We start from the raw sequence: 64,126 nt of genomic DNA on the forward strand, positions 1-64,126 counted from the left end.
TGATCATAAGACCGCTAAATGTTCGTATGATTTATTCACTTCTCTGGTATAACACACGCGAAGATTTATAATAAAACACACTACACATTATTGAATAAAATACACTTGTAGTATCGACTACAAGCGGAAGCTCTGAACTTGCTACCTTACGCTAGCACCAGTGAAAATATACCTAACGAGCTTTCAAAGCTCAAAGCTCGGAGTGGCGCGTCTCGAACTACTTCGACAGAGTGCACTACTCGTAAGCAGTGCTGCCACTCCGACAGGAACACAACTTCCCTCTAGGTGGAAGCTGCGGGCGCATCCCCTACCGGTACAAATTTTTTATTAAATTTTAGTAGGTATTGTTTTGTTGCAATATAGATGAGGGGTATCTAATTTATGGATTTATGCTGAATGCAGGATTCAAAGTGTAGGGAAATTTCACCTACAATAGCGATGTGGGCGATAGATATATTAATTAGATGCAAATTGTATGCATTGATCGTTGCACGGTGCAACTGACAGGTCTTTGATTAATTTTTAAAATTTTTAACGTTTCGAAGATATTTTTAAAATATTGTATTGCATCATCAACTCGTATTACGAGTACATTAAAAATTGATCAAAATTCAAAGTCTTCAATTTTTCATTACCATCAACGAATGGATGGAAAATTATGGAAATTTGAGGGGAATCGACGGGTCATATCCAAGAAAAAAAAAGTAAATTTGAATTCACCATTCTCAAGTTTCGAAAAACCTAAAAAAACGAGGTAGGTGCCACACTTCATTTGTAATTTTTTAGTATTTTGGTCATGTTTAAGAACACTATACCTACCTGGTCATGGTCTGTCTTCAAAGAAAGCTGCAGGTACCTATTTCATGTAGAAAGTTCAAATTCCATCTTTTCAAATTTTAGCATTGATTTCAGATTCGTTTGTACCTACATTTAAATCTTTAAAACATTATTTCAATTTTTTTTTAATTCTGAGTTTTTGAAGATTTTCTAACAAGAGAGGTAGGTACTTAGGAGGTATTTTCAGGTGCTGAAGGGCATTTTTCGATTTTTGGTGAATTTTCAATACCCAAATTTGGGTCGAAAATTCAGCAGAGAAATCGAAATCTCATCAAATTAATCTAAAAAGCTAAAATGGTATCTATGTATGTGTAAGGCCAATTTTCAACCACCTCAAATCGATCGGAAACGGTTTCGAGACATTTCAAGTAGTTCTGGAGCCTCCAGTAGATTTTTGAAACTTGAAATTTCTGCAATTTTAACATGCTGAGTTAACTGGGGGTGGTTTCAAGCTATTCTGAAGCCTCCAGCAACATTTTGGAAATTCCAGTTTAGTAATAAAACGTCGTAAGATTCATTCAAATGAACTTCAGCACGTGTAGTACTCACAATTGGTGCTTTTTAGTGACCCATTTGACTCATTGCACACCAGTTTTCAAAACACTTGCTAGTTCGAAACCATTTTACATATTCGGTGAGCTCAAAACTGAATAATAAGGAGAACCCAACTTGGTTTTTTGTGAGTTGAAATGGAATAAACTGGATAGCTACTTTGACTACTTTTGACATCATTGTTTCTAATGTTCTGAATAAGTCATAACCAAGCATTTTATTCGCTAGGTTTGAAACTCAAGAGTGCCATAGATTCTGATTCACATCTCACAAGGGAACCTCTTGAGGTGTCACACTCCGATTTGAACGGGACCGCGATTTTTGGAAAGAGCATAGTCTAAAACCCCTAAAACCAAATTTTCAGCTGCCCAAGTTCATTTTTCGATTTTTGGCGAATTTTTGAAAATTCAAAATTGAATGTTTTTGGTGATTTATGCTTTTTTCTGAAAAGTACGTACTTGATCAGTAAAAATGGTCAAAATAAGTCCCAAAACTAATATTAATTACCCAAATCCAAATTTCACCATTTCCAGCCATTCTGGAGCCTCCAGCGCGATTTTTCAATTTCTCCAGAAATTTGAATTGCTCCAGAAGGCGTGAATATGCAGTTGGACAGCTAAAAATCGAGTTGTGTATTATACTCGACCTGTTTAACGAGTTTATCCACATTTGAGCCGATTTTGAGAGTGAAACCTCAAAGGTGGCTTTTTGATCAGCTTTTTTCAAAATTAAAAAATCCAAAAATCAAAAGTTTCTTGTTTGTGTGGAAATTTTTGAAATTCACGCGAAACGCTGTATTTTGTCCAAAACTAACCCCCCCCCCAAATTTCACAATTTCCAGCCATTCTGGAGCCTCCAGCGCAATTTTTCAATTTCTCCAGAATTTTGAATTTGCTCCAGAATGGCGTGAATATGAAGTTGGGCAGCTAAAAATCGAGTTGTATATTACACTCGACCTGTTTAACGAGTTTATCCACATTTGAGCCGATTTTGAGAGTGAAATCTCAAAGGTTGCTTTTTGACCAGCTTTTTTCAAAATTAAAAAATCCAAAAAATCAAAAGATAACCTGCACTTGTGAGGAAATCTTTAAAATTTGCGTGAATCGCTGTTCAAAAAAGTAACTAAATAATTTTTTAAAATGAGATAAAAAAGACGATCAAAGTTGAAGCTAGATCAAAAATTCCTCTTTCTCAGTTCTTTTGAAAGCAAGTTTCGTAAGTAACTATAACTAACATAAGCAGTAAGCAGTACATATTCACGTACATTATCAACTGATCGTGAGCTATAGATTAAGTTGCCTACATGAATTCTCGAAGGAGCACTACTACCTGCATACAATTAATATGTAGATACGATCGCCAGACAGAGAATTATGAAACACGTGTTATTAATTTTTTGGAAATATTCATCATGAATTATTCAATGTTATTAAGAGAAAATGGACGCGAAAAATGCATCATCAAAGCCCATAATATCAGTTACATTACGATTTCTTACCAATACTGCAATTTTTCTAGAATTTTCGAATAAATTGAAGCGAACACTTTCAGAGAACTAGTTTCGATTAGTTATTTTCCAATAACACAGGTAAGTCTAAGTACCTAAGTACCTAAGTAATGACCATCCGAGTTGCATAATTTCTCATTCAACCACGTGCTGATTCATGTTTCTTCAGTAACTTTTTTTATTGCATTTTTGTCGTTTTTAAATCGTTGAAAAACGTTCTCTTGTTTACAGTCTGTTTTTATTTTTCGAAACTGTTGGACGTGTAACTTTGTAGGTACCTATTTGTTTTGCTTGTGAGATATTTTGCTGCACTATGGCGTCTCGTTTGGCCTTTTTGGTGAGTTTTACTTTGATTAAAATATAAACTAGGAACCTATTATTTTATGTAGGTATATTTAATTAGCCCAAATATTGTATTTTTGGAGAACAATACGCCACTGATTGATATTTTTCGTGTTTCTCTTTAGTTCTTAGCGTTATTTGCTGTGACTGGTTACGTTTCTGCTTACCCACGAATCGTTCGTGCTGCTGCTAATCAACCTGCTAAAGCTGCTGTTAATGTAGAATCCGTCAGCGTCAGTTCTAGGGATGCAGGTGCTCAAATTATACAATACAGCAATCAGTTCAATCCCGAAGATAATAGCTTCGTTTTCCAGTAAGATATATTTTGTACTTTTGCTTTCATGGAGCTGGTTTTTTATTCAGACGTATAAAATACTTAGGTACCTATTGAAATTTTTTGTGTGTTTTCTATACTTTAAAGGTATGAGACAGATAATGGTATAAAAGCTCAAGGATTCGCTAAAGATAACGAAGTATCCGTTCAAGGATCCTATTTCTTGGTTATGCCAGATGGTAGTCAGGTTCCTGTTCATTATATAGCTGATTCAGAAAATGGTTTCCAAGTTGATAGTCCTGCTATTCCTACACCACATCCTGTTATTGCGAAAGTGGCCGAATATTTGAGAACTTTACCTCCTCAGAAAGAAGATGTAGAAGAGAAGCAAAATGCTTCCGCTGACATTTAATCAAATTTACTTTAATTTACCTAGGTACATAGTTATTTTATTTGTTACTGCGTTGAAAAAAATAACTGTAACTTTACCTACACATAGATACCTATGTACTTACATATATTCAATGTTGGAATATTGGTAGGTACCTACTACCTACATTTATATTGTTTGTTTTACATTGATGTCGTTGTTAAATTGGTTTATCAAACTGCATCGAAAAGTAGAGCACGCTTTGAAAATTGGTTATTATTTTATTTATAAAAATTTCTTCGAGTGTGCAATTTGATTAATTTTAGTGACTTTTACATTTTGAGTCAATTTTTGAATAAATGTCAAAATCAACAAATGTGTTTTTTTTAATCGGATAGGAACGTACAAAAATTTTAATTAAAAACTCAAGTGACTATAAGTGATGAATTTTTTAGTTTTTCAAAAATCGGAAAATGTTTTTAGGTACTTACTTCAGATTTTTTGTATATTTTTTGAAATTCTTAAACTCAGAAGTGTCGAGAAGAGGCACAAAAAAGTGAATGTGCATTGGACTGGATTCCTTAGAGGACTTGAAAAATGAAAGCTCTCAAATTAATTACCAAAAATTCATCTATGAGAAATAATTGCATACAATATACTCACTCGTAGTTGAGAAAGTTCCACGGAAAATGGGAATTATCATTACCAAAAATAGAGGAGAACTGGCGAGAACATGGTAATCCATCTTATAAGTAAATTAAAGGAGATGAAGCTAAAAATTGAACTCTCAAAGCGATAGCTAAACTTTTCATAGTAATCATAAATCTGCCACTTGAACATTTGAAGAAAGAAAAATGATAACAAAAATTCTGCTTCTTCCTCTCTTTAACAAATAATTTTTCAAAATAGGATCCAAACATAATTTATTTAAGTGAAAAATGAACCTCCTGTTTTTCAAAAAACGTTTGCAAGAAAAAATTAGGTTCTGAAATATTAAAATACAATTATACTTAATCCATGAGATATTTTCTTTTTGAACGTATCGGAAAAGAAGTACGTAGGTACCTAAAAAATGTCCATGCAAAGCGAATGGAAAATTTTGAAAAGGTGGGTAAGTACATATTTTCAACTAGTTATCTGATAATTAGAATTTTTCAGATTTTTAATTTCAAAAAAAAAATTAAAAGTTTTTATACTTAGTTGAGCTTTAAAAATTTTTCCAACTCCTGCAATTGTCGAAAAAAAAACAAAACATGAATGAAATGAAGTTTTGGCAAATTTTTTTGAAAAAAGTACGAGTAGGTAGCATATGACTGTGCTTAAGTGGTATTTTTTACAAATTTTCCTAGGGTTTCCCATTTTTCAGGTACCTAGGTATAAGCAATTACTTATTCGATTCCTGCAAAGTGCAAACATCTGACAAATTGAAAAATTATTTTCAGTAGGTAAACAGAAAAAGAGTTCAAACGTGTTAATTTGTTATAATACTTTTTTTGATTTCTCACGAGTATATTTTTGTACCTTTAATCGTAAGAGAAAATTACTAAGTAGATACATTTTGATCTTGACAGGCTGGAATCCTAAACCTCGAGAGTTCAGAGCACTATGAATTGAGGCCTCAAGGCCACAGCCTCATCCTACCTATAAAAACGAAATTCTAGCCCTAGCCTCTTTCGATCGTAATTTTATCCACATTTTCATAAAATAAAAGCATGAAAAAATTTTCAAAAAATTGCTTACAATATTTCATGTAGGTATACTTAAGAGTTTTTAGTTGAGCTTTGGATGAAATGTTTCCTAAGAAGTCTGAAATTTACTGAAATTTCAATCGTTTCATTTCATTTAAATTTCAGAAACGATTAGGTGGTCGATTCGTAGGAACATCCTGCTACCTCGATGATTACACTGTAGAGGCATTTGTGCGAAGAAATTCATGAGCTTACAAAATTTACATTTATTTATTTGAAAATACACGCTCAATACTCATTTTTCATTTTTATTGACTCGATGATGACATCTTCGAAGGTACGAGTTAACTTGTCGCGTTCATTGGAAATGTGTTTTAGCCATTAGGATTTTTTACTCCTTCGAATAATGTAGAGGAAACTTGAAAAAAATACTGGTAGATATTGACTATTTGTAGGGACGTGTTTAATGAATTTTTTTAAAAATAATGAATAGTTCTGGTAAAATATAATATGCAAATTATTCTACATTGGAAAAATTTATTTAACAACTTAAATTTTAATTATGACATTGGTACCTACTGTAGAGTTTTTCAATAATTTCTCAGAATTGATTGAATAAAAATTATGGACTTGAGTAGATAGGTAGCTATGTAGTTGCTACTTTTTAAAAAGTGGACAAATATTAAGGTAAAGACGTAATCTGTAATTTCGTAAACCTGAGAATATGAGTGAATTTCCAAGTTTGGACATATCTAATGAGACCTAGTCAAGTTCATCATACGAGTATTTTTAAACATCGTAACCACCTGAGGCTGACGATTCTCTTTCCCTGGATTCACTCTCATTGTCACCGGAAACTTTCCCTGCGCCGTTTTTAATAAAATAATCGATGACTGAGACTGAGAAGCAACCAATTCTTTCGATTTCCTCGACGATAACTTGAAATTCTGCGCCTTGTTTGCAAGTTGCTTGGGTGAAAGAACCAGAGGATTTTTTTCCCTTAATTGCTTTTACTGGAGAAGCTATTCTTTGTAGAACTGGTTTTTTAAATTTCGCGTACTGGTCTGACACGAGCTTCGTATGCGTAAGTGCTCTTCGGGCGGATAAATTTTCCGGTGCTGATTTGAACGAAAGTTGACCTGATCTAACCTTGGCTGGGAAATTGGCCGGGTGCCCGATTTTATTATTTGACATGACTTTACTGTCGGTACGTTTTGGTAGTTTTGGTGATAGCGATGAAGTAGGTGTTGTGGTTGACGTAACCTTGATCGTTTTAGAAGATCGGAGTGTCGAGTTTTTGTTTATTGATGATGATGGTTTTATTGCTGGCGATAGTTTTGGTTTCGAGTTGGGGAAACGGATGGATGATCTTTCAACGGGCTGACGATGATTCTGACTCTGAGGTGGTGTTGTTGAGTTCAGAGAGAATTTTTTCAAAGGCTCTAGATTTATTGGAGCGTGGTTCTCAACGCTGGAGATGTTTCCTATAGGATTTGAAAATAAATTATAATTCATTCATTGGGTCTGATCGAAGAGTGCCAATTAGAAAAGTTCCCTTGTTAGTTGTTAGAGTACTGGGTTACGAAAAAAAAAAATGTCGAAAAACGTTTACCAAATTCATGTTGGTAGTTGCTGTGAAAAAATTTTAGCTCTGGAGGTGCCTCTGGAGGAGATTTGCAGTTATTTTTTCAAATTCGTTGGAATACCTCACGAGTGATAATTTTTTCTGGGCAACTTTTTCGATTCGCCCTAATGTGGTGACTGAACATTTCCTTCTTCTCCTCCTTACATAGGAGGTATTCCAACCAGTAGAAATAGAAAGTTGTGTGTACCTACTGTGCTGGATGGTAAAAAATCAAAAGAGCATTCAAAAGTACCTATGTGGGTACATCTTCAAGCTCAATTTCCAGTTTTAAAATTAATTTATTTTCTATGAAAAAAAAATTTAGAATTGACGTAAAGGCTGAAATTTGATTTTTTTCTTCATTTTCGACATTTCAGATCAATTTGTGGTGGTTTAAAGAAATTTTGAAGCATACAGAAATTTTTATTGAACAATAAAATTATCATCATTTTTTTTTTTCGAAAATAACTTTGGCAGAAATTTTTGCATTTGAATCGACAGAAAATAATTTTGAAAATTTTCGCACAAATTGATCAAAAAGTTTGGCCAAATGTTCCATTTGCATTCAAAGGCCCAGATTGAATTTTATTTTGGTTCATTTTGTTGCAGTTTTACCAAAACTGGAAAATTCTAAAATCTTTTCAAGACTCCAGAACAGCTCTAAACCATTAGGTAGGTATGAATTTATTTGAGAAATTAAAAATGAGGTATTCACCTGATTTAAAATTTTTACCTCATATTTCATCAAATTTCAGGTGCTACTATACCCGTAGACTTCTGTACTGCAATTGTAATACCCATTTTAAAAAAAGGAGACCAAAATGACCCAGAAAGCTACCTTGGAATTAGCCTACTAAATGCTGCTTACAAAATACTTGCAAAGATGCTAGCGAGATGAATCACGAGCCATGCGGAGCCAATAATACTGGAATGCCAAAATGGATTTCAAAAGGGAAGATCATGCATAGATGGGGTAAGTATATGCAACAAAGCTGCTGATGGAGAGGAGACAAGAATCTGGAGAAGGTGTATGATCGAGTATGAAGGAAAAAGTTGTTTGAAATCCTGAGAAAAATTGAAGTGAACAAACAAATAGTAGGCATGCTTAATTGAAGAAATATAGTACATGGATAATATTGTAATAACAGGGAGGTCTGGAAACATGTTGGAAGCAAAGAAGATAGGAAGAGGAGTAATACAGGGATACCCAATGTCATGTAGTCTGTTCAACATCTACTTTGACGACATGATTAAAGAATGGCTGAAAACCAAGCCAAAAGGGCTAGACATCAATGACACCCATGTCAATACCTTGCTATTTGCTGATGATCAGGTGGTCTTTGCCGACAACAAAGATGACTTGCAGAGAGCGATGCACAATCTTCAGAAAGTAGCTGATAAATACGGAATGAAAATCTTGTTGTCGAAAACATAAGTGATGCCCTTTGAGGGGAAAGAGCCAATACGCAGTAAAATCGCTGTAAATGAACTGCCAGTGGAACAAGTTAAAAGCTTTAAATATCTCGGATGTGAGCTATCATATGAAGGACAAGTCAATGCACAACTTAAGATCACCCACTTGACAAGAGATTTGCCGGTTAAGCCGAAATGCCGATTGATTTTTGTAAATTTGCCGTTTAATAGGCGCGCAGAAATGACAGTAAATTTGCTGTAGAAAAAACGCCAGTTAGAAAAAGCTACTTTTTACAAAAACAGCCATTTAAACAGCCGTTTTTGACCAGCGAATGGCAGAATTTTTTATTTGCCGAACTGCCGGTTCTCACAAATCAGCTGTTTTTTATTCACCAATTATAGTGCACATGCGCAATGGGTATTCACAACTTCTTTTTAAAAAATTGAATAAAAGTACGAAGTGCGGTACATGTATACCGCTTGAAAACAGAAATATTCACCTTGCAATGATAGCTGCGTGGTTAGAGCATTGGATTGCCAAGCAGGAGTCCTGGGTTTGATCCTCACTTGGGCTGGAAATTTTTTGTAGATTTCAGGTTTATATTCAGCGATTTAATGCATTAGGTATTTAAACAGCAGCCGATTTTTTCCTGACGTTTTTTTAATGGCAAATTTACTGTCATATTTGAGCCGGCTTTTTCACTGGCTTTTTTTATCGGCGAATCTATTGTCAAGTGGGCAATAAATTCCTGAGAGTAAGCGGAGCGATAAACCGAGCCATCCCTTCAAGAAAAGTCAGAGCCAAAACTCGAATAAGAATCTACAATACACTGGCAAGAGCAATGCTGCTGTATGGAAGTGAAACATGGACAATGAGAAAGGATATAAAAAGCAGAGTAACCACAGTGGAAATGAGATTCATGCGAGCCACTGCAGGATATAGGACACAAGATAGGAAAAGGAACAAAGACATCCTGAAGGAGTTAGGAGCAGAGCCAATCATTAGATGAGTGAAAGATTACAGAAAGAAATGGTGAAAACACGTTGATAGAATGCCTGATGAACGATCCCCTCAAAAAGTCAAAGAATACACTCCCACCTGGCATGGCAGGAGGAGCAGAGGAAGACTGAAGAAAAATTCTTCCACAGTTTCCCAGAGGGGCTGAACAGCTCACCGGGTCAAAGCTCAATGATGATGATGACAAGAACCAATTATAAGTTTTAAAAAAATTATTAAAAATCAAAAAATGGCATTCTGCATCCAAGATTTTAATATTGTGGTGCATTTTAGGTCTCTTTTTTAAATTTTTCTACGTGAAGATCAAAAAATTTTCTGGAATTTGGGATACCTCCCTCATCGTAAGCATCATAGAAATATGAGTAGGTAATCCAATAAATAGGCACCTTTCTTTAGGCTCACCAATGTAGAATTATTCAAACGAGTTTGGCTAATCTGTCCGGACAGTTCACCAATCATTATAATTATTGGAATAATCTGTGAAATAAATATAAGTACAAATAAATAAATAAATAAATGGCCTATTTTCTTCAAGTGTCAACTTGATAGAAAAAGAAATTTGAAATTTCTTCAATCTTGTAAAATTTTGATTTTTCAAATAATGTTTTTTTTTTTAATTTTGAAAATTATTTTAAAAATTGTTGCAATGAATGAATTTATTAAAAGAAAGTTATATCTGACAAAATTGATCTCAAGCGAGTATCAATTTTTTTATTTCATCAAACACGATGACTAAAATTTGATCAATTACATAATTTACGAGTAGGATTATATAAATTGCGTACTTACGAAATGAAATTGCATTTTTATCGTCGTTTTCACCTGGAAAATCTTTACTCAATTTAGGTATAACCTTCTTTTTACGACACACTTGTTGAATTATTCCGCTCATTTAATTCCTCTAATCCCTTCTCTTAAAAGGTTTAATTCGATTTATTTGGCAATACACAACATATGCTTGTACATTGTGAAGGGAAAGGGAGCATCGGAATGAAATTAGAATATTCCACATTCGAATGCCAAATAGACGAGCCATTTTTGGGAAAAATCAATTAAATAGATACAATTACGCTATATTTTGCAAGTGGCTAAACATTTTCTTCGCCCAAAATTATGGAAAAATACTCGTTTGCCGACCAAGTAATTGCAATTTCTTCTTAGATAACATCGACCGATGATGTTTCATGAAATTCAAATTATACCAAAATTATTATAAACTGGTCGCCGTACATAAGTAGCTATATATGTAAACGTTTTTCTATCTGGCAGTTTTTCCAATTGTGGAAAAAAATTGAATAATAATTAAACATCTCGATCTCTCGAACTACACAAACCTGGAACTGGACACGGTTGTGATATAAACCTAGTTATAATGCACATGTCGTAGGACACTGTCAAGGTTATGTAGTCCGGTTATCGTAGTAGTTTATTTAGACAAAACAAGAAGCAGTAGCAAAAAATTCCATCCTATGATGAGAATCTTACAGAGGTTAATGTGCGAACTGCTCGTCTCGAGATTTGAAAATTAAGGTACTCTATTGAGCCTGTGAACTCTGTTTTGATAACCTTGAACAAAAATGGTATTATACACAAATATTCGTGTAGTTAGGCTATACCTATCGTCATTGTATAGACAGATCGAAAATCTAAATATAGGTACATATATTTTCGCGAGCCTGCTTCGTAGTTGACAGTTTCCAAGAAGTCGTAGGTTTTTTTTCTACTGTTCTTACCTTAAAGAAAATGGTAGGTAGGTAGTTAGTTAGGTAGTTGGGTATCTACTTAATTTAATTTTTTGTGCCTTGATTTGGGTGTGACGAGATGTTATTTTTATTTTTCGGATTTAGGAATCTATTGATTTCACTTTCTGTACTTAAGCATGTGGAAACCATAAAAAATTATGCATAATCAATTTTTTCAAAATACACGTTCATTTTATTGAAAATTGAAGAGGCAGAATTGAGTGTTTGAAATTAACCAAATAAAATTTTTAAACAAGGTTTCTGATTTTGTCTAATATTTTATTAACTCAAAAAACGTTACCTATAATAATTATATTGCAGTTAGAAAAGATCGAAAATTATCGTTTTCCCTCATTCTCATCATTTGATGTTTTTTTTTTTTTTTAAATCGAAAACCATCGCGTCAAATTGATACAAAATTGATGTCATTTTCTCACATTGTCCTCCTCCTCCTCCAGAAAAAATCAACTCTCGTCCAAAAATTATGAATTCTTATAGATTTTTATATGAAAAACCATCATAAAAATTGAAATTTTTCAATATGCATACTTTTTTCTATGGTTCTGCTGTATGTTGATAATGTTAACATTACACAGTGGTGTCGTAATTTCGAGTGGGGGGGGGGCAAATTTCAGCGGAATTCACGAAAAGAAAAATTTCCAAGAATTAGCTGTACTAAAAAGTGATCTTTAATTACGACTTACTAATTTGTCAAAGGAAATGGCACTTCAAATGTAAAGTAGGTATATGTATGTACTTACGATACTTATACCTACTTTATTTATAAATTCAATCTCGTCATTGATGAGTGTAGGTACCTGCCTACCTAGACCTACCTAATTCATTTCATTTTTACTTTTTTTTTCAATAGATAATTACTCAAAAGCCTCATTAAATAGATGACAGAATAATTGGTCAGGTTTTCTTTCTTCTCAATACTTACCTAATTTCACTAAAACGATTCCGTCTTTTTTTTCAGTTAGAAATTGCATAATTGCATTTTGATACCTAGATTTTTTTGAAATTTCAATGACAAAATAATTATTATTTTTCATTAAAACTTTCTTTTCTGTGTAAATACTTCAAACTAGCATTTGTTTTATTTGAAACTTTTTACATATAGGTAAATAAACTTTTTTGAATTCACTTTTAGCAGATTTACCCAAGTCAAAAAAATCACACAAAAACACATTATTAGTCATTCAGCCAAACTTTCAGATGCCAAAGTGCATTTTTCGATTTTTGGTGAATTTTTAAAAATACAATTTGAGCCAAAAATGGAGAAAAATCTAAGTGTTGCCAAATTAACATGGAGAGCTGAAAGTTTTGGTATTGTAAAGGTACCCTGTTTTTGGTCCCTTAAATCGATTGAAATCACTTTTGAACCGTTTTAAGCAGTTCGAGAGCTTCTATACGAGTGGAAGATTTTTGAAAGTTTCAATTTCTACAAAATTTTCTCAGTGAAATTGAAAAGCAAAAATTTACTTCATGTCCTAATTTCAACATGCTGAGTTAACTGAAAGGTGGTTTTCAAGCCATTCTAAAAATTCCAGTCATCATATATTTTGAAAATGCCAGATTTTAAAAAATTACCATAAAAATCACCTGAATCAAGTTCAACACGTACCTATAAAATATAAACACGAGTTTTTGAAAATCTGGAATTGCCACTATACTGCTGGAGGCTCCAGAATCGCTTGAAACTACTTCTAATCGACTCAGAATGTTAAAACTAGTAAATGTATAAAGTAAATTTAAGCTTTCAACATCATGGAGTTAATTTTCGAGGAAATTTCGTCTTTCAAAAGTCTGCTGGAGGAACCAGAATTGCCTAAAATTGTTTGATACCTTTTCTAATCGATTTGAAGAATCGAAAATAGAACTCATTAAATTTAAGGTTTTTGAGTCAATTTTGCAAAATTTCGATTTCTTCGCATTTTCGACTCAAATTTGATTTCCAAAAAATCACCAGAAATCGAAAAATGCATTTTTGATTTTAGCATATGAAATTTTGACAGGTGATACCATATTTTTGGGTGTTCTTTCGATTTGGCTTACTTTTAGGAAACATCTTGGTGAGAAATTACTTGTATTTTTTGTCAGATTGAAATGTCAGAAAAGGTATCAAAATATAAATGGTTCTTCCAAAACAGTTTTAAAGTAAAACCATTAAAACATAGGATATAATTTTGTTAGGTATTCAATAGGCAACTTTTGGCTAAATTTAAGCACAAAAAAACGAAAATGAATTAGGTAAGGTAAGTACTTACATCATAAGTTCTCAAGACTTTGTGCTTTTCACTTGAAATTTCATTTCCTCTCTCAATTTATTTCACAATACTCGTATAGCAAGTACATCCTCAATCATATATACGGTGGATATGTATATTTTAAATCAAATTTGATGTTTCAAGTACTTCATTGTATCTAGATTAGGAATACACGAACCTTTGCATTCACTTTATTTTTTAATTTTTGTGACACCGGCAAAACGTTGACACTTGACAGGTTGACAGATCTATTAAAAATTTCAAACTAAGCTGATTTATATTTTTTGCACTTGTTTCCCAATAAATAATAATAATTAAAAAAAAACAAAACAAAAAAACAGAAATTTAGACCGACATTTGGGTAAAATATTCAGTCAAATGTTGGTCTAAATTTGATGAAAAATTATTCGACCCAAGAAATTCTGTTGTTGAATTGGGTAAAATTTAAATTACAAAACAAAAAAAATCAAGCATTTTATGAAATCCTCAATTAAAAGTCCATACATACAAGAGTGATTCGCAGATCAATTGACTCTCTAATAAAGTATTAAGGTACCGTAGGTACTTGAGTAAGCAATTAAGCATAAAGAAGTTTGGGTAACAAAAAAATTATCCTCTGTTGAAAGCAAAACTCGATTTAAATTGATTAAAAAATGCAAATAAATTGATAATAACCTGTATTTTAATCAAAATGCCATTCTTTTGGACTATTTTTGATAATTTTTTTCTATTTTATGATAGTCTTATCAAATTGGGCACAATACAACAAAAACCAACTTCAAATTTTCTTTCTGGGAAAATCAATTTAAAAATCAGGTTGAAATTCCCTCATTCCATAAAAATTGACGATTCACCAAAACTGCTAATAAAATCACTTCAAAAAAACAACAATTTCTTACAAAACTCGATCAAAACACATAATTTAATAATCAGCAAATATTTCGTTACCTATAGGTAAATCCTTCGTACACGATATTAAACAACATTGGCAAAATTTTCGCATAACGTATGAAATATACTACATTTACTCATTACATTCATAATAATAAGAACCTGTTCTCGAAGAAGATAATTTAAGAATGCAATATTTCTTACGATCTGTTAACGGTCCAGCCATGCTAATGATAATAGAAGTAGGTACCGGTAAAATTACATCATAATTTTTCTTTCAATAACGCATGTACAGTGTACACCCAAGTCTCAAGTCTGGAAGATGACCCTCCCCCAAAACCAGCATTTGAAATTCGTTGACACTCGGTCGTTATTCTAAAAATAAACGAGTTCTGCCCTCTTCCACCTTACTCCGGACTTATTGTTACGTAATCGAGGACTCATTGCACGTGCAAGTGAAAAAATTCTGGTGGTACTTAGGTTTTTTTTTTGGTAAAAATTGCGAGTATTTAAAAGGCTGGAAGAAGATCATTCCAGTATCAGTTCTTTTCACTCTTCGAACAGTTAAGACGTTCGTGTTTTCTCAGTGAAAATTAAAATCACCTCACAGTCAACAATGGCTTTCCGTCTTGCTTTAACCGCGGTAAGTTGAATATTGCTATTATTTTGCTTTTTATTGCAATTTTTTCTTAAATTTGGAATTTGAGTTTATTTTTTTCGCGAATTTTTCTAAATTGTGTGTTTTATTGTGAAATGTTATTAATTGTCATTTTTTTTCTTTCTTCGCGAAATTTTTTACGAATTGATTTTTTCTTCTTCCTTTAAATTTATCGTTTTCTCCTTTATTTTTTGTTTTTTTTCTCATTTTTCATATTTTTTTGTTTTTTTATTTTTATTTAATTTTTTTGTGTTATTTTTTTCTTTTTTTCTATTTTTTAAAATTGTTTTCCTGTTTTTTTTGCTTCTTTTTGTTTTATGCTTTCTTTTTGTTTCTCGTTTTTTTTTTTTTTTTTAAGAAACACTTCATTCAAGTGATACAGATATATTTTACAAGTTCAGTGCAATTATTACCACTTTTAATAATTTTATTCTATTTTTAAATAGCTCTTCGTAGCAGCTGCATGCAGCTCATCGTTGGCTTCCCCTGCCTTCTACAGAATCGTACGTAATGCTGACCCAGCTGCAGCTCCAGTTGCCGCTGCCAAAGCAAACCAATTCCCATTCCAAGGTCAACAAGTCCAACAAATTAAATACGTCCAACCAGTCCAACCCGTCGTAGCCAAAACCGTAGTCATCAAAGAATTCAAGAGCATCCCCCAACAACAAGCTCAATTCGTCCAAGTCGCTCAACCCGCCCCCGCTCCAGTTCCTCAAGTCTACGAACCTGTCCCGGTCCCTGCTGCTGCCCCCAAATTCGCCGCCCAATCTGCCAACAACGCACCCGACCAACAAGCTCAAATTACTGGACAATCTTACGATTTCAACCCAGTTGACAACAGCTTTTCCTACGCGTAAGTGTCACCAATAATTCTTTCTCAGATAAAATTAGTTTATCGATCTGTTCCAATGTGCTTATATCTTACTTATACCTACTACGTTTCTATTTACAGTTTCCAAACCAGCAACGGAATCTCCCAACAAGCTAAAGGATACATCAACCAAAACGGCAAATTCGTTCAAGAAGGATCTTACACTTTGTACACCCCAGAAGGTATCCCAGTATCGATCTCGTACATCGCTGACGAAAATGGATACCAAGCCGTAGGAGACGCTATCCCACAACCAGACCCAGTCATCGCCAAGGCCATCGCTTATCAGAGATCGCTGCCACCTCAGGCCGAAGATAACAAAGCTTAAGTTTCGATAAATTATCAGTGTAGATATTTGTGTTCTGTTGTCACTCACTCAGTCAAGTCAGTCGTTGAAATGTAAATTATAGTTATTTCACAAAATTACTTCTGTGTTGTCATTTTCAATACCTATTGAAAGATTGCGAAAGATTTGGGTGCCTAGCTACCTACCTACCTGTTTGATGGTTATGGTAAATAGTATTGTTCGATTTTTCGAAAATGATTTACGACACTTTAGATGCAAAGTTTGTAAATTTTTATGATGCAGTAAAGTGAAAAAGATAATTGGCAATAAGATAACCTTCGAGAAGTTTTTGAATTTTTTACTAATTTCATTATAAATTTAATGGTAAGTAGAAGTTTCGACTTTGATATTCCAAAGTATTTTTACCTATCTAACAGCACGTAAGTATCAGTTTTGAAGATTTTAGGTGTTTGAGACCGAAAATATTTTCAAAATTCTGGTTCATTAAGCTTCGATAAAAATTGTTTTTTGCGGTCTAAAAATACGTGTTAGATATTTTCAAGAGATTTGAAAACTTATCGCCTAAAAAATTTGTAAACAGGTGGGTAATAGTCCAAAATTGTAAAAAAACTCAAACAATGTGTAGGGGCAATGATTTTTATTATTTTTTTTGCCTCCAACTTTTATCCCTGAAACATCTACAAACGTATAAATCTCAGATTTGTGGAAACTCTTTTTGCAATCATTTTTCCAATATTTGTTTTATTATACGAATTTTTTATAAAAATTTTAAACGCTTGGATAAGAAACAGAAATAGGTAGGTATTCAAAAAATGCATACAAATTATGACAAAAATAATGAAAATTAGAGTCTTTAATTTGACTTACCGAGTTCAATCTTTCAACAAAAATTTAATCATTCAAAAATTTCTAATTTTCAAAAGGTGGATTTTGATATTTTTACTATCCCTTTAGAATAAAGAATCTGAGTAAAAACAGAATGGTTTGGCCACTCTTCATCCTGCAGTCTACTCGTAGGCTCTAAAGTTTGAAATTTCTAGTCAAAGGTCAATTTAATTTTTATCTATCCACCTGTATGCTTTTCACTCTATACAAAAAAAAATTGCTAGAAGTTTCGCCGTGAAAAAAAGAAGATAATAAATATTATTTTATTAAATACTCGTACTTTCATCAAACAATACTGTAGGTATGCCTATCTATCGTAACTGCACTCCTCATTATCGATGCTAAGTGACCATTATATTTGCATATTAAGGTGCTTAGCTGCTTACTATAGGCCTAATCTAAAATATTATGTGATAAGTTAGGCCTACCAATTTATTTACGAGTATATAATTTCATCATAGCTTACGTATGAGCACCGAAACTTCTTGGAATCAAATTAATTGGCTCGCTTGGAAGTCGTTATATTACACGAGAACTGAATAAATGAATAATGTTGATAGTTCTAATGAAACGTTTAGGATGGATGGTGCCTTATGGAATCACATAAACGTGAAATATCTAGGTGGTATACTCATTTGTTAAAAAATCTGGAGCATAATGAGATGAATCAGTAAAATTAGCTTGAATAGGGGTTTTCAAATTTTTCTTCAGTCCCCTTCAGGCAATAAGTAAAGTAGGTAACAAAAAATAACTTCAAAAGCTATCGCCACAAAGGCATAAACAATTCTTCATCTTACACAGAACATGACCTTGAAATGCATAATTTTCACACGTTTAGTTGGTGTTCGGGCATTTTTTTTACTAAATGGTAGGTTCGAATTGCCAATTATTGTTCTTCTGCATAAATGCTACATACAAAACTTTTAAAAATTTCGACGGATCGGTTATTGTTTTGTTTTTTTTTCGATGGAGACGTTTGTTCGAAATTTGCGTGGCGTTGACCTTTGATGACTTGGAAAAAATCACAGTTTTTATGTCAAGCTTTTAAAAACGTTGAAAAAAATTGACTGCAGTTTTTGTAGCTACCTACGTACATATTTTCACTTTTCATAGGTACCAACTTAATTCGAAAAAAATTGATAAATTCTTGATGGACATTTTGTCAGTCTTTTGAAAACACCTGACCGGTTGACCTTACATTGAACTTTTAAAAGCTTTGATGAAAATTGATCAATTCCTAGAAACTGAGATTTCATCACTATCTTTTCAGAAAAAAATATATTTTACTTACAAGGGAATCTCTTGAGGTGCCCGCCTCCGATTTGAACGGGACCGCGATTTTTGAAAAGAGCATGGTCTAAAACTCCCAAAACCAAATTTTCAGCTGCCCAACTTCATATCTCGATATTTGGCGAACGTTTCAAAATTCAAAATTGACTGTTTTTGGTGATTCATTTTTTTTTTCAAAAAGTAGGTACGTACATGATCAGTAAAAATGATCAAAATAAGTCCTAAAACTGGTATTAATTCCCGAAAACCAAATTTCACCATTTCCAGCCATCCTGGAGCCTCCAGTACAATTTTTCGATTTCTCCAGAATTTTGAATATGCTCCAGAAGGCGTCAATATGAAGTTGGGCAGCTAAAATCGAGTTGTGTGTTATGCCCGACCTGTTTAACGAATTTATCCACGTTGAGCCGATTCTGGAGGGGACACCTCAAGAGTGGTCTTTTTTACCAGCTTTTTTCATAATAAAAATATCCAAAAATCAAAAACTTCCCATTTGTGTGAAAATCTTGGAAATTTGCGCAAATCGCTGTATTTTGTCATGGAATAACCTTACGAGGGCAAATTTTGTCAGTTTCGGCCGTTCTGGAGCCTCCAGCGCTATTTTTAAATTTCTCCTGAATTTTGAATAATATGCTCTAGAAGGGGTCAATATGAAGTTGGGCAGCTAAAAATCGAGATGTGTGTTATGCTCGACCTGTTTAACAAGATGATCCACAATTGAGTCGATTCTTGAAGGGACACCTCAAGAGTGGTTTTTTTGATTAGCTTTTTTCATAATAAAAATATACAAAAATAAAAAACTTCCATTTGCGAGGTAATTTTTGATGACAAAATACAACAAGTTGTGCAAATTTTGGAAATTTTTTCACAAATGGGAAACTTTTATTTTTGGTTTTTATTATGAAAAGAGGTGGTCAAAAAACCACTCTTGAGGTGTCCCTTCCAGAATAGCTTTTTTGTAAAAAGCACGAATCACCAAAAACAGTCAATTTTGAACTTTGAAACGTTCGCCAAATATCGAGATATGAAGTTGGGCAGCTGGGTTTTAGACCATACTCTTTCCAAAAATCGCGGTCCCGTTCAAATCGGAGGCGGACACCTCAAGAGATTCCCTTGTTAGGTATAAGAAAAATTGACTTTATGCATATCGAAAATGCAACACTTTTTTACTTCTCGAATCATGAATTCTCAAAAGCTTTTGCACTTGCTTCGCTCGGGCTATTCTGAAGATTGTTTTTTCCAAAATAAAATATCTGGAAAACACTTTTTTAAATTTTCGAAAATACGAAAGTCAGGAAAAATAAATTTATCAATTAAAATTTGTATTTTGCTTCATGAATTAGGCATACAGCTGTTCTCCTTTTTTTGATTTGCTGTTTGAAAATATTTGTTCAAATTTTTTAAAATATCAAAGTTTGAAAAATTGACTTTTCTGTTCTAATTGTCGAGAATAATGTTTTCACTTCTTGAGTGATTCCGCTTCACCTGAGTCAATTTTTTTCCAACATTTGAGTTTCACTAAACAATTTTTTTTGATATGCACTTATTCCTCCCTCATTCAAAAAAAAATTGGCGAGGGTCTTTCTAAATAGGTAAGTGTGCAAATCTATACTTTGTATTAGGGGGGGGGGCTAGATTTACATACTTATATATGCCCAGTTGGAGCGGCAAAAAAGAGATCGCCTAAAGTGGAAAATATCTCCGGCCCTGAAAATATTAAGTACTAAAAATATGAACTTTTCAAGAATTAATCGGTACCTACCTATAAGCACCCATTCGAAAAAATAGTGCAAAGAAAAGGATGTAGATTTTAACGAATCTGCCGGAACCAAATAGTTTTTTTCTCTAAACCCATTTCATAAATTTAATTTAAACTAAATTAAAAGTTGAGAAACAGTACATTGTTGCAATTACATCATTTTTTTTCATTTATTCAAAATTTCTTCAAAATACATTCGAGTTAGAATCGGTCGTCGTGAATTCTTCGTTCTGAGCCGGTGGCTTTATTACATATGAGTCATCCATAATTTGAACGCTGTTCAAAGCTAGACGAAAGAACAGCGGAATTTTTTGAGCAATTTTTATGTGCTGTAATTTCTCCACGATCAAGGAACCATCGTAAACTAACGTTCGAAACAATATTGTTTTATTTTGATTTCCAGACCTAAAAAATAAAAATAAATTTACGCACTTACAATTATTGGTTAAAACTATCTACGAGTATAAATGCCATTATCACTAGCTGCAGATTAATAAGTAACACCTAATTGCTATAGACTTGAAGCAATTTAAATTTTAAAAAATCAACTTCGAGAACTCCTGAAATGTCGAAGATTTTTGATTGAAAGAAGCTAGGTCGGAGAGTTTAATATTTCAAGAGAGGTCCATAATGAGTTATTTGAGATCAGAAACACTTCTCTTTTCTGTCAAGAATTAGAAGGCCAAAAGAGAGGACATCATAAATGTTTTTCACAACTTTGAGAACCCCTAAATCGGTTTTGCGATTCGATCTCAAAAGTGGGACAATGGGTTTCGGTAATAGGAAAAGGTCCTCTATTCGACGGTTCATTGAGCAAATTTTATATGGATCTTTCTGGTTTGTAAAATGTGAAAAACTCATGATTTTTGCACACAAAGTTTTATTTTTTTAAAAAAAAAGCTTTACTTGTACCATTGGGGCTGCCATCGCCCCCAGAAGAGTAGGCTGTTGTGCTGTCAGCTGAAAAATGAGAAGCAGTGAAAAAGAAAGAAGTGAGGGTGAAAAAAAGTTTTTTTTTGTCTTGAGGGGATTGGAAGTAGATTTTGATGAAAATTTTTCTTGATTTGAACTAATTTTCGTTTTAATTCTTTTGTTAACTACTTTCCAGGCTGTAATGATTAATACTCGTACCAAACAAATCAGTAAATATTTTGAGAACAACTTACTTACATTGTTTGGTGAGCTACTGCTGCATTCGTAAAATCAGCATCATTTATAGGCTTGATTACACCAGTATCAAGAGAATTCGCGCTTTTGTTGAGATTTTTTGCTCTGAAATAATACAGAATAAATACATTCATCTTCAGTAACTGTATCAATAAGAGTGAAATTCTCAAATTTTTTTAGACTTTTCAGACTGGAACAATAATATGAAGAAAAAAATAATTAACTACCTCTAAGTATAATTGGGTAAAAATATTCTCATAGATGACCAAACCTAAGGATACGTTTGAGGAGAAAGAATACAAACTCGTACTGACTTTGGTAGTGTAACTGTTGTCGTACTCGCAGAATCATCATCCTCGGAATGGGTGATTTCATCACTAACATCGGAAGTCAAACTCATGAAAGCATCACTCTCGATGGTTTTAAAACTCACATCTGTGGTATTGGTCTCTAAACGATTCAGTTTTATCGTGGTAGTCATAATAATGGAATCGGCGGTGCTAGTCTCTGGATAATCATAATCGTCTGAGTCGATTAAAGAAGTATCGGTGGCATTTCCTTCGATGTCTTCATCATACAAATTCACAGGGTGTGAATGTGAATTTGTAAGCATCAATATGGGAATAATCTATTTCAAAAAAATGATACCTAATATTAACAGTGGGCCTAATGTAAGCTTAATAAAATAAAGATTACAACAATAAAAAAAAAGTCAAGGAATGCAACATAATAAAATGGTACCTATTACGTAATTATTTACGTGGGTTTCGATAATAAAGGAAAAAAAATTACTCACCAATAAAACAATTTTCCAAAACATCTCTAAAAAACAAAAAAAAAAAATACCAAATTAGGAAGCGATTAGGTACCAATTATTATAATTTTAATTCAAATACTAAATCTCATGGTATTATATACTTGTTCCTTTCATGGTTATACTTCAGAGTTTGGCCAATTTTTTACCGATTATGCAAATAAATATATTTTAAATTCCGTTAATTACTATGCGCAAATGTACATAAGTATACTTACTAACAACAAATATCTATACGTACAACTTATGTTTAACTTTGTAGCGGTATCAAAATTATAATTTTTGGAACTGATGAAATATTTTTGTTGCTGAAACTCGATAAAATATCTCTCAAAATTCGTGAAATGTTTTCAAATCTCAAAATTCAGAATGAAACCGAAGATAAAATATTAAAAAACAAAAATGTATTAGGTATTGAATCGTATTTGCGGCGATTCGATAGGCAACTTTTTGAACACTTCAATATAATGTTGCATATTTGTTTTAAAACAGGCTCAAAGAATTTCGTATACTTACCTACTCTTATACATGTAGCGTACCTGAATCTCCTACCTGTCTCCTGTTGCATCAAAATTTTACCATTTATCAACTATGTTTATTTCATCTGTCATCTGTGTAATCGCAAGAGAAAGGTATTCAAATTAATTCATATTTCTTACAATTCGATATGGTTATTTTGTACATAGTACCCTAGCATAGGCTCTCTGACTACAACAAAATTGAAATTTATGAAGTATCATTTATAAACTCGAATAAAAATGTACAATATGCCTACGAATGACTTCGCACCTTGACTACATAGGTAGCTAGTAGCTTGGTTTCTATGCCAAGAATTTCTTTTTAAGGTCTTTATTCGTGGTTACTATGTTAATGTGTTTAAAATTCATATTTCATTTGTAATTTAAATTATTCGATCGAGTATTTAGATTTTTTTCCAAGACCGTTAGCATAAGTTGATTACCGTGGCATTTTATTTTTGTTTTCGTGAACTGTTTTTGATTACTTATTATTATCGTTTCTTCCAAATTTAAACTACGAGTAGGTAAAACTCGGTTGCATTATATTGTGGAATCATCTACTTGTATTTTGAATGGAAAAGTACCTAATAAAACTGAATGAATGGGACTGAGCTTTAGTGAAGAAAGATATTTTCAAAAATATTAATCAATTTACACCTGATCAATTGTTTGCATTTCAAATCAATGCTCTTGATTCTAATCGCAATTGAACGTATCTCCAATCATCTCGATGCAGCAGTAAACAGTAGAAACCCAAGAATTCAAAACAACAACAACAACAACAAACAATTGACTAAAAAGGCAAATTTATTACAAAAATCGACATGTACAAGTAATGTACAATATAAACAACATTTTACTTTGAGAATCGAAGGAAAATAAAAAAGAAAACAAACTGGTTACAAAAAAAATTAGTTATAAACTAAAGACTTATTTCTTTTGTGGGGCACCGGCGCCTTCGGCGATGGACTTAGCGATGGCAGCAGCGGCTTCTGGGGCTAAGGTTGGGATAGCGTCACCGGATGCTCTGTATCCTTGTTCGTCAGCAATGTAGGAGATTTGTACTGGGACACCTTCTGGGGTGTATAAAGTGTAAGATCCTTGGATGACTTGGATTGGTCCTTCGCTGTCAGCCTGGGGTGGTTTAAGCGAACCTTCGGCGGTTACGGCGATACCGTTGTCGGTTTGGTAACTGAAAATGAAATTTTTTTGTTAAATTTTGTTTCAGGAAGTGGTTTTCTATGATCTTTAAACTGTCTTGACCTCTGAAACGGTTCTTAGTTCTATTTTTACATTTTGATTCGCAGAAATATTCAGTTTAAAATTTTTGCACATTGTATTAATATCTTTTGCCCTCCCAGCCACGAACGACTTTTCTAAATCTCATTTCTCCAGTCAGATTTTTCACCTAGATTAATAATTTTTCAAAAAAATCATACAATCCGAATACTTACGAGTATTTGAAAGTTCCGTCGAAGTTGACTTCACGGTCTTCTTGTACAATACGGGCATCTTTGTCTGGGACTCCGGTTTTGCCAGAGTATTGGACTTGTGGGACTGGAGATTTAGCGAAAGGAGCTGGGGTAACTGGGAATGGAGCTGGCGAAGCGTAGACTGGAGCTGGGGAAGCGTATACTGGAGCGGCAGATGGCCCTACAAAACCTGGGTAGTATCCGGGGTATTGACCACGGTATTGGTTGTAGTAGCCTTGTTGGTAGTATTGGTTGTATTGGCCTTGGTATGGGTATGGTTGTTGGTATCCTGGGTATGCTCCTGGGTAGAAACCTCCTCTAACTAATCCAGCTGGGGGAGTACCGTAGATTTTCTTCACGATAACGGTGTCTGGTTTCGGTGACGTTGGGGCTTGGGCGAGTACGACGGCTAATCCGAAGAGGAGTACGGCAGCTACCTATATTACAACATTGTATACAAATTTCCTATTAGAAAACTGTTATTCAAGCGAAATACCTACATATTCGTGAATATGTATAGTATGGGAATTATATCGCGTAACAGGTAACAGTGTTGCAGGTAGATATTATTTAAATAAAGTGGTTTACTAGATGAGATGACACTTGTTCTAGGTTTCAGCCGGTAGGCAAATGTGTCGAAATTAATGACGAATCAAGATAACAGAGAGGTGGCTTCGAGAGTGACATACTATCGAGTTGTTTTTTTTTTTAAATACAGGGTTAGGTGGTAATTCGTGCGGCTTTCGAATCGGAACAATAATATACTATTTAAAAGTGTTACAGATCGGTAACATGTTTTCCTCGAAACTCACCTATTCGGTTTATTGATTTTGAATAAATTTATCAATGCATATTAAATGATATTATGCATCTGGTAGGTATAAGTAGGATATAATCTCTTTATTCTGAAGAAGATCGAGGAAATGGAAATGTTTTTTTTTTTTTAGACGAAATGATTTAATAATTTGAATTTCAAACCGTACAAATAGGTACCAATTTTAGATTTTTAAACACCAATAAAATACCTAAATGAATTTCCAATCCTGATTCTCAAAATGCATCCAATGGGAAAGGAGGGTCAAAAGGGCTACGACCTATCTCTAATCAATATGAAAAATAGTGCAGATGAAAAAAAGTTGAGGTTATTTTTTTTTCAAAAACCAAGATGTTCACTGACCTAATAAATGTTGAAATTATTTCTAAAAAGATTATGCATAAGTATAAGTAAGTAGTTGAGTCTCATAGATTTCAAAGACAGCATTTTCATCATTTGAGAATCCCTATTTACCTACCTACCTACCTACTGAAAGCAAAAATACAGAGAATCAAATTGATTTAAAAAACATGAGATTTCAATGGGTAGGTAGCCTAGGTAGGTATGGACAAAATGGTAACAGAGCATGGTTATGTTATTTACTACTGCTACAAAAAAAAAAGAACAAAAAAGGTAGAAAGGGAGACATGTTTCAAGCATGTAAAATGAAGCTTTTCGGCTTAGGTTTGTGTACTTTCAACTTTTGTTTTGAAATACATTTTAGAAACGTGAAATTCTAATGTAAAGAGAAAAATTAAAAGATGGTAGCAGAGCATGGCTTTTTTCATTACATTTGAAAAAAGAAGATATGTATGAACCCTTGTGCATTTCTATAATTCTATGATCAATGATCGGGTGTGGGAAAAATGGAAACTGGTAGCAGAGCATGGTTCTATTAACTGTCGTGCAACAACAAGACATGTTTCATGCGTAAAAACCTGACCTTTTTTGGAAAATGTGTATCTTCTTATTTTTTTAACTTCAGTTTGAAAACATGAAATTCTAATTTTTTTTAAAATTATAAATGGTAGCAGAGCATGGTTCTAACTCTGCATTTAATAATAGGTAATGAAAAATAAAAAAAAAACAAAAAGAATAAACAAAGATGGGATCAGTTATTAATGTCAAAAATTGAAGTAAATTCATGTTATTAATAAAAGACGAGTAACCACCGAATGACCATAAATCATTGCAGGCTCGATCCGGCCTTTGGATTTCATCTTACAGAAAGTTAGATTGACAGCATTGAATAATTTATAATAAGCTGTCAACCCAATTTTGAATCTCTATGGTAAAGTCTCAACAAAAAGGACTCAAGGATTCACAGTTTTTTGGTCACCTGGTAAGTTAGGCGCATCCATAATTGAAACCCTTGATATACGAGAATGTAAGCTGCATAGGTCTTTCCTCTCTAGGTACCTATCGCAAATTTTTATCAGTTAATCATAAGATCCATTTTGAATTAAAAGTAAAACGTTGAATTCCAACAATACTTTTAAAAAAAATTGAAGTATGGTAGCAGAGCATGGCTTTTGTTGATTGCAACAAAAAAAAGTTGACAAAAAAGATCAATTTTTGCTATCACAAATTTTTATTGGTTAATTATAAGATTTGTTTTGAATTGAAATGTGGAATTCCAACGATACTTGAGAAAAAATCAAAGTATGGTAGCAGAGCATGGCTTTTGTAGATTGCAACAAAAACAAAATTGACAAGAAAGATCAATGTTTGCTATCACAAATTTTTATCAGTTAATCATAAGATCCCTCTTGAATGAAAACGTGAAATTCCAACGATATTTAAGAAAAAATCAAAATATGGTAGCAGAGCATGGCTTTTATTGATTGCAACAGAAAAATTAACAATAAAGACTATAAAGATCAACGTTTGCCCACTGCGTTCTGAAAACTGCTCACAAATGCCAGAAAATCTTGTAGGTGTATCATTAGATGATTAAGTAATCACTTGAGTAGGTACTTAGAATTGCATGAGATGTCTGTGAATACGAATAAGTATAATATTCTATATACCCATTGAAATCCTGCAGATCAATTTTTACTGGCCAAGTGGCCAATTGTGAGATCCAGTTAGAATGAACATCCCTAGCATACCTAATAATTTCTTCAACCAATTTTAAAAACTGTGGAACTTTGAAAAAAATTTTAAAAAATAGCATGAACAGAAGTCGATTCTATTAATTTCAACATGAACGAAATGTTGAATTATACTATAGATAGGTAATCAAATTATTGACCAGTAGTTAATGATATCATTACATTCAAAAAATTATTTATCAATGTCAAAATTTAAAATGAAAAAACACAAAAAAAACTTGCAATCATGTACATAGCCATGCACTTGCATTTTTGAAATGGTAGAAATGGAAATTGAAACCAAAAATGAAATAATTTCTATAAAATTGGCTACCTGTCATCATAAATAATCTCACTATTAAAAAAATATCCTCCCGAATTACTTTACAATCCACAACATTGAAATCAAATTAACATGTACCTAGCAACATATTAGACATCCATTAAGATAAAAATCATTGCAAAAAAACTGTCCAAAAGTAGTAGTTACCTACAATAAACTAGTTACTATGTAATTCCATTTGTCCAAAAAAAAAAAATCACTGGAAAATTTAAAACTCCGAATAAGAAAAAAAATTAAGAACAAGTGTTTCCCACATTTAAAATCAATTACTTTGGTCAGCACGAATTACCAAACCAGTTTCACAAAGGGGGAAAAAAAGTAATTGAAAATCATTACTTTAAAAAAAAAATTACCACTGTACCAGCATAATAATTATAAACCGTAAGTACGAGTAAAAAAAAGGAAGCAAGCAATGCAAAAAATAAGACTTACTGAGCGCATCATGGTGATATAGTTTTAGTTTCAAAAGTGCACTACAATTGAAATAAAAGATAACAGCGAACTGTGTAAAGTTACTACTAACATTAATCCAGTTAAAAGTCAGTATTTATAGTAGACTAGATGTAAAATTGGTGAACAAGAGGCGTTTTGTCAAAACCGCCTATAATACCATAAGTTGAACTTGACATTGAAAATAGTGGGCAGGATCCCCGTGAGCAATTAACGGGTTGCAGTGGATAAGTTAGACGTCGGCCAACAAACCTGATTAAAATTCATTTTGTCGTTTAAACGGGTGCAAAAGTTTTTAAAATATGATGGCACCGATAAATTCAAGGAATCTTAATGCATCAACAGGTTACGTAACAATGCAAAAAAAAAAAAAATGTTAAAATAATCCCAAACTGGTACCAGAGTATAAGGCGTCTTCCCGCATTTACATTAAGAGTTAGACTTTTGATGAGAAAAACTGGTTTCCCTACAGAGAGGTGAAATCTTCTCTCGAGAAGACGATATTGTAACCTTGAATTTCATCGGCTGTGTAGAATTTTTCGACGAGTAAGTAAATGTATCGTGTCCTTGGAAAAATTCATTATTACTTTCTTCGATATGATAAAAATACTTGTAATATTTTTACAAGCGGAGGCGAATTAATACTGGTAAAATATGTAATACGGTATTCTACTTTTTTGTATCTAATTAGGGTGACTATTTTTGCATCGTTTCATGGTCGTAATTTTTTTTTCGTCGATACCCATAGGCGGATATAAAAGAAATTTTGCACAGATTACATCATATTATGGTGATGAGCTTCGCTCTTCCAGCAGCAGGTTTTTTACTTTTTAACGTTTGCCAAACGTGTGAGAGTATTTATTACCGAGGTAGAGCTCGACAAGGATGGTTATTATCGGCAGGATGTCGTGTCACATCTTTATGAAATTGATATGGCTTGTACTATAGGGTATTCATTTTATAAGAGATTGAAATTTTACCCAAGTTTCTTTATCGTTTAGATCTGAATGCGTCGATTTGATTTTTTTCCTTTTTTCTTTTCATTTTAAAATACTTGTACTTGGATAATTATTTAAATTTGATTGGAATTCGTGTTTTTCTCTAATAAAAAGATAGGCACAAAATTTGAATCAAAATAGTTTCAAAATTGGACTTGGGTCCAGTCACACTGGAAGAATAGGTGCCATGGAGTCCTAGAGTCATTTCGAATAGTAAAAAATTCCTTCGCATATGCTCAAAAAATTAAGGAAGTTTGGCTTTGAAAGGAATATTTGTAGAATCCAAAATATGAACTTTTTGGGGAATTATTTTGGTTTTTATTGTAGATATATTTTTGAAATGATATTTTCGTATTGAAAACTATTAGATCATACTTAGAGATAGTCAAACTTCGATGAGCTTTTTTCACCCGGCTCGTTTTTAAAAAATGATCTTCACAGCTAGATCTAAACACCTCTGAAAACTGGCTTTTGAATGAGTACAGAGGTTCTCAATTTTGACCAAAATTAAAACAAATTTTGAAAGCAAAGTGGCATATTGATTATTGCTATAATTTGATGGCGTTGAGTTTGAGAATTAATTTTTTTCTGATCTGGCCCCTTCTTAGTCTTTTCCAAAATTCTAAAAATTGAAATACTACCTGTTTTTAAAGTCTTCGGGGATGCTGAACTCGAATATATACTCATTTTTTGAAAATCACCCTTCAATGTCCCTCCAGCTCACATATTTTGAAGAAAAAAAATGTCTGAAAATTATGAAAATGTGGTGTGAGGTGTGATGTATCGATTCTATTTAATTTATTAAAGGCAGTGATCGTGAAATCGAATATTGGTTCATTTTAAAATTTGAAGGGGTGGTGTGCCTCCAACTTCTCACTTTTTTCAAAATTGGGGACTGAAGGAGCATTAAACCTTGACTGAACTGAAGTAGGTAGAGGTACGCATTGAGCAAATATTGTTTTTAGACTTTTATTTTAATTTACCTCAAGCTCAAACATTCATTTCGGTTCAAAGAGATTACAATGTAGATTCTTGCTCCGTTATTTGTTAGATACTTACTCTTATTCATGATTTTTCTTCTTTTTTTTTAAATTGAGTGGGGGCTTGGTTTAGCAAACGTTTCAAGCTCGAATTTTGACGAAGTGATATTTTTGAATTTTTCGGGTACCTGCTGTACAAAATTGGAAAATATTCTAAAATAGGTATGTAGGTAATTTTTAAAAAAAATAAATAAATAAGCGCGAACAGTTAAAATAAAGTTGAATGAAGACAAAAGCGTAATATTTACCCATTTCACCTCATACAAAACCCATCGAGCACCATTTTTTTTCCTATTAAAAGGTATAGTCGGGGAACTCGCATAAGGATCTATTGCAGCCCCCCCGGTCGATCCTCGGGGACAACTTTTTTCTTAAAGGGGGAGTCCTAAGGAACATTTCTAGCCCTTGTATTCAAAAAAAAGTGACCTACTTACAAAATGGCGGCCAGAATCGCAGATTTTGTGTTCCAACATAGGACTTGCACAAAATTTTTCAAACTGTACAAGGGTAGATCAAAAGATCAGGCAAAAATTTATCACCAATCAGAATTTCAAGTGCTAAAGTGTGTTTTTAGATTTTTGGTGAATTTTTGAAAATCAAATGTATTTAGGCCAAAAATGAGGGGAAAAAATCAAAATTTTACCAAATTGTTCAAGAAAGCTGAAATTTGGGATATACCCTATTTTTGACATGCCAAATAGATTGGAAACTGTTTCAACCTATTTTGGGCAGTTCTGGAGCCTCCAGCAGATTTTTTTAACTCGAAATTCCCACAAAATTTTATCAAATGGAGTTGGAAAGCCGAAATTTACCCTGCGAACTAATTTCAATACACCACGAAGTCAACTGTAGGGGGATTTCAAGTCGTTTTGGAGCCTCCAGCGACTTTTTGAAAATTACTGGAGCCTCCAGTAGATTTTTGAAACTTGAAATTTCCCAAAATTTCATCAAATGGAGATGGAAAGCCGAAATTCATTCTGCAAACTAATTTAAATTCGCTACGAAGTCGACTGCTGGCGGATTTCAAGTCGTTTTGGAGCCTCCAGCGACTATTTGAAAGGTTGTACGGCGTTTTTTGGAAAATTTAAATTTCCAAAAAGTAGCCGGAAGCTTCAAAACTATTCGAAACCGCCATGCAGTCGACTTCATATTGTATTGAAATTAGTTTACGAAGTATTTCAGCTTGCTAACTCTATTTGACAAAATGTTGTGGGAATTTCAAGTTTCAAAAGTCTGGTGGAGACTCCATTAATTTTCAAAAGGTCGCTGGAGGCTCCAAAATAGCTTGAACCCACCTGAAGTCGTGTTCAGAGGGTATTAAAATTTTAAATCTTACAAAATGGGTCTATGAAGCTAAAATGGTGTACATATGCACCCTACTTTGAACCTTCAAATCGATTGAAATAGTTTAAAACCGCTTTGAGTACATCTTGAGCTCCAGAAAATTTTTGAAAGTTGAAATTCCCACAAAATTTTACCTAATGAAGTCGAAAAGCTACAATTCGATTTATGTTCTAATTTCAACATGCTGAGTCAATTAGGGGTGGTGTTTTAAGCCGTTCTGGAGTCTCCAGTCGTATTTTGAAAATTCCAGCGTTCCAAAAAGATCTCTAAAACTCATCCAAATTCACTTCAGTACGCGTTTTCCAACTTTGTTGGGTAAAATTTTATGAAAATTTGCTCCAGTACTGCTCAAAAACGGTTCGAACCCACTTTCAATCGATTTAGGGGGTTGAAAAATAAGAAACGTAACAAATTTAAGGTCTGTGTCGATTTGCTAAAATCTCAATTTTCCCCCATTTTTGACTCAAATTTGATTTTCAAAAATTGACCAAAAATAGAAAAGGGATACCCCTCACTTGTGAGAGAAATTCGTGTTTCTTATGATTGTGTGGTGTGAAAGAAGAGCTGCATTGCACCCTCTATTTTGAACTTTTCGTAGAGTTTTTTTCTTAAATTTAATATTTAAAAAAAATACTTTTTTGAAGGACTTGATGAATTTTTGAAAGTTTAGAAAAATTAAGACTGTACTTTCTCAATTTAAAACTTTGAAACCCAATTTTTATTGGGAGCGATAATTTAAACACAAAAATTAAAATTGATTTCAATTTAAGTCATTTTACTGATTGAGATATAAATCAGAGACAAATAATTAAAAGGGAATATCGAATTATACACATACATACACACACCCCTCGCCATTTTGAAAATTCGGATTTGTGAGCAAAATGATTACTTCATCGGAAAAATCATCAATTATGTGATGGTGCTCAGCAGATTGAAATGTTGATCTTTGTCGACCAAATGATACGATAACACCCCCCCCCCCCCCCATCGAAATGGCTTCGAGCTGCACCCGAATAGAGAGAATCACGTTCCAAAAAGTCTGTAGATAATATTTTTAAAAAGCACCCAGCACAACGTTTTATAGTCAGTCATCAATGTTTGTTCAAGTTCTCAAAGTCAAAATGACATTTATTTTTTCTGCAAACAATAAATCCGAATTACTTACACGTGGGTATACTTTCATTCATATCAATGTCGAAGATTCGTAAGTACCTATAATTGAACATTTTTATGGTGATTACGATTAGAGATCCCGTTTAGAATTCGAGGGGAAGAGGAATGGGCAAGGTCTGATGTTCGAGTAAAACAACAGCATAATTTTAAAATTTTCGAATAATTGCATCGGAATTGGCTCATTTGAAGAAATCTAGGTAACTTGATTCTTAGATAATACATATGAGATAAATTAAATTATTCTTTAATTGATTATTCACTGCATCAAATTCACAGCTATACTCGTGAAAAATTCACTTGTAGACATTCGTAGGAAAAACATTCAATTTCAATAAGTATGTTGCCAAATTTCGTCATCTACTCGTAATTATTCATGTTTCTATTCAAAAAAAAGGGGGGAAAACTGAACCATTTGTTTTCTTTTGAATCAATAGGTTAATTCTGCGAGGAAAGGAGGAGGAGGTGAAGAGATGAGTTATCAGTATAGGTAATATTTTAATCAAAAAGTACGTATGATGTTTTTGGCTTTTTATTTAGGAGCAGGAAACTCAAATTTTCAATTCAGCGCAGGCTCGTAAAAATACATCAAGAATTGAGCAAAAAAATAGGGAGGAAACACAATTTAATTCTCGTCGTATTTTTCATCGCAGAAAAATTTATCGTTAAAATTTTATGAAATCTTTGAACCTCCGGGTCAAAAAAATCTAACCGGTTTAAAAAAATTCATATTTTACTCGATAATTTGAAAATACCTATTAATAAGTACTAAGTAGCTAGGTATGCTTTTTTTTTTTGCAACAAAATATCATTGAATGTAAGCAATAAATTAAAATATTAACGAGACGTTTTCATCAAAATATGCAGACCTAGGACCAGTCAACGTTTTTCTCTGTTTCTCTCTCGCTTTCTCCCCCAAGTCTCTGCGTATAATATTTTGCAATATTGCACGGACCAAGACGAGCTTAGAGTGAATCCGCAAGATTTATACACTTTTTTTTTTTACAAGTTATAAAAATAGTCTAGTTGAGTGAATGGTTATTAGCCGGTTCTTTTGATTTTTGCTCATCTTGACCGCCCTTGGAACTTGACCACTATTCTAGAGTGGAATGAATTTAAAATGAGGTCGACTCATCAATGTTGGCGTGTAATTGTATAATACTCGGCATTTTCATTCGGTTGAAAAAAAAATAACAGACAAAAACAATTACTGCTTCTGCAGGTTGCCTTTGGTGTAGTAAAGCTGAAGAATCAACTTTGAGAAAAATCAACGAAAAAAATGCATTCGATGAGGTAGGTATAGGTAGGTAAACGAGTGCGCAGGTAAAAATAAAAAAAAAATGACGATACAATTTACCTGCTAATGAGCATACCGGCTACCTCATCCATTTAGATTAATTAACGATAAGATGGGCGTACCTATTTGAAATTAATGACCAATATTATTCATATGTAAAATGTTTTGGGTTAGCAATGAACAAATTGCGAAGATTGTGGTAGAATTTTTTCAAACATAGGTAACCTAACATTACTCAATATTAATCGTTTCAAAATTAGCCGCGGACACGCGTACCTAGCTACGCAGAGGATTCGATATTTTTATTCGTGAAACAGAAATTTGTTCGAGTATCATAATTCATTATCAGATATATACCTACCTCCTGCGTCAGTTATATGAAATCTTCTACCGCTGCCAGCGAGTTGAAGTTATTAATGTCGGTTATTCGTATTATGCTTCTTACTATTTTTTTATTATGTAAAACGCAAGACAACCAGAGAAAAATGTTGAGTCAGAAACTTACTAGTTTGATAAAAATTATCATATGTCTAAAGAGACTTTTTTTAAAAATACTTAATAACATTGAAGCAGATGTTATGTAACCTTTTGCGGTGTTTTCAATCAGATTCGATGATTTAAAAAATTAACCAATTTGAATTTTTTTTTTCATCCACAGGTATAAGTAGATACCTTATAGTTTAAGTATACGTACCTACCTATTTCGTTTATTGTGGTTTCGAATCTCATAATTATGAGATTTCTCAGTCTGGATCTTCTTTGTTTCTCGCTTCGAAAGCTTTTATGTCAAATGAGCTGAAAATGATCGGTTTTTTCTTCGTGTTCACTTGGTATCTTTTGACAAAGTAGCAAACGCCGGAACTCGACTAAAGACAGCTTCTTTCTGGAAAACAGGTTTACTTAATTTAGGAAGTTAAAAATATGCATCAATCAAATCTTTAGATGGGGGTCTCCAATTGACAATATTTACTCATTTAGAAGTGTTAAATAAGAAGGTATTGAGTTTCAACGACAGACGCCTGAATGGCTGGAAATTGAGTTCAGTAAAAATTTAGAAAATTATATGATCGATTTTAACTTGAATTTCGTTTCTTCTTTTCCATTTATGTAGGTTTTTGAGGCATTTCAAATGATTTTCAAAGACTTTTTGACAGCTTTATCAACGTTTTACAATATCTTTTGGAAAGTATAATATTAGCCCAAAAAAATTGTGTGATTTTTTCAAAATCAACTCAAAGATGGTATAAGATTTGTTCGCATCATTTGAATGACTTCATTAATCCATATTTAGTACTTCGGTGGGCGATCAAAACATGTTGGTAAAAAATTCCATTTTGAAAATCAAAGAGTCAAACACGATTTAAAAATTTAGAGTGTACTCAAAATTTCGAAATTTTAAATCAATTTTGTCCCTTCAATTTTCATCATGAATTAGAAAACATTTGAATAATTCAAATGAAGCCCCTAACCCACAGAACTCGAGTGGACGAATAAAAAAGGAACATGTTATCACAAATCTTATCTTAAAAATTAAAGGGACAAAACTGATTTCAAATGTCCAAATTATGAGTTCTCTAAATTTTTAAATCGTGTTTGGCTCTTTGATTTTTAAGATGGGCAATTTGTTAGTTATTACCAATATTTTTTGTTCGTCCAGCGAAGTACTAAATATGGATTGGTGAAGTTATTCAAAGGATTGGAACAGTTTCTTACCATATTTGATTTTATTCTGAAGAAATCACACCATTTTTTGAACTAATATTTTGCTTTTTTTGGAAGCTTTATATCTCAAGTTAAAACTGTTTAAATTTGAAAGATAATTGAGTTATTGTATTTTTTTTTTTTTTTTTTGAAGAAAAATATAATATGGAAAATTGAAGACTAAGACTAGTGGAAAGTAAGCACCTGATTGAAATTTGAAAAACTCGAAATTAAACTACTTACGTATTTAGATAAAAGCTTCAAACTTTTTATGATAAACACATACTAAAAAGTTGAAAGCAACTATTTCGAAAAAATTACAACAGGTAAAGACCTTTGTTACCTTCTTGTGAAAGAAATTATTTTTCAATGGGATGACTGCGCCTCTCGAGGGCCCAAAAAAGGTATGCCAACCAAATTTTTGGTCAAAATTTTGAACAGTTTTAAAAGTAAAGTATTTGAAAGCCCTGAGCTTGAATATTGTTTTTTTTATTGCATCCCTCTGAACTTCTCGCCACAGGACCCATCTAGAGCAGCTACCTACAAAATGAATCCGCAGGCCAAACGAAATATTGAGCTACCAATGGGCTTTTGATTTTCCCAAAATGGCCCCAAAACTGCATAAACCAATGAAAAAGATGAGAGTGGCGAATTATCATTTTATTTATGATCATATTTGAGCTAAACTCACGTTTAGAAGTCTATTTTTGACCTAAAATATGAAGAAAATATCGTTTTCTAGGGAAGGGACGTCAAACTTTTTAAAAAAAAGTTATTAAATGAAAAGAGGAGAGGTATATGTATGTACCTAAAAGCTTCCATGGTGACCAAAAAATGAATGTTCTCTGTTTTAAAATTTCTTCCTGCGTAAAAAAGTCTCTAAAATTCCAAAATCGTTCCTCCACTTTCTCATCTTGAACTCAATTAATAAAGTACTTAGGTAGGTATTTGAAACTGTTTTTTAAAGCATACTAAATCATAACTTTTAAAAAATTGCAAACAACTTTAAATTGCTGCACATTTTTTTTTTCAAGATAGGTCACAAGGGTTGTGATTTTTGGCCATTTGAGACTTTTTTATTGTGTATCAGTATATGCAATTGTATTCAGCTTTATGACGCCGAGCTATAAAAAAATTTAAATCAAGCACAAACGGTTGCATGAACAGATAGTACATATAAAAAAAGTATCATTTTACATCAGAAAACTTGAAACATATTTTTCTGGAAAAAGTGATTCTGATCATTAAAACCCAAACCTCATTCCATGACACATGTTGCTCGTAAAATATGATGAAATATTGAGGATTATATTCTGAATAAGAAAGTTGAATTTTACATTGTAGCAATCATTACGTTTTTGTCTTCCCTTCCCTCGCAGGGGATTCCAACCCACCGAAAAAAATTTAAAACCAACACTGGAGAATCGAGAGGACTCCAAAATACACCATTGCCCAAAATTGCAGCCCTGAAATTCATTTTTCGTAAGTTTGTAATGTTTGTAATATGTAGCACTTTATGTACTGGCACAGGAAATAAATTTGATGATGATGATTTTAATGACGAGTTTTACAAATTAAAATTTGTGCTAAAAAATGTGAAAAAATTAAAATTTCGAAAAATTGATCTAGAGAGCTAGATTTGTATCACATTTTTGACCTCCCAAATCGATAAGCAATGGTTTTGAAGCGCTCTGGATCCTCCAGCGGATTTTCGAATTCTCTATTTTCTCCAGTGATCATTTTTGGGGGAAAAATGAGAAATCATCACTCGCAAACGCGTGAACGAAAAAATATGAAATTTGGTTTGTAATTTGTATTCTATTCTCAAGTTCACAAGTCGATTGGCGATAATTTCGAACTGTTCTAGAGCCCAGTAGATTTTTAGATGTTCCAATTTTCCAAAAAAAAACCACTGTATCACATAAGTGAAGTATAAAAATGAAATTCAGCACCCTAAACTCGGAATTGTGATCTGTGTGACCCATTCGATCGATTCAGACACTTATTTTCAAATTCAAAATCTTTTTATATTCCGGTTCGAATCAATTAAGAATGGAAATCCGCTGGAGGCTTCAAAACAGTTAGAAAACATCATCAATATTTGGACAGCATTTTTCACGTTATCGATGGCTTCTGGGTCATTCCACGTCATTTCGACCAAGAAGTGGTAGGGGGGTTCGGTGATTTTTAAAAAAATTTTCCTGGTGAAAAGGCCTTCCGAAGGGATGACCAATGGCGCAAATCGCAGCCCTCTAGCCCATTTTTAAACGCAGCCAGGGGGTGTCAAAGTTTTCAGTGAATTTAAAATATCATCAATTTCAGCAGTGGATTACTAGATAACCGTGATACCTACCAAAATGGAACATTTTCCCATAGTTTGAGGTTCTGAAAAGCTTTCTGGTGATATCATAAAACTTAGTGTTGCCACTTTTCTTCATATAAAAAATTAGCTCAAAAAGTTTCGAAACGTAGTTTCCATATCGTTCCGACTCTCAAAAATTCTGAAAAAAATAGTATTATGGACAACTTTTCATGCTGAACAACATATTAAAAAATTGGGGTGGTATCATGTTGCAAAGTCGACTTAAAAAATTGAAAGTTTTCGGGAAAAATGCGATTTTTGATTTAAAACATGAAAAAAGTTTTGATTGGTGAAGTTGACCCATTTGACCCCTATTTTTACGTAGGTATCTGTTGAAAAAGTTGAAAAAACCCTTTCACTCGATGAAATGAACTCCTCGCAAAAAAATCAAAATTCAAAAAGATTCAAAAAATGAATGAATTTTTATTTTTTTGTTGCGAGTGTGGTTTTTATCGACGTTTTCATGAAATACGTCAGAAAGAGGTCAAAATAAGACAACTGAATAAATTTAAACTTTTTTTGATGTTTGAAATTGAAAATTGAATTTTTTCAAATTCTGATTTTTTTGTGAGGAGTTTATTTCATAGAGTGAAAGGGGCTTTTCAACTTTTTCAACAGATACGTAAAAATAGGGGTCAAATGGGTCAACTTCATCTATCAAAACTGTTTTTCATGTTTTAAATCAAAAAATAGCATTTTTTCGCAAATTTTGAATTTTTTTTAATCAACTTTGCAACAGGGTACCATCCCAATTTTTTAATACATATGTTATTCAGCATGAAAAGTTGCCCATAATATATTTTTTTCAGAATTTTTGAGTGTCGGAACGATATAAAAACTACGTTTCGAAACTTTTTGAGCTAATTTTTTGCACAAAAAAAAGTGGCAACACTGATTTTCCCGCAAAATTTCTGATTTTTTGACCCAAAATTAGACTTAATTTCAACAGCTTTCTCGTCAAAATGTACAAAATGCAGTTCCATGCTATTCGAGATTAGACAAGCCATCATACACGAGTCTAGCTCGAGTTGCTTAACTTACCTACGTTAGCAATGGAAAGGGCTAAAAAGGCGTGTGCACCTAATAACTGTCATGGCGTAACTAAGTATATACTTTGTACGATAAAAATATGCATTAAGTACAAACATATTCGTAACGTGTTTTCAATTAATTTAGAAATAAAAGTATGTATAATAACAGCCAAATGCTGATAATATTGGGCGCTCTTATATGTAAATTAAAGGCGATAAAAATCACCTGAAAATAGCCCGCTTTATGTTGTTTTCCGACAAATTTTTATGCTAACGTTGTACATATTAAATGTGAATATACGTCCTTCTGGAATATTCTTCGAATCTCTTTACCTTATTTTTGCATTTAAAAAAAATAAATATTAATAATTTATTTATTAAACTAGATTACCTAATTAATGAATTAATAGGTAAGTAGGTACCTAAATATAGAATGTAACGTTATTCAATTTTTTTCCAAAGAGATGACATCTTATAGCAAACATGTTTTCTTCCCTCATGATTCGCATTTCTCATTTCTTTTACAGGTGAATGAAGTCCTTCATCGTGGTACTTTAATTTTTGACGAGAAAATAACATCTCTGAGTTCCGCTTTGGATGCAGGTATTTACCATATAAGTCGAGGTATAGCGAGATGGCTTGTGTATAGAATAGATGGGTACCTATAATTTTTATGTACAATTTTTTTTTTGAAATCCGGCACTTATGGATTTATGAGGGTATAGGGTTACACATCAATCAGGTTTGAATGTTTTGTTAGTCTAAGTGTCTGGTATCAAATAACGCAAGTATTCGCACTAGGGAACAAGTATATTGATAGGCTTGTTTGTGATTAGCACGTGCCAGAAACCGGTCTAGCAGAAAAGATCTGTCAATTATGTACGATTAGCATTAGGTATCGGAAATATTAATTTCTCGTATACAATATCTGGTCGCTGTCGCGGATGATTCCAAAACAGATTCATTATCCAGTATAAGATTTTTCATTTAGGTGTGATGTGATTGAAATGATTTCTTGACTAGTTAAACATATAATATTAAATCGTGTCTGGTTTTACGTCGTCTGGCACACCTACAATAAAGAGATAGGTAGGTACCTACGAAAATGCGGTTTTTATTTTGTATCGTCTGCTCGGTTGAGTTTTTCACACGCGATCGTATAATTGGCGATTTAATTTATAATTCGTGGATACCGTACGAAGCTCATATAAGAGATTGTGCCTTATACCTACCTATAGTGGTATCGTTCTAGTTACATTCCACGTCTCCGTGGATGACCCTAACGTCTTGTCAGGTTGTCTAATGTCTAGAATAGAAAACAATGTGTGGTTATGTAACGAAGGTGAGACTGGATAGTGGATATAGTGGATACTCGAGTTTGCTTAATGAAGTTTTTTTCTTCTTCTTCCATAAAATGGAATATAAATGCGATTTATTTGGCCAATGTGAACATCTTAATGTATAGACGAGGTGAATTATAAAAAATAAAATTTTAAAAGCTTCAGTCTGTATAGTACTAGTTTACTTAGTTTTAATTGATGAGATCACGGGAGATGCGGAGTCGATTTTTTCTTCTGTTTGTTTGATTTCTCTGTAACATGGAAAAGTGATTTATGATTAGATTGGATAATAGTTTTCATTGTAATTACCTAATGTTAATGACTATAGGTACGTGAAAATTGACCAGAGAACCATTTTCGTTCACTTTCTTATGGGAGCATGCAGACCTATAGGGGGTGGCTCACCAAAAGGAAAAATGAGTTTCCTAATCAAAAACCTCATACATATGTAGTATCAAAAATCACGATTGGATGGCACCATCACATTTCTACTTAAATTCTTTATTTAATATTTGGTTCAAAAGCACTTTGAGCCGATCATAGCACCTCAATAAGCAAAAGATGTTATCTATGTATGTAATAGCATAGCATTTTTTTCAACTAGGTACCGTCAACTGCAAGGGTGAATAAATGGTACAATTTTCGAGGTTTTTTAAAAATTACTCCAAAACTACTCAACATATTGAGCAAAATTTTTTTTCACCCATGCAATTCGGCATCCTTTGGCTACAAGTTAACCTCCCCCACAACCTTCCCCTCCCCCAACCAAAATTTCCAGGAGTGCTCAAAGTGAGCAAGGTCAGACGCCCAATTTTGGTTTGGGGTGAAAATGAACATTCCTAGATTTTTTGAATTCATTAAATATTTTTGAAAAGTAAGTGCTTTAAATTATTATACACGTATAGAGCAATGCGTTAGCTACAATTTCTTTTTTAAATGATCAAAATTGGTCCATAAACAGCTTCTGCAATTTTTATACAGAATGGTTAGTGCGTGTAAAAGGAAACAAAGGGTCGAGATTTTTGTAAGGTCTTCACCCTTTGTTCATTTTATGCACCCTAACCATTCTGAAACAGCAATTTAACAAAATTACTACAGGTAGGTACCCAACATTTTTCTGACAATATTTACGATGTTTTCAGACAGAAAAAAAATCGCAGAAGCCGTGTTTATGGACCAATTTTGATCATTAAAAAAAGAAATTTTAGCTAACACATTGCTCTATACGTGTATAATAATTTAAAGCAGTCATCTTTCAAATATACTTAATGAACCCAAAAAATCGGAACGTATTTTTTCAAAAACAAAATTTATCACTTTTGTCTTTTACTTTTTATTTTTTGGCGATTTTGTTTATTTTCGAAACTTATATCACCATACACAGAAAAATTCGTCAGACACTTCTCTATCGGAAGAAAAAAAAGTAGGATCCTATCTCTGTGACGACATACAGCCGAAAAAACGTGAGTTTTGTCCATTTTCACCCCAGTTGACGGTATGCAAATAAGATATTGTTTCTGTAGCCAAATTTGCTGCAATCTGAAAAGTACGTTGAAAATTTAAAAAAAAAAAAAATAAATGATAGATGTTTTGAAACCACCGAAAGTGAGGGAAATTGCAGTAAAAACTCTACATAATAATGTCAAATGGCGAGTCGTTGAATTTTCTTCGACTTCTTAACCAAAAATATAAAATACCTTGGATGGCTTCAAAAATTTAAGCCATTTTTTTAGAAATTTCATTTTTTCTTCAAATTGACCTTGAAACATTAAGATTTAAGAATTCAAAATTTATTTAAAAAATCTTCAAAAAAACTGAGTAAAATTTTTTGACAATTCAAAACAATTTTTTAGAAAGTTGGGGGGTTGGTCGCCAAGTACCTACGTACCTATTTATAAAAAATATCACCATAAATACGAGTAGGTACCTATTTATATCGAAAAATGCTCAAATGGCTTTTAAAACTTTAACATTGAGGAATCAAATTATTTTTAAAAATGTCTTCTGAAAAACTGGGTGAAAATTTTTGACGATCCAGAACAATTTTTCAGGGAGTTGGTAATTTGATTTTCCAGTATGGAAAATAATCGAATTGATTCTCACTTTTTTGAACGTAAAGTAGGTACGTAGGTAGTTAAATTAATTCTCAATTTTTTGAGAGCATGGTCAAATTGATTCTTATTATCTTAGAACAATTATTGAAAAATCTTTAGGGTGGCTCAAAAATTCTGAGACAATTTTCTGGGATTTTTTTTTTAAAATTAAATTTAAAACTTGGACATTTAGGAGGGAAAATATTTTTAAAATGTCACCAGAAAAACGGTCAACATTTTTGACAATCCAGAACAATTTTTCAGGAAGTTGGTGAATTTATTCTCAAGTAGGTACCTACCTACCTATGGAAAATTATTGGTCGAATTGATTCCTGAATCTCACTTTTTTTGAAGGCATGGCTAAAATTGATTCTTAATTTTTTGGAGGCATCGTCGAATTAATTCCTATTTTCTTGCTTAAAAATAACCATAATTTATGCTGCAAAATCACATGGTGCCTATAAAATTGCGCGACAACGTTTTTTTGGAAATTTAATTTTTGTCCAAATGAACCTTAAAACTTTAAAGCATTCAAAAATTAAAATTAAAAAAAATTATATTTTCAGAAAAAATGGTTGAAAACTTTTAACTATCTAAAAAATGGGTTGATTGCAAAGTATAAAAAATAATCGAATTGATTCCTACTTTTCTTTAGAGCATTATACGTTGAATAACCTTATTATGACTGTAAATTAATAACATTTTTCAAGATCTTTCACTTCAAGGAAAAAAAAATGCTTTAAAAAAATATAATTCACTTTTGAAAAAATGTGGCTATTTTATGGACACTAAGACCAAATAAAAGAGGGATTTGACCTACACGTCCTCCTTGCAATTTAATGTCAATCTTCTTAAACCTTTGAGAATATAATATACATCAACCTCACAAACCAAATCTAACCCCCCCCCCCACTTACGGGTGTAATAATCTTGTAATTATAAACACCCCAAAAAAAAAAAAAAATGTTTTTAATGTGGGTAGGTGTAGGTATCTATCTAATGAACATTTTTGGAATTCCCAAAAACGAGAATTAAAAATTAAATTTTCTTGTAATAGCTTTAATGGGTTATTGTCATAACAGGATTTTTTAGGTACCTTGTCTTATTGTATTTATTCCAACATAACAGCTCTTAAAATGTCATGTTTCAAACCATTTCAGCATAGACTTCGATGAAAGAGGTCAAATGTCAAACTGGATGACCTTTTGAGTTGAAAATATAAAATAATATTCTCCCAATTGTTAAAAACTGTTTTTTTCGCAATTTTGCGTTTTTTTTTGCTGTTTTTTTTAGGTAGGCTGCAGGTAGGTAGGTTTTTTAAAAAAAATACTCATTGAGCAAGGGTCATTCCACGTCAAGTGGACCAAGAAGTGGTAGGTGGGTTCGGCGATTTTTTTGAAATTTTTCCTGTGAAAAGACCTTCCCAAGGGATGATCAATGGCGCAAATCGCAGCCCTCTAGCCCATTTTTAACGGTGGACAGGGGGTGTCAAAGTTTTCAGTGAACCTAAAATATCATCCATTTCAGCAGTGGATTACTCGATAACCGCGATACCTACCAAAATGGAACTTTTTTCCATAGTTAGGGGGTTTGAAGGGCTTTTTAGTGATATCATAAAAATCAGTGTTGCCACTTTTTTTCGTACAAAAAATTAGCTCAAAAAGTTCCAAAACGTAGTTTTTATATCGTTCCGACTCTAAAAAATTCTGAAAAAAATATATTATGAACAACTGTTTACGATGAACAACATATTAAAAAATTGGAATGGTAACTTGTCGCAAAGTCGATTTAAAAAAATTAAAAGTTTGCAAAAAAATGCGATTTTTTGATTTAAAACATGAAAAAAAGTTTTGAGTGGTGAAGTTGACCCATTTGACCGCTGTTTTTACGAATCCGCCGAAAAATTTGAAAAACTCCCTTCACTCGGTGAAATAAACTCATCACAAAATAATCAAAATTCGAAAAAATTCAAAAAATAAACAAATTTTAATTTTTTTGCTGTGAGTGTGATTTTTATGAACTTTTTCATGAAATACGCCAGCAAGAGGTCAAAATAAGACAACAGAATCAATTTAAATTTTTTTTAATGTTTGGAATTGAAAATTAAATTTTTTCGAATTTTGATTTTTTGTGAGGAGTTCATTTCATCGAGTGAAAGGGTTTTTACAACTTTTTCAACAGATGCGTAAAAATAGGAGTCAAATGGGTCAACTTTACCAATCAAAACTTTTTTTCATGTTTTAAATCAAAAAATCGCATTTTTTTGCAAACTTTCAATTTTTTTAAATCGACTTTGCGACAAGTTACCATTCCAATTTTTTAATATGTTGTTCATCGTAAACAGTTGTTCATAATATATTTTTTTCAGAATTTTTTAGAGTCGGAACGATATAAAAACTACGTTTTGGAACTTTTGAGCTAATTTTTTGTACGAAAAAAGTGGCAACACTGATTTTTATGATATCACTAAAAAAAAAACCTTCAAACCCCCTAACTATGGAAAAAAGTTCCATTTTGGTAGGTATCGCGGTTATCGAGTAATCCACTGCTGAAATGGATGATATTTTAGGTTCACTGAAAACTTTGACACCCCCTGGCCGCCGTTAAAAATGGGCTAGAGGGCTGCAATTTGCGCCATTGATCATCCCTTGGGAAGGTCTTTTCACAGGAAAAATTTCAAAAAAATCGCCGAACCCACCTACCACTTGTTGGTCCAATTGACGTGGAATGACCCGCAAATGACTTTAGAAATTTTTCAATGAATTTTGCACGCATTCTTGTCACTTCCGGCGAACAGTTTTTTTATTTTAAGGGTATAATGATATGAGAATAAGGGCCAAACAAATGATGGAATTAATATTGTAGTGGCACCTTTACAGGAATGTTTTGAGATCCAGATACAATTTCTGAGTTGCTCAAAAGAAAGAAAGAAAATGATAAGTATCTGCATCATTTCAGCAAAACTTTAAAAATTCAATCGCATACCGGTAAGTGTTACTCTGAAGGTCAAATTTTCAAGAGCCCATTTTTAATATCATGTTTTGAAATACAATTTCAGTATGATCACTCAGAAAATTATTTTTAAGGGTATGAGTTTCTAATTTAAAGCTGTTATCTTTGAGAAATAAAAAACTTTTCATGTTGTCTAATGTATGCCGCAGTCAAGGAGCTATCAATGTTGAAAAAAAAATATTTCAGATAAGTTTTTTGAAAGTGGTTTTTATAAAATTGAGGTACCTGAACACTTTTTCAAACTGTGTTCATATTCACAACTATCCCTTCCCTCTCCTTCTAATATGGTCATAAATACTTTTTCGTCAGTATAGGGTAAGTCAATTTTCAGAACTAATAATTATTCTCCTTTAATGTAAAGATAGGCAACATGTTTGCCAACAACATGAACGTGGTTCCGCTAAAAAGAGCTGCATTGTGTACGCTCATTGCACATGTAGAACACAGACGAAAAAAAGTAATAATTTGCAAAAACCAACTTTCTTGCATCACAATTAATTGATTTTTCTAATCAAAACCGATCAAATTCTCGTTATTTTTTAATAATTTAATTAATATGTAAACTAGAATGAGACGAGACACCATGTACCTATTCTTAATCCTTTGATTTAAGACAGCTATTAAATTACGTTTGCCCAATAAGCATGTAAATACATAATTATGATATTCTTCTATACTCACTTTTCAGAATTCTTATCATTGACACCTTCGTCGACAACGACAGCCGAGATGGGTATCTCGTTGACATTCCAACTACCTAAATCTCGTCCTGCTCCGTACGAAATGGGCCCTTGATAAGGTGTCGGGTAAAATGCAATCGACGCTTGTGGTGTGCTAATGCTTGCCACGTTCGGTATGATAGGAGCACCCTGAATGTATTGAGATTGCTCTTGGGAAATTTCATGAACGTTAATAGTATGCCCTTCGTCGTGAGCAGCTGATTTCAAAATAATCGATCCCGGTCCCGGTCTCGGTCCAGACGCTGCTGATGAAGAAGCTGTTTCCGAAGAGGGTTTAGGTTGTTCTACGTAATTACGTACGTAAGGATTTTGGTACGTGTTGTATGGCACGTTGTACGATTTTTCGTAGTTTTCATCGAGGATTACAGTGACAGGGATTTCTTTGGCGGTCCAACTGTCGAGATTTCTGGCATAAATTGGAACGTATTGGATATTGGGGATGATCGGAGTTCGCTGCTGGAGATTTGAAACAGGAGTAGAGGAACTAGATTTTAAGTTGATTTTTCGTGTCTCTGCTGAGGATTCAGTTTCGCTGTGAGAGGGTTTCGTATCAACGGTGGGTTTGGAATCGAGGAATTTTTGTGGGACTGGACCTAGATGATTGTAAATGTAGTATGGGTTTGAGTACGGATCGTAAGCGAAGGGATGTTGGTAGTAGAAATATCCTGGGTAATTGGATTGCGAGGGGTAGTGAGGTGCTGAGTGAGCTCGGTAGTAGGGGAAGTCAGGATATGCTGGGAATTGTGGCGCTGATTGTGAGTTGTAGATGAGCAATAGGGTTACGATCTGTGGAATGAAAATTAATCTGAGCATTAGTTCTTGTTTCATAACTTAGTAATTTTTTTTGTTTACTTTTTTTGAAGATTTTAAAAAATTGATTCGTTTATTCGAGGTTTGGGAAGGGAACCTCTTGCGGTGTCCGCCTCCGATTTGAACGGGACTGCGATTTTTGGAAATACCATGTTCTAAAACCCTCAAATCCAAATTTTCAGCTGCCCAAGTTCATTTTTCGATTTTTGACGAATTTTTGAAAATCCAAAATTGACTATTTTGGTGATTTATGCTTTTTTAAAAAAAGTACGCACTTGATCAGTAAAAATGTTCAAAATACGTCCAAAAACTGATATTATCCCCCCCCCCCATCCGAATTTCGCCATTTCCAGCCATTCTGGAGCCTCCAGCGCGATTTTAAAATTTCTCCAGAATTTTTAATTTGCTCCAGAAGGCGTGAATATGAAGTTGGGCAGCTAAAAATCGAGTTGTGTGTTATATTCGATCTGTTTAACGAGTTTATCCACTTTTCAGTCAATTTTGGGAGGGACATCTCAATAGTGGTTTTTTGACCATCTATTTTCAAAACTGGTTAAAAAACCACTCTTGAGGTGTCCCTCCCAAAACCGACTCAAATGTGGATAAACTCGTTGAACAGATCGAGTATAACATACAACTCGAAGGTCTTATAAGCTCGAGTTGAAGTCAAGCCAGATACCAAACATTAAAAATTGCAATTTTTCTATATAATCTATTTCGAAAAAAAATATGGACAATAGAACTTGACTTCTGTACATCTTTGCTCTTTTGCAATGAAACACTTTGTATCCTTCCCTATCTCCCTCCCTGCCTTTTTTTCTCCTCTTCCTTTCTCTTCTCTTCATTTTCTATCAAATAGCTACATGGTTTAAACAAATAAATAAATTGGTGAAAAATGTTAATATAGGCACCCTATGAAAATCTTATTTTTTTACATCCATATAATTATGTAATTTTTATCAAATCTATTACCTAGGTACCTACTTGAATAAACAGTTCACAATTAATATGATAAATTCTTAAAAAATTAAGAATTTTGATGAATTTTTTAAAAACAAATGTGGGCAAAAATACTACAATTTCACCCAGGCAACAATTTTTTCAATTTTTTATCCAGATTTTTTCATCTCCCATAATGATTTTGAAGTTAAGAAAGTGACTTCGCTGGAAAATAATATATCTTACGCCTCTGATTATTTGTATGTTAATAAACATTTATTTTTTCCAAATGTTTCTCAATGCATTTGTCCCATCATTGGAGTTCAATTTTCATCACTTTTCAACGATGGAACTCACCTCAAGGATCAGAAAAACATTCTTTTGATATGATTTCTTGACCTAAGAACAGCCTCTATTTACTTGGTCGATTTTTTTGTCACATATTTGGATTGAGCCAGTCAAATCACCTCAATTTTAAAATACATATTATCGCGATTATTTAGCAACATTTTCTGTATTTTTTTGCACTTTCAAATCCACATTTTTTATTAAAAAATCTCGTCAAAAAAAGTATCTATCAAAGAACTGAAAAAAGAAATGTTGCTCAATTTTTCAAACTAGATTTTAGTAAGGATCTATTTTTTAAAAATATATTTTATATTCTCACTAAGATACTTACCTAGACATTTTATGTCAAAAAATTGCTATACGAACTAAAATAGACCAATCGATGTTATTTTCATGACAGCAGGGGGGGAGGGGGTGAAAAAGTTTGATATTCATTCAATTTTTTTTTAATTTATATAAATTATGCAGCTCCAAACAATCCTTAAAATAATTTCCTCCCTCACCAATTTGGAAATCGTTTCGAGTCTTCATGAGCATTCTCGGAGCTTTCAGCAAATTTTTAAAAATTAAGCTACTATTCCTGATTTTTTATTTCCACTCCAATTCTCCTTAAGTACAATAAAAGTGATATTTCTCAACAAAAGGAGGATTCTAAAACTGAAAAGTTGCTCCCAGGATTTCTAAGAACAAAAATATATAGCTATATCAAGACCCAAATAATCTAAAACAAGGGTCATTTTGCACTCCCCTCCACCTCCCTTTACAAAATATAAAATCCCAGAAAAGTTGTCAAATTTTATCGATAGTTTATTTAGAAAATAGTATCGAAATTCTTCAGTAAATTTTGAAAATCCAAAACTCGCATCTTGATGATTCATCGTTCATCTGGAATCATCTCATTTATTGACCCTTCTTGAAAAATGGGACTCGGGGCCAATTTTCTCATTTTCCCTCCTCCTTCTCAGCGGTAGATACCACACCTTGAACAAACATATTCTTATTACGACCTTTTTGATAAACATTTATTCGACAATAATTTTTTAAGAATAATTTTCTACAAGTAGGTGAGCATTTTTTTTCAATTCAATTCATTCATTTTTTTGAATTGTAAGTATGTTTTTCTATTCTTTAGGGGGGAAAATAACATAAAAAGCATTTTTGAAAATATTTTGAGTCAATTCAGGTAAATTTTCATAAATATTTCAATTGTTCAAGGACAGATAAAACACTTCTAAGAACCGAAATAATGCACCAATCACTTGATTCTTTCACAACCAACAGAAATAATCCATCAAAAATTTAAGATAAAGCATCAACACTTTTCTAAAAATTATCAAGGCACCAGTTAGACAACTACTCTCACACCATTATCAAATAACAGATCATTAATCAGCCTAGATTTCGATAGAATGCAACCCAAATAACACCACTTTGTCAAAAACATTTTCAAAAAACTCGTTTATGCAATTTTATTTAAAAGTGAACTCGTTAGCGAAATATTTGGTGTACTCACCGAAAACAAAATCTGATCCATTTCTAACAAATGCACAAAATTACACAACAAAAAATAAACTGAAATGCATCCGGAGAAGAAAATCTATTTATACGAAGAAATTCAGCCTAAGTGAAGTCAACGCACTCGAATATTATATGTAGTAGGTACCTATACAAACCAGTCGTAAATTTTCAAAAGAATGTTAAACCCTTTGCAAACGAAAAATAAAGCGTTAATAATTGGCATCTTTCACAGTGTACTCGAAAAAGTACGATCTGCTCTGCAGTGCATTTGATTCGAATCAACCTCGAGTGATTCTAGCATAAAATCGAAGTAGGTATTTTGGTAAAATAGCAGCTTAGATGGTGTATAGAGTTGAGTTTTGAGATTTAGAACACATTTTATCGACTTGATCGAGGTGATTAGTTCATCTTAGCAAAGGTGATGATACTGGAACGTATCATGAGATATTTTGAAGGCTTTACGATTACCCTATGGTATTAATTTACGATTAATAACATTTTACATGTTTGTGACATTTTTAATCTTTTTTTCTTTCTCTCTCTCTCTCTGAGTATAGCCAGTCGTATCAGAGAACTCGTTATTGCCTTTTGTACTGAAAATATACGTGTAAATATATCCATAAACCAGTTATGATAATATTGGAATTCTTCCAAACGAGCAAATCGTCCATTTTTCCATTTTATTACATACAGCAAATTCGTCAATGTTCAGGCAGGTAGGTATCTCACATACTATATAGACTTGTTTCCACGACGATCTTTCGTACAAAAGAGCTTACTTTAGATTACCAGATGACCATAAAGATGCGAATTGGAAATAAAACAGGTTCGGATGATGGTGACGAAAAACTCGAATTTCGAATTAATTCTTTTGTCTTCGAATTACTAATACCAAACTACCTCGCCACCAAAGTGCACGGATGATAGGGTTACGATGGTATTCTTGAGGAAGGCTGTTATCTCGTTGAGGAGAACTACACCAGATCATCTGGAATAATTTGGGGTTACCCTTGATTCGATCGTAGATTTTCAATGTATCATTTTGTAAAGAAGAGCACCTGTTGTGGATTTCCTTGGGTTTGGTAGGTAAGCGAAGGAAAAAAATTGAGAAGTTCCATTTGGTATTTTTTAAGATGATCTGGAATAGGTAAATCAAAATTTTTAACTGTCAAAATTGACCCAATTAAGTATAACTGAATATTATGATTTTTTTGGAGGAGGGGGTATTATTTTTACTTTACTTTAATATTCAAGTAAGTGTCATTTTTATTTTTAGAAGTACTTATCTTAGTAAAACTGTAATCAATCTTCTATTGGCAGTGTAACTACTTTTATCAGTTTTTTTTTCTGGAAATATTTTTATTTGATTTAAATTGATCTTATCTGAAGATCTGAGATCATAAATCCATTTTCTATCTCGTTTGTGTCAAATTAAATTTCATCTGTTTTGTACATATTTTCAAAAATTTCCATCGTGAAAATTCAGAAAGAAGTAGTATGCAACCTGCAGTGACTTAGGTCGAATGGGTTGCATAATTGAACAGTTGAAAGAAAATTATTTGGTAACTGTTCCTCAATAAAAAATTTTCTAAAGTTCAAAAAACTGGTTTGAATTTTTTCGATACAAAATTCCTTCTTCTTTAACTTATTATTCTGGACTTTGGAAACTGATCAATGATCACCTACTCTTACACCTTACAATCAAAATAGATCCCTTCGATAATCAAAAGTTCATTGACCAGTTGAAAAAAAGTGAACCAATACAAAAACGTATTATTAATTATATTTATATGAAAACATAACAGATTCTTTACACAAATTACACGTCGAGAAATATAAAAAAACGATGGAACGATTATAGAAATACTGAGATCTCATTTTTTTATATTTCTGGGATCTAGGGGAAAATAGATGAAATATGATATGGCAGGATTATCTACTCGGATGAGGTACTCAGAATCCTATATTATTATTACCAAGATCATGAGCACTCGAATTTACGTACGTATTGAGATTACTATTCAAAATTGGAATAATTTACTGGTATTTAGGTTCTGGGGTGCTTGGCAAACTGGCCAAGTATTCCAGGGATTTCAAGATAACCGGGTCAGCTGGGGGTGGGGTTGGCAAATGAGCACCCTGTGGTTGGTAACCGTTTTCGTCGGCGATGTATTGAAGTTGGATGACTTGGCCTTCTGGTGAAGTGTAGGCGCTGGAACCTTGGATAACTTGGGCTACCTCTGGACCAACTTGCTTGACGTATCCGCTTTCATCGACTATGATACCATTACCAGTTTCATAGCTGGAAAAATTTAACATCGATGTAAGTTTCAAATTTCATAACATTTGCGGTGTTCAATTGAACGTCTCAGGTGCAAGGTCAAATTGATCGAGAACGTCGATAGAATCGAATCAAAAGGAAAAATTGGTTCGGAGTAAGTATTTGGTAAAATGTATGAACGTAGAGCTTAGATTTTTTACGCGAACAAAGGGATGAGAATTGAGAAGGTGAAAAATTACGAGGAGAATTTTTCCATTCAATTGTCAGCAAGGTTCCCCTTTCATGTGACACAATAACTTTAAAGATTGAATTTCCACATTCTCGTTCTGTATTTGTATCAAGTTTACACAAAGAGCTACGAATTGTTAAACGTGTATTTCCTCATTCTTATGAAATCTTACGTAAAACGTAATATAGTATATAATAAATTTGAACGAGATGAAAATCTAAAATTTCGAAGACTAATTAAACAATCTCGTTTAATAGGTTGTTAAATTTCCAACCGAGTTATATAATTTTTCCTGCTTGTTTTGACTGCTGCGCGGATGCGCGAGTTTAGTAGGTCGAACGATACGGAATTTTTTCACCTATAGGGACAATCGATTAGTTCGTGGAATAATCCAGATTTTTTAAATCGATTATCTTCTTGCAAAAATCGTGTTCGGGGAATGATTAACGATCATAATGGATTATTACCTACTCCTCCCTCGACGTACCCTTGATCAAATAGATGTATCCCAAAAAAATTTAATTGCTCTATTTATATCTAATAATTGTTTTGTTTTTCGCGTTGAAAAATTTCCAATAGCAGAATACTTACGAGTTCTTGAAGGTTCCGTCGTAGTTAACTTCGGCAAGTTGTTTCACAATAGGAACCTGTTGTTCTCCAACTGGGATCGATTCGACTAGAGCAAAAGCTAGACAGAATAATGCTACGAATTTCTGCAAAAGAAAATGAAAATTGCACGAGTTAGATGAAGTAGATCAAGTGCATTAAAAAGAAACATTCCATAAGTACTAAGTACTAAATTCAACAAAGTGGTTCGCAGCATCGCTGGCTGAAACCAGTTTAGGCGGAAATACCATAGACAAAAGTTAGTTGGTCGATTATCTGCTAAGATTTTGTAATATGGTTCCAGTTCACTTTCAATTTTTTTTCATTTTGCCGGTGAAAGAACGAGTTATGTAGGTTGGAGTGCAGTCGTTATTTAGAATGCAATTTACCGTTGAGCTTTTTTTTATGGGGTTTGGGAGACATGACGTGAGGATTTGACGAGTTATCATTTTGGAAGATTTTTTTTAAACAATTATATCGAACGGAGGAGTGATTTATCACAATTCAGATGTTGGATATTTCTCTCGTAATCTATTTTATTGCTTTTGATTGAGTAGCTACTTGATGATAGATTGATTCAGGAGGATAAAAAAAGTAATGGTCTCTTGTTGGTACAATTTTTGACAAAATAAATGCATCCTGGGAATCTTTTTAGTATGCATCGTATGTTTTTGGATTCTAAGTAGTCAGTTTATTGAAATCAGGTTCATGATTTGTTGATTTTTTTCACGAATAATATAATGGATAAAAATAAAAAATGTTTTCCACGCGAATTATGGGGTCGACAAAATTGATTTTTCAGTCGAAAAATGACGACTGATGACTTCTATTATTTTCATCCATTGGTCCCTCGTGCAGTCGTGCATTATGAAATTAGGAAATAATTGGACATTGGAAAGGGCTTAACCTAATATGAATACCCAGGGCTAAAATTTTTCTGCAATTTTTTGAAATGTCCCATTAGCAGTAGCCAATTGAAGTAGGTAGGTACCTATCACTTTTACAATTCATGAAATTCTAAAAAGAAGATGGTGAAATTTCTTTGGGGCATAAAACATGTGATTACTGAAAAATGATGTTAAAAATATCTCATTACGACATAGGTATGTATTTTTGAAAATTTTCATCGTTTGGAAATTTTTGCGATTATTAGTCAAAAATCCAAAATTTGCAATCCAGAAGCCCTATTTGAAAATTTTTACCAGCTGCAGTTTATTTCTTATGGAGATGAAGACCTAAAATAACATTTGCCTCGAGTCCTTGCGGCTTTCAGAAGCTCTATTAAGGATGAACCATCGTTGACTTTTCTCATAAAATTGGGGGGCACGTGAAAAAAAGTAAGTAAAGCAACGTCAAACACCCTGGAAACATGTTTGGGTGTCTAATTTGTTTTTCAACCAGGCTTAAAATGCCAAAAATATGAAAAAATTTGATGGAAATAAATTTATTTATTAACATTTAGGTACCATTTTGGGGGGATTTAACGACCCTTATGAAAATTAGATAATTTTGAGTACATTTCAGAGGTGCGAATTCTCCAAAAAAGCGAAATATTTTTTTAAAAAACAGCAACAACAAAAAATGATTTTTTTTTGAAAATTTAAAAATTTTAGATTTTGAATTTGAGAGTATAGAGTTCTGAGTTTTTAGTCAAAGGCCTGAAATTCTCTCCACGATGTTTCAACGTCCACTAAATTTTTCCCAAGTCCATTCCTCAGTCCCCAATTTTTTCAAAAAAAAAAAAAAAGTACCTACACATCCAATATGAAAAAGAACAATCCAAGCCTATTTTTAGACAAAATAAAAAGTAGGGAAAAAAGTACTCATCTACTACTCACACATTTAATTTTGGCTGAGACGAGACGTCACAAATTTTTGCAAAGGTAGGAGAGTACATGGCAAAAGAAGGGAGGGGGCATGAAATGGACAAATTTACCGAGCAGGAGTTTCCTTCAAATATTAGTGACGAGCTGAGTAAAATGAGACTTAAACTCAACTAAAATCTATCTCGGGTTTACCAATTGCACCTATTTCAGAGAATTTTTGTGATAGAAATCAATTTTAGGTAAATTTCTGAAGAAATTGATAACTTGATAACTATCTATATAGGTACTTAAGTAACCAAAAAAATGGATTCAAAACCGAAATTTTAATTTTTGGTGTCTTTTTTTATGTAGAACACTACCAATGATCTTTCAAAACTTTTTTTCAAATCAAAATTTTGAATTCAATATGTCTATCTTCCACATGCTGTATTGCTGTCTAATTGAAATACCTACCATTTCACAGATTGCATCACGTTCGAAAAATGCATTGGCAGAGGGGTACAATTGTCCCTACCTAGAATTTTGCTCGTCTTGGATAGAAAAAATGTTTTCATTGATTTTTTTCGAATTATTATGAAATACTTATGCATGAAAAATTTCAAAATTGAGATATATTTCTGGAAATAAACGTCCAAGTATGTATTAAACCAAATCGCTTCATAATGATAACATTTTTCAATAGTTACAAACTGCAAAAAGTTCATTCGTTAATAGAAAATGTAGTACATATTTTGATGCAATTCCCTTCAAATTTATACCTACTTCTTTTGTCCTAATTAATAAAAAGAATTGGAAGAAAATCAGTCTCAATTGTGCTGAAGCAAATTTGAGAGCAATCGAAATGTTTTTGGTTCTTTTATTCTCTCCCCCCCCCCCCCATTCCACTCCTTAAACACATTTCCATAACTATGTAAAACTAGATAAGGTCATTTGATAAAATTCGCTCAAAATTTCCACGTGATTAAAATTCTTGTTTTTTTTTCTGAAAAATATTTCACCTGTCAAAGAAATTGAACTCAATTTTTTGATAGCAATTAACGAATAATTTCTGAAAAGTACCTAAATTTAAAGTAAAAAGTTCAAACTATCTCTTTGTTATTTTAACAAGCTCTACACATGTTCACGATCTTACTACTAATTTGAGTGCTATAGTTGCCCAATAAATCACTGCATAGTTTCTTGAAAGCACATAAAAAATAAAACAAAAAGGGGTTGCTTAATTCGGATAATTTTTTTGCAGATCAGTATTACTTAAGTAAGAATACGAGTATGAATTTATTTTCAATTAATTTTCGATGTGAGGACATTTGTTTGCATTTATTCTCTCATTTCAATTACCACCTATGAATTTTAGATGAAAATTAAAGTTTTTAGAACATTTGTGTCAACAAAAAAAGTATGTGCTTTGAAAATTGAAATAAAAATTCCTCAGGTTAGGTACCAAAATTTGATAACAAATAATTTAAAAATGAAAAAAAAGCATTACCTCAAAAAAAACTGAAGCAATAAATTTATAGTAGGTAACATAAAAATAAAGCCAGAAAAAAAATGTAAAACTGACGTAAAATAACCAACTTGTAAAAAAAAACAAAAAAACAATAGGTACAAAAAACAAAAAAAAATTCAAAAAAACTACGAAAAATCGTGTCAAAATCGCGACGACCTTGAACAGCACGACGAATTAACGAACCCCGAAAATCCGCGTGACCCAAACATACGTAAAAAATGAAACCACTTTCACTGCCAAAGATTTCAAATACTTAGTAAGTACTCAGTTAACGGTTAAAAAAAATAGAAAAAATTTACCTGCATGTTGAAGCTTGTGATAGAGAACTTGCAACCTTAACAAGTGAATGATTAACACTGTTCAAATTTATCGGATGAATTGCTCATTTATGAGTATTTATACGTGGTTAAACCGATCGGTCCCTCCACTCCTACGCCTCTGCATTCGATGATATAATTGACTTGATAGACTATACGCTCTTCTTGCACCCGCAAAGGTCATCGGGTGAATCTTATAAACCAGCTTATTAATAGGTTAAACCGTACCAATAATCATTATGAAACACATGGTGCAGATTTTAAATTTTTTTCATCCATTCTGTACCGTTAAGAACTAGTTGATTTTTTTTCGCGATCGCAAAAAAAAAGGGTTCCAGTGTTTCGTTGGTAGATATATATGAAGTATAATGAAAATGTCCGGGATTTTCAAGGACTATGACACTCGATACAATAACGGTTATGTAACACTGACAGCAGCCGATAAACGTGATAAATTATCCTTATAAGTGCTTATAAAAGGTCAGCTAGGGAGGTTTGAGATGCATTCGAGTCGATGGACAAGGTGCAACATGGTTTTGAGTGGATTTACTTTTACGTGAAATTGTTTTATTTTTAGAATTACCTATTTTATCGTCTAGGTTTTTTCTCCTTTAAATTACAATAAACGTGTGTCTGGATTTGAGGTAAGAATGTCGTCTCTGCAATGACTGATTTTCATGCGAGAGTCTGGCGATCTGGTAGGTGAATGACACTCGTCAGTAGAGTAATTGGCGATGGTCTCGTGAATGAGCATTGAGCACTGAGCATTATCAGAGGTCACTCAGATATCGATTTTTTGTACAATGTTGCATTTTATATTTTTCCCCATTTGAATCCTTTTGAAAGTGTTTACGTATCTATTTTTTATTTCAACTAGCTGATTTGATTATTCTTGGTGAGTTGGAGGGGGAACGGCAGAGGTATTGAAAAAAGGCTAAACCAATTGATCTTGTAATTTTGTAATTCTTCAAATTTTTTTACCTATTTAAGGTAGCACCTTTCAACATTTTAAAAACAATTGAAATAACTTTAAGGAAAACCCTTGGCACTGAAATTTACCTCGATCAAACAATACCCAATCTATGCGTGGCCTGGTAGATTTAAAGCAATTCATCAGCCATTATGCCTAACAATCGGTAAACGAAGTAGAAGTAGGAAAACAAAAATACCGTAATAACAATTAATAATTCTATCGATTAATCGCTGTCAAGATCAAGTTGAATGTTTCAATGTAAATGACCATGGTAGAAATGCTCTTTTTGAAGTTTACGCAATTTTTTGTTGCTAAAAATAGGAGGTAGCTTTACCAACAATATTGTATGTAGAAAGCAGGTACCTATCAATTTTAAAATTATGTCATTTATGTCCACAAATCTGCGAACAGTTTTTGGCATTTCAAAGGCAATTATATATAATGATTCACCAAAAAAAATAAAAAAATGAAATTATTCTGAAAAATGTTTGTTTTTTTCGAAATTGAATAGCCGTCTTAAATAAGTAATCAATAATTGAATTCGTATAATTAGTTGAATAAACGAATGTTTTAACAAAATTAAACATTTTTCATTTTTCTTCACTAATACCCCACGTCTAGGCTACCTACACTGAAAAAAATTGAAAAATTTTCTTATACGTACTAAAATTACAGTAGGTAGGTAGGTACCTACTTATCAAAATTACTGGTTTGAGTAGAAATTTGTCTCGAAATAACTTTTTGTCGAGTGAACGCCTGAAAGGGTGGTTATAGGGCTAGCCAAAATTATATATGAAGAAATTTTTTTAACGAAATTATGTCTAAATCCACGAAAAAATTCAAATATTTGGCTCATAAGTAGTCTGATAATAATTTCTGACAAGAGAGGTATCCAACTAGGCGATGCATTTTTTAGCCGGACATGGAAGTATTAGGTTAATTGTTTTGGCTTCAAAATTTCAGAATTTGAATTATTTGTGAGTTTTCTTCTTGCTAATGGCTAATTAATGTTCAAGTACCTAATTGCCCATTATCACCAAAAAGTCCTCACAGCACTTGAAAAATATTCTGACTGTTTGGGGACCCCTTGATGAATTCTGGTGAGTTCTGGTGATTTCATAGTGATGGATTTGCCAAGGAGTCGCTGTATGAGTTTCGTCTTCCTCATGGCAAATTATTGGTGGAGAAATCACCAGAATGTAATCCTGGCCCTTGAAACATTTTTTGACAGACTGGTGACTTCTTGGTGAATTCTGGTGATTTCATGGTGATGGATTTACCAAGGAGTAACCATGTATGTTTTTTTCATTCTTATGGAAAATTGATGTTCGAGTTATCAAGTAATCGCTAGAATGTCCTCACAGCACTTGAATTTTGTTTACAGTCAGGGTACTCCTTGGTGAATCTTGGTGGCGTCTTGGTGACAATCACCAAGGATTCACCATGTGAGTTCTCTTACTTCTTAGGGCGAATTATTGGTGAAGCAATCACCAGAATGCATTCCTAGTCCTTGAATCATTCATTGACTGTCTAGTGACTTCTTGGTGAGTTCTGGTGAATTCTGGTGACTTCTTGGTAACAGATTCACCATAAAACCAGGTGAAGCAATCGCCAGAATGTAATCCTAGCCCTTGAATCATTTTTTGACAGCCTATAGGGGACCATGCCCTATGACAGAGCAGTTCCTAAGACGGCGCAATTCAAATTTCTGGCATCTGGCAACGCTGATGTAAAAACCAACTGCACACCATCTATGTGCTTCACATTCTTGACTTTTTACTGTAGTCATATCCGCTTGAACAATTACCTTACTTTCTTGAGAACGTATTTTTGTTTTTTTGCTTAAAAATTCGATTGTTGCAATTTTTTGCCGGAAGCTCTTCCAAATTGGTTTCATTACCAAAAGTGACTGAAAGTATCTCATAATGTGCGAAATTTCATCTACTTTCTAATGCACTACTCAGTTTTTTCATTAGTGTTTATATTCATTCATAAATTTACTACATTTGAATTCGTATAAACAGTCCTATGATGGCACAGCCGCAAAAGCAGGAGCTTCTCAGCAACAAAAACGGGTAGATTTAGGTGAATCGTGTAGTAGTGTATAGTATAGTGTGCCTAATGTTACATGTTTCTGTTCAAAATATTTCATAAAAAGGTATTACCTACTGTGAAAATATTGAAAAAAGCAGAATTGTCAGCCAAATTACTAAAAAAAACTTCTAACAGTCTGAAACAAAAAAATTGGGGGTAAATTAGGGATCCTAATATATTCAACATAATAATTTCAATCGAATTCAATCGATATAGTTACACGTTTTACATTAAAATTGGATTTACGCCATCTTAAGAATGCATTTGCACCATCGGCGCATTTGAACCTATTTACTTACAATTCATTCAATTGAGACAAGAGTTTGAAACCAAAAGTTTTACATTTCTGGTGGTATGTAGTACATATGTAGATAGTCTGAGGGACCTTCCATCAAATTTTTGTCCATTTTGGTTAGATACTTTGGGAGCACCAGGCTTTGGAAAAAAATTGCGCTGTCTTAGGGCAGGGTCCCCTAGTACATTACGCTCGGTGGTGTAGTGGGTTGAGCCACAGCTTTCTGAACAAGATGTTGTGGGACTTGTGGGTTCAAATCCCACTAGAGATGCAGGTGTTAACGTGTAATGTATACATTGTAGTGCATTTAACATTTATTACACGTTAAGCTCCAAGCACCAGAACAGCAGAGGCAACAGAAATGCACGCAATCTGTTGCCGGTATCAAAAAGCTGTAACTGGTTGAGCAACTATAGGTAGCAGTGATTACGGAACTCAGGGCTGTAAAAACCCCAGCTAGTGATGTATGAGCTACTTTGTAGATAGCGTAGAAAGCAACGGGAATAAACTACTATGTGAAAGCTCAAAACAACGTCGAATCCTCAGAATAACCACAGTGGCATAGGCATTCGCCTTACCCTGTTAGGGTACCACAGGAATGTGATTTCCAATGCCCTGTAAAGGACAAGGAACCACAGTGACGACGATGATAGTACATTGGTGAATTCTTGGTGAGTTCTGGTGAATTCTGGTGACTTCTGGTGACGGATTCACCAAGGAGTCACCATGTAAGTTTTCTTATTCCTTATGGCAAATTATTGGTGGAGAAAACACCAGAATGTACTCTTGGCCTTTGAAACCTTTCTTGGCAGTCTGGTGACTTCTTCGTGAGTTCTGGTGAATTCTGGTGATTCTTGGTAAAAGAATCGCCAAAAAACCACCACGTGAGTTTTCTTATTTCTTATAGCGATTTATTGGTGAAGCAATCGCCAGAATGTAATGTAAGTTTTCTTATTCCTTATGGCAAATTATTGGTGGAGAAATCAGTAGAGTGTACTCCTGGCCCTTGAAACATTTCTTGGCAGTCTGGTGACTTCTTGGTGAGTTCTGGTGAATTCTGGTGAATTCTGGTGAGTTCTGGTGAATTCTGGTGAATTCTGGTGAATTCTGGTGAATTCTGATGAATTCTGGTGAATTCTGGTGAATTCTGGTGAATTCTGGTGAATTCTGATGAATTCTGGTGAATTCTGGTGAATTCTGGTGAATTCTGGTGAATTCTGGTGAATTCTGGTGAATTCTGGTGAATTCTGGTGAACTCTGGTAACCTCTTGATGACAGATTCGCCAAAAAACCACCTCGTGAGTTATCTCATTCTCATTTCTTATGGCGAATTATTGGTGAAGAAATCACCAGAATGGATTCCTACCCCTTGAATCATTTTTTGACAATCTAGTGACTTCTTAGTTCTTGTGTGGTTCTGGTGAATGCTGCAGGTGAATTCTTGGTGGCAGATTCACCAAGGAGTCACCATGAGAGTTTTCCTCTCTCTTATGGCAAATTTATGTTCATTTAATCACCAGAATGTCCCTACTCCACTTGAAAATTTGTTCACAGTCTGGTGACTCCTTGGTGAACTCCGGTGACTCCTTGGTGAACTCCGGTGACTCCTTGGTGAACTCCGGTGACTTCTTAGTGACAGATTCACCAAGGAGTCACCACGTCGAGTTTTCTTATTGTTTATGGCAAATTATTGGTGAAGCAATTACCAGAATGTAATCCTAGCTCTTGAAACATTTTTTGACAGTCTGGTGAATTCTGGTGACTGTATGGTGACGGATTCACCAAGAAGTCACCGTGTGTGTTTTCATCTCTCTTATGGCGAATTATTGGTGGAGAAATCACCAGAAAGTATTTCTAGCCCTTGACACATATTTTGACAGCCTGGTGACTTCTTTGTGAATTCTGGTGACTTCTTGGTGACAGATTCGCCAAATTTCACGTCGGATTTTTCGGACCGTATAGATCAATGTCTACTAGGCAAATGTTAGTGTCAAAGTTCTACATTTTCTACATATCAATAAAATAAACCTTAAACTGATGAAGGGATCTCGAAAACCTCATAACGTAGGCCTACGATTTTTACGAAAAATCAAAACACCAGACACTAGACACTATAGACAGGCCATGGCAGCCAGCTTGTAGATATGTACGAGTATAACACTGTAACAACCTATGTTGAATAATTTGTGACTCATCGCGAATCCCATGTAATGTAATAACTCGTAGGTACTTGTACATTTGAAGCAGGGAAATACAATGTCGGCTAAGTGCCAATCACGTTTTTTACGGGAGAGCGTAAACGAGTTTGCATAACAGGTACATCTTATAGAAAGCGCTATCTCTCGGTGTTCCATAGTACAACTTGGACTCCAAGTTGTACTATGGAACACCGAGAGATAGCCCTTTCTATAAGATGTACCTGTTATGCAAACTCGTTTACGCTCTCACGTAAAAAACGTGATTGGCACTTAGCCGACATTGTATTTCCCTGCTTCATTTATGCAAACTATGGACTTGAATCAACGTATACGATATGTCGAGGAAATAACGCCAAACAAAAGAAAAATTAAGAAGTCGTAAACTGGTTGCGAGTCCTTTCACCGTGTACAATAAGAGTGCATAAGAGTTGACGAAAAAGTACCTACACCTTAAGATGACACCTATGACCATGAAATAACTGTAGCCGACTATATGATTTGCACGTCATCTTCGGCACCATGCAGACGACCTACATTCCCATACTACACGTAAGTCAAGTCAAGATACAGTACGTTCATTCAAAAATACTTAGGTAGGTATTCTCATCCTTAGATGAGGAATTACTATCATATACCTACACTGATGGCGTGATGGCGATGTGAGGTGAAAAATTGGTGCGAAAGTTCTTCTTCCTTGTAATACGCGTTATTTTTTCATTTGACCAAAGACTCGATCCTCAAGAATATTTTAAAATTGGCTAATACGTCCTTGCATTCTTTCTCACTTATCGTATTTCATAGGATAGAATTTTCCGTATCGATAATTACGGTTAGATATTTTCGTACGTGGGAAATGTGAATAGGTAATCGTATATTTACATAGATCCTGTTCGAGAATTTTAAAAAAAGTCAACATCATCAACAACCTGGAAAATTATGCCAAAACGCCAGAAAATTTATATGTATTTACGTAAAAGGACCGTTTTGGAACCGCAAGTTTAAAAAAATCCTAGATAAAACATTATGAAGGAAACCGGTTCAATGAGAACACCTTTACAGAAAATAGCACGACATTGATTAAATTTTGTATCTGTGCCATTTTAATTTGAGTGAACATCAAAAATAAGAAAACTCTCGTACCTAACTACTTTATTGTTAATCAGATGCCATAAGTATCTATACCTTACAGTAAAAAACTAGCCAAAAAAATGCAAGTATTATGGGGCAGGTACATAATATAGTTACCATAAAACCCTTCCAAAATGTAGAGAAATTGATAATGAAATAAAAGTTTTGGCGACACAATTAAGTATACCTACCTATCCGTGGATAGAACTTTATTTCCACTATTTTTAGTAATTTTTTAGGGGGAAAAAGTTCAAAATTGACAATTTAAAAAAATTTTTGGAGTAAAAATTACTGTGAAATGAATTTTAGCATTTACCAATGTCACGCACAAAACATAGTTTTTCATAATTTTTTATTAATTTTTTGATTTTTTAAACTGGTGAAAATTCACCAAAAAGTTGCAGGTAAAAATTAAAATAGGTAAATGAGTAAGACAAACAAAAAAAAAAACGACTTCATTCGTCAATTTGTACACATGTCTGTATTTTGGTTATTTTTCAGACATTTTTGGTCCAGAATATTTCAAAAACCTACGAAAAAACACCTTAAATTTGTTTCCATTAGATAGCACCCATATGCTTTTACCCTACTAATAAATTTTATCAACCAATTATGGAAATTTTTCCGATTGTTTGATAATTACAAATGTAAAAGTTTCCATGTTAGAACACGTTGTCGAGCGAGAAAAAATTTGTTTGCGTGGGTCTTGGTCTTTCACATGTTGTACATATTCATGCTCAGATTCTTAACACAGAGCCAGTAGCTGGCATTAAACCTTCGTTTGGTCACTGCGCAGCTGCGGGTTGATTTATGTGGAGTTGTTAGTAATTTTTATACCTATAAATGATATGTATCTTGTGCAAATGATGATTTGGCGAATATTAAGGTTACAGAAAAGGCACATTTTGTATAAAATATTAGTAAAGTGTAACCTTCGGTGTGAAAAAAATCAGAAAT

At 33.2% G+C, this 64,126-nt stretch overlaps 6 protein-coding genes across 6 annotated transcripts; 2 read left to right on the top strand and 4 right to left on the bottom strand.

Annotated features, from left to right (window-relative positions):
- Positions 1-3,002: 3,002 nt before the first annotated feature.
- On the top strand, positions 3,003-4,258 carry LOC135835154 (cuticle protein AM1199-like). The gene is made up of 3 exons (XM_065349297.1): positions 3,003-3,233; positions 3,364-3,551; positions 3,660-4,258. Exons 1-3 carry the CDS (start codon positions 3,210-3,212, stop codon positions 3,922-3,924), a joined length of 477 nt encoding a protein of 158 aa, XP_065205369.1. The 5' UTR covers positions 3,003-3,209; the 3' UTR covers positions 3,925-4,258.
- A 10,754-nt stretch (positions 4,259-15,012) lies between these two features.
- LOC135835153 (larval cuticle protein LCP-22-like) lies at positions 15,013-16,483 on the top strand. The gene is made up of 3 exons (XM_065349296.1): positions 15,013-15,171; positions 15,633-16,039; positions 16,139-16,483. Exons 1-3 carry the CDS (start codon positions 15,145-15,147, stop codon positions 16,383-16,385), a joined length of 681 nt encoding a protein of 226 aa, XP_065205368.1. The 5' UTR covers positions 15,013-15,144; the 3' UTR covers positions 16,386-16,483.
- A 4,000-nt stretch (positions 16,484-20,483) lies between these two features.
- LOC135838188 (uncharacterized) lies at positions 20,484-22,349 on the bottom strand. The gene is made up of 4 exons (XM_065353821.1): positions 22,262-22,349; positions 21,780-22,093; positions 21,469-21,570; positions 20,484-20,703 (listed from the first exon to the last, which is right to left on the bottom strand). The coding sequence occupies exons 1-4, from the start codon at positions 22,283-22,285 to the stop codon at positions 20,484-20,486; spliced, it is 660 nt and encodes a 219-aa protein (XP_065209893.1). The 5' UTR covers positions 22,286-22,349.
- A 1,237-nt stretch (positions 22,350-23,586) lies between these two features.
- LOC135835152 (endocuticle structural glycoprotein SgAbd-1-like) lies at positions 23,587-28,107 on the bottom strand. Its single transcript, XM_065349295.1, has 3 exons — positions 27,952-28,107; positions 24,252-24,706; positions 23,587-23,989 (listed from the first exon to the last, which is right to left on the bottom strand). The coding sequence occupies exons 1-3, from the start codon at positions 27,961-27,963 to the stop codon at positions 23,728-23,730; spliced, it is 729 nt and encodes a 242-aa protein (XP_065205367.1). The 5' UTR covers positions 27,964-28,107; the 3' UTR covers positions 23,587-23,727.
- A 12,223-nt stretch (positions 28,108-40,330) lies between these two features.
- On the bottom strand, positions 40,331-49,858 carry LOC135835171 (uncharacterized). The gene is made up of 3 exons (XM_065349317.1): positions 49,711-49,858; positions 46,042-46,886; positions 40,331-40,506 (listed from the first exon to the last, which is right to left on the bottom strand). The coding sequence occupies exons 1-3, from the start codon at positions 49,729-49,731 to the stop codon at positions 40,437-40,439; spliced, it is 936 nt and encodes a 311-aa protein (XP_065205389.1). The 5' UTR covers positions 49,732-49,858; the 3' UTR covers positions 40,331-40,436.
- A 1,624-nt stretch (positions 49,859-51,482) lies between these two features.
- LOC135835157 (endocuticle structural glycoprotein SgAbd-4-like) lies at positions 51,483-56,647 on the bottom strand. Its single transcript, XM_065349299.1, has 3 exons — positions 56,464-56,647; positions 52,817-52,938; positions 51,483-52,017 (listed from the first exon to the last, which is right to left on the bottom strand). Exons 1-3 carry the CDS (start codon positions 56,467-56,469, stop codon positions 51,753-51,755), a joined length of 393 nt encoding a protein of 130 aa, XP_065205371.1. The 5' UTR covers positions 56,470-56,647; the 3' UTR covers positions 51,483-51,752.
- Between the last annotated feature and the right edge of the window lie 7,479 nt (positions 56,648-64,126).

The sequence above is a fragment of the Planococcus citri genome, chromosome 2 (genome assembly GCF_950023065.1).
Source record: "Planococcus citri chromosome 2, ihPlaCitr1.1, whole genome shotgun sequence".
NCBI lineage: Eukaryota > Metazoa > Arthropoda > Insecta > Hemiptera > Pseudococcidae > Planococcus > Planococcus citri.

Coding starts and splice junctions, on each gene's coding strand:
- LOC135835171 (XM_065349317.1), bottom strand. CDS start 49,731: ATGGATCAGATTTTGTTTTCG. Junction 46,887..49,710: donor TGGATCAGATTTTGTTTTCG/GTGAGTACACCA, acceptor TTCATTCCACAG/ATCGTAACCCTATTGCTCAT. Junction 40,507..46,041: donor AATGATAAGAATTCTGAAAA/GTGAGTATAGAA, acceptor TCCATGTTACAG/AGAAATCAAACAAACAGAAG.
- LOC135838188 (XM_065353821.1), bottom strand. CDS start 22,285: ATGTTTTGGAAAATTGTTTTATTG. Junction 22,094..22,261: donor TTTGGAAAATTGTTTTATTG/GTGAGTAATTTT, acceptor TTTTTGAAATAG/ATTATTCCCATATTGATGCT. Junction 20,704..21,468: donor GCAGTAGCTCACCAAACAAT/GTAAGTAAGTTG, acceptor TTTATTTTTTAG/GTCTGGAAATCAAAATAAAA.
- LOC135835154 (XM_065349297.1), top strand. CDS start 3,210: ATGGCGTCTCGTTTGGCCTTTTTG. Junction 3,234..3,363: donor CGTCTCGTTTGGCCTTTTTG/GTGAGTTTTACT, acceptor GTTTCTCTTTAG/TTCTTAGCGTTATTTGCTGT. Junction 3,552..3,659: donor GATAATAGCTTCGTTTTCCA/GTAAGATATATT, acceptor TATACTTTAAAG/GTATGAGACAGATAATGGTA.
- LOC135835153 (XM_065349296.1), top strand. CDS start 15,145: ATGGCTTTCCGTCTTGCTTTAACCGCG. Junction 15,172..15,632: donor TCCGTCTTGCTTTAACCGCG/GTAAGTTGAATA, acceptor ATTTTTAAATAG/CTCTTCGTAGCAGCTGCATG. Junction 16,040..16,138: donor GACAACAGCTTTTCCTACGC/GTAAGTGTCACC, acceptor TTCTATTTACAG/TTTCCAAACCAGCAACGGAA.
- LOC135835152 (XM_065349295.1), bottom strand. Junction 23,990..24,251: donor GACGGAACTTTCAAATACTC/GTAAGTATTCGG, acceptor TTTCATTTTCAG/TTACCAAACCGACAACGGTA.
- LOC135835157 (XM_065349299.1), bottom strand. Junction 52,018..52,816: donor GACGGAACCTTCAAGAACTC/GTAAGTATTCTG, acceptor AAATTTTTCCAG/CTATGAAACTGGTAATGGTA.